Source organism: Thamnophis elegans, chromosome 4 (genome assembly GCF_009769535.1).
Source record: "Thamnophis elegans isolate rThaEle1 chromosome 4, rThaEle1.pri, whole genome shotgun sequence".
Classification (NCBI taxonomy): Eukaryota; Metazoa; Chordata; class Lepidosauria; order Squamata; family Colubridae; genus Thamnophis; species Thamnophis elegans.
The window spans coordinates 35165436-35232932 of NC_045544.1; the positions used below are offsets into that span (position 1 = coordinate 35165436).

The window sequence follows — 67497 nt, forward strand, 5'->3', positions numbered from 1 at the left end:
AGATTATTAACATAATGAGTAAGAAAAGAGGATGCAAATTCAACGATGATCTAAGAAGTGAATTTCCTTTTCTTAAAAAAACCAAAAGCGATCACATAGTAAGATGTGAGAAATGTAATGGTGAATTTTCTATTTCGCACGGTGGGAGGCATGATATTACAAAGCACTTGGAGACGCAGAAACATAAAAGATATGTAGATGCTGCTGCATCTTCCTCCAGAATGCAGGAATATTTTCATAAACCAACGTATGCAGACGAAGAAAAGAAATTAGCATTAGCAGAAGGACTTATGTCTTTTCATGCTATTAATCACAATCATTCCTTCAGATCTATGGACTGTACATCACAAGTTGTCAAAAAGTTATTCAACAAAAAAATTACCTGTGCTAGAACAAAATCCGAGGCAATTGTGCGTAATGTGCTTTCCCCATATGCATTTTCAGAATTAAACAAAAATCTAGAGAAAATTAATTTTGTATCCATATACTCTGATGCATCTAATCATAAGGATATCAAATTATTTCCAACCCTTATTAGATTTTTTGATTCGGAAACTGGAATACAAATTAGAATGTTAGATTTTGTTTCTTTGCCTGGCGAAACTTTGGAAATAATTTTCAGTTCCACTGTTAATATTTTGGAACAAAACAATTTAAAACACAAAATAATTACATATTGTGGAGACAATACGAATGCAAATTTTGGAGGAAAAGCGAGAAGGGGTACAAATAATATTTTTTATAAATTAAACAAAAAGCTTAATCAAAACATTATTGGTGTTGGTTGTGCAGCGCACATAATACATAATGCCATTCAAACAGCTGCTGACTTGTTGCCCATAGATGTGGAAAATATTATTGTTAAAATATATTCTTATTTTTATATATACACTGTGCGCGTTGAAATTCTTAAAGAATTTTGTGAAAATGCGGAAGTCGAATATCGCAAAATGCTTGGATACAGTAAAACGCGCTGGTTAGCTCTTTTGCCAGCTGTCAAAAGAATTTTGCAACTATACGATTCTTTGAAGTCCTACTTTCTATCACAGGATAAATGTCCTAGAATTTTAAAAGAGTTTTTTGAAAAAGAATCTTTAAAAATTTGGCTAGAGTTTGTACACAATCAAGCAGCTCTTTTTCAAAATAGTATAAAACTTATTGAAGGTGACAAAATTTCGGTAATCGAAGTAGCAAATGAACTTAATAATTTAAAATTTCAGTGTCAAGAGCGGTTAGAAAATATTTTTATTCCCATAACTATCCGTAATATTATAAGGCAGCTAGAAGAACAAGGTGCAATAAATCGTGCAGACACCATGAATCATGTTAAAAACTTCTATAGTAACTGCGTAGATTATTTAGAAGAGTGGACGGTACATTATAACGATATTGAACATTTTAATTGGGTTGCATTAAAAAAAGAACTTGATTGGCATAATGTGCAAAAATCATTCGAGCATATTAATCAAAATTTCCCAAATAGTTATATTTCTGAAACTAATCTTTTTACTGAGGTATCATATTTAAAACAATATATGAATAAGGAAAAGGTTGAATCTTGGGCATCAGCAAAAATGACAATAGAGAACAAATGGCTAGAAGTATTTCATCATTTTCAAACAAACCATATTTCATACAATAATGTATTAAAAATTGTGGAATACGCGCTGTCCTTACCAGGAACTAAAGCTGCGACTGAACGTGTTTTTTCTACGGTAAATCAAGTGTGGACATCAGAAAAATCACAATTAAGTGTTGAGACTTTGAAAGCCATTTTATGTGTCAAATATAATTTAACAAATTCGTGTGAAAAATTTCATGACCTTTTAAACAATGACAGCAATCTACAAAAAAAATTCACTCAAGTGAGAAATATGCCAAAGAGTAAAATTATTCTGTACATAATTTTTGTCAATATATTTAATAAATATAAATGTAAATAAACGTATTATATTTGTACTGTACATAATTTTTGTCAATATATTTAATAAATATAAATGTAAATAAACGTATTATATTTGTAAATTGTAGTTATGTTGAAATAAAAAAAATATTACAATACTATTTTTGTGATGTATGAAAATTTTTGTTGCTCCATATAAAATTTTTAATCAAGCCCCCCCCCCCACCCCGGTCAAAGGCGTCCCTCTTTTCCAATCTGAAAATCTGGTCACCTTAGTATAAAAATGTGTGTCTTACCTTGATGAATGACAGGGAGGTTGAAGAGCAGAGAAAAAGAATCACCCAGAAGTTTATTTTTTTAAGAAGAAAGTGGAGAGGGAGACCTGAATGTAAATGTTTTGAAAGCTCTTTACTGCTTAGCTGATTTCCTTTATGACTCAGCTTCTGCCTTGGCTAAAAGTACTAAGCCTTCCTTGACAGTTTTTCATTTCAACTTTGCATACTCTCATTAACTTGCTTGGCAGGTTTTCATTTCAGCTTTGCACACCAACTTCCAGAACAACTTTGCCTAAGGTGACCAGATTTTCAGATTGGTAAAGAGGGACACCATTGACCGGGGGAGGGGGCTTGATTGGTGAATATGCTCTCAGTGTACATAAAGAAAAATAAAATAGTAAGATAGTGGGATCCTTGCTGCACCAAGCCTTCACTAATCCTCTCACTTTCATCAAAATCAATAAAAATCAATCATGCTTTTTTATTTCTATTTATTATTTTGCTATGGCCACATATGAATATATATGCACATTCCAAACAGATTTTCTTACTAAATAGCCACCATTCTCATCCATAGGCCACTAAATGCCTCACCAACCTTTTCTGTATTCTTTCATTTCCTTCCATCCATTTTATTTATTTAACACAGAGTAGATTAGGCTGTCAGCCTTAGTCATTCTTCTAACATGACAACAATTCTTACCAACAAGGACGGTATTGGCACATTTTAGCGAATGCAACCTAAACATAACCAAAGCCTATTTCACTTCAAGTATGCTAACTTTATTCTATGCCTTCCCACGCATTACATGGCTTGAACGTTCGCGGATCGCCACCAAATTGCAGAGGTGGTTGTTCTACCAGAAGGACATCCTTACTTTTTCTCAAAAACGCGAGAGAGACTGCCTTTCCTAGTCTAGCCCCGTAACAACAACCCTACGAGGTAGGCTGGGATAAAAAAAAAAGGGAGTGTCGGGGAATTCTGCAACTGCATCACCTCTTCGCTGCTCTTGCTTCCCAGGGAGCTCCCTTTCCTCTCACCGAGCAGCCCGTTCTCGGAACAAAACGGAGAGGCTCAGAAGCGGATATGCCTGGCAGTCAGTGGGATGGTGCTGAGAGGGGCGTGCGCTGGGAAAGGGAGCTTGCACGGTCCCGCCTCTGAGCCTCTCCACGCAGTCACCCCTTCCCCGTCACGCCCCCACCCCAAAAACAAACCACCAGCGCTCCTCCCGTTCCCCCACTCCCCAGGCCTGCAGCGCCTTTTCTTCCCGTTCGGCTCCGAGCCACCGTCATGGACCTCTTTTGGCTCCGCTCTAGGCACCGGCCGCCGCACCGCCGTCCTCCCGTCCATCATTCCCCCTCCTCCCAGAGCACCACCGGAAACATGCCAACCTCAATACGGATGCAAAGACGTCACATCACCGCTACCCATGTTCACGAGGCGCCGGGCATTGCAGGGCGCAGAGGAACCCAGCAGACAGACGGGAGACTGGGGGAGGGGGGAAGGAAGAGATCCCGTCCAGGGTAAAAAGAGGGAAAAGCGGAGAGTCTACCCTGGACGGGATCTCTTCCTCCCTCTCCCCCCCCCGGTCTCCCGTCTGTCTGCTGGATTCCTCTGTGCCCTGCGATGCCCGTCTGGGTTGGCTTCCTTGGACACTCAGCCTCCACCCCCACCCCCACCTTCCCTCCGACCAACTGTCAGTTTATTCTTCGCTACAAACAAAACACACACACCCTTTCCCGGAATACGGAAAAATTGCTTTGGGGAAATGGGGTGCGTGCTGGGAGGAATCTCTCTTCTCCTGCACGGACCCCACGGTGCCTGCATCAGAGCTCGGGCAGGATTCAGGTGAAGGAAAGGACTTTTCTTTTGCCGGCGTCAGAGCTCGGGCAACCTCTTTTTTTTCCTACCTCCTTCCCTCTTTTCTCCCTCCCTTCTTCTTTTTCTTCCTTTCTTTTTCCATCTTCCTCCTTCTCCTTCCATTCTTTCTCCTTCCTTCCATCTTTTCTCCTTCCATCTTCTCCCCCCTTCCCTTCTTCTTTTCCTTCCCCCTTCCCTTCTTCCTTCCTCTCCTTCCCACTCCTTGCAACTGCAATTGGAACCACAGACAGGGAAGAAGAAGGGGAGGAAGCGGTGGCCGAGCCGAATCCTTTTGAGAGGAGATGGGCGCGACCTGGGAGACACAGGGAAACTCCGCAAAGGGGGAGAAGGAGAAGAGGGCCGTCTCCTCCCCCCAGCGCCTCCCGATTCCCACCGGTACCGTTACTCACCAGTTAAGCTGCAGCAAGCAAAAGGTCGAAATGAAATGGAGACTCGCGCGGTAAGCTAAGCGGACTCCAGCCAATCAGTGAGCTGGCTGGGATGGAAAACTGCGTGCTTAAAGTTTTCCATCCCAGCCAGCTCACTGATTGGCTGGAGTCCAGACTAAGGTGACCAGATTTTCAGATTGGTAAAGAGGGACACCATTGACCGGGGGGGGGGGGGGGGGGCTTGATTAAAAATTTTATATTTTGTCAAACATGACCCAGGACACTGAAACCATCATAAATACGAATCTGTTGCCAAACATCAAAATTTTGATCACGTGACCATGAGGATGCTGCAACAGTCGCTAAGTGTGAAAATGGTTGCTAAGTGTGAAAATTGTCATCAGACACTTTTTTCAATGCCATTGTAACTTTGGTCACTAAATGAACTGTTTGAAAGTTAAGGCTAGCTTGCATTATAATGCCTTATGCTAGCTTACATTTTCAAGAGAGAGAAGCTAAACTCCTTGTTAGAATTGAAATAGAAATGAATAGAGTAGAGTAAAATAGAATAGAATAGTTTATTAGCCAAGTGTGATTGGACACACAAGGAATTTGTCTTTGGTGAATATGCTCTCAGTGTACATAAAGAAAAATAAAATAGTAAGATAGTGGGATCCTTGCTGCACCAAGCCTTCACTAATCCTCTCACTTTCATCAAAATCAGTAAAAATCAATCATGCTTTTTTATTTCTATTTATTATTTTGCTATGGGCACATATGAATATATATGCACATTCCAAACAGATTTTCTTACTAAACAGCCACCATTCTCATCCATAGGCCACTAAATGCCTCACCAACCTTTTCTGTATTCTTTCATTTCCTTCAATCCATTTTATTTATTTAACACAGAGTAGATTAGGCTGTCAGCCTTAGTCATTCTTCTAACATGACAACAATTCTTACCAACAAGGACGGTATTGGCACATTTTAGCTAATGCAACCTAAACATAACCAAATCCTATTTCACTTCAAGTATGCTAACTTTATTCTATGCCTTCCCACGCATTACATGGCTTGAACGTTCGCAGATCGCCACCAAATTGCACAGGTGGTTGTTCTACCAGATGGACATCCTTACTTTTTCTCAAAAACGCGAGAGAGGCTGCCTTTCCTAGTCTAGCCCCGTAACAACAACCCTACGAGGTAGGCTGGGTTTTAAAAAAAAGGGAGTGTCGGGGAATTCTGCAACTGCATCACCTCTTTGCTGCTCTCGCTTCCCAGGGAGCTCCCTTTCCTCTCACTGAGCAGCCCGTTCTCGGAACAAAACGGAGAGGCTCAGAGGCGGATACGCCTGGCAGTCGGTGGGGATGGTGCTGAGAGGGGTGTGCGCTGGGAAAGGAAGCTTGCACGGTCCCGCCTCTGAGCCTCTCCACGCAGTCACCCCTTCCCCGTCACGCCCCCACCCCAAAAACAAACCACCAGCGCTCCTCCCGTTCCCCCACTCCCCAGGCCTGCAGCGCCTTTTCTTCCCGTTCGGCTCCGAGCCACCGTCATGGACCTCTTTTGGCTCCGCTCTAGGCACCGGCCACCGCGCCGCCGTCCTCCCCTCCATCATTCCCCCTCCTCCCAGAGCACCACCGGAAACATGCCAACCTCAATATGGATGCAAAGGCGTCACATCACCGCTACCCATGTTCACGAGGCGCCGGGCATTGCAGGGCACAGAGGAACCCAGCAGACAGACAGGAGACTGGAGGAGGGGGGAAGGAAGAGATCCCGTCCAGGGTAAAAAGAGGGAAAAGCGGAGAGCCTACCCTGGACGGGATCTCTTCCTCCCTCTCCCCCCCGGTCTCCCATCTGTTTGCTGGATTCCTCTGCGCCCTGCAATGCCCGTCTGGGTTGTCTTCCTTGGACACTCAGCCTCCACCCCCACCTTCCCTCCGACCAACTGTCAGTTTATTCTTCGCTACAAACAAAACACACACACCCTTTCCCGGAATACGGAAAAATTGCTTTGGGGAAGTGGGGTGCGTGCTGGGAGGAATCTCTCTTCTCCCTGCATGGACCCCACGGTGCCTGCATCAGAGCTCGGGCAGGATTCAGGTGAAGGAAAGGACTTTTCTTTTGCCGGCATCAGAGCTCGGGTGAGCAAAAGCAAGTATTTTAATCAGTGGGCTGCGCGCAGGGACGAATATATCCCCTCCTCCCTGCATGCATCCACTGATTAAAGTGCTTCCTCTGGCCCGCCCGATCTCTGCTGTGGGCAAAAGGGAGCTGGGAGTACAGGAGATTCCTCCCTGCACATGGAAGTGCTTTAGTCAGTGGAGTTCGTGCTGGCAGGAATCTCTCTTCTCCCTGCACGGACCCCACGGTGCCTGCATCAGAGCTCGGGCGGGATTCAGGTGAAGGAAAGGACTTTTCTTTTGTCAGCATCAGAGCTCGGGCGAGCAAAAGCAAGTTTTTTAATCAGTGCGCTGCACGCAGGGATGAATGTATCACCTCCTCCCTGCACGCATCCACTGATTAAAGTGCTTCCTCTGGCCCGCCCGATCTCTGCTGCAGGCAAAAGGGAGCTGGGAGGACAGGAGATTCCTCCATGCACGTGAAAGCGCTTTAGTCATTGGAGTGCGTGCTGGGAAGAATCTCTCTTCTCCCTGCACGGACCCCACGGTGCCTGCATCAGAGCTCGGGTGGGATTCAGGTGAAGGAAAGGACTTTTCTTTTGCCGGCATCAGAGCTCGGGCGACCCCTTTTCTTCCTACCTCCTTCCCTCTTTTCTCCCTCCCTTCTTCTTTTTCTTCCTTTCTTTTTCCATCTTCCTCCTTCTCCTTCCATTCTTTCTCCTTCCTTCCATCTTTTCTCCTTCCATCTTCTCCCCCTCTCCCTTCTTCTTTTCCTTCCCCCCTCCCTCCTTACTTCCTCTCCTTCCCACTCCTTGCAACTGCAATCGGAACCACACAGGGAAGAAGTAGAGGAGGAAGCGGTGGCCGAGCCGAATCCTTTTGAGAGGGGATAGGTGCGACCTGGGAGACACAGGGAAACTCCGCAAAGGGGGAGAAGGAGAGGAGGGCCGTCTCCTCCCCCCAGCGCCTCCCGATTCCCACCGGTACCGTTACTCACCAGTTAAGCTGCAGCAAGCAAAAGGTCGAAATGAAATGGAGACTCGTGTGGTAAGCTAAGCGGACTCCAGCCAATCAGTGAGCTGGCTGGGATGGAAAACTGCGTGCTTAAAGTTTTCCATCCCAGCCAGCTCACTGATTGGCTGGAGTCCAGACCAATCAGTGAGCGGCAGGCAGGGCTGGCTTAGATTTTTAGTGTAGATAGAATAGATGGGGGAACGGAACGAGCGAGCTAGCGGCAGCTGATGATGGGCGGGGAAGCCAGCGAGCGCCAAAATAAAGCGGGGTTTTTTGAGAAGCGGGCAGGACGCGGGAAAAATGATGAAAATGCGTGCCTGTCTCGCGAAATGCAGGATGTCTGGTCACCCTAGTCCAGACCAATCAGTGAGCGGCAGGCTGGGCTGGCTTAGATTTTTAGTGTAGATAGAATAGATGGGGGAACGGAACGAGTGAGCTAGCGGCAGCTGATGATGGGCGGGGAAGCCAGCAAGTGCCAAAATAAAGCAGGGGGGGGTTGAGAAGCGGGCGGGACGTGGGAAAAATGATGAAAATGGGTGCCTGTCCCGCCAAATGCGGGACGTCTGGTCACCCTAACTTTGCCTCCTTCATCTCCCCTCCCCCTGTATAAAATTTCACTCCACTCCTTTCAGCTTTCTTATGGATAAATGCAAATCTCTGATTCTGCACAGTCATGTTTATGACAGGCATGCCCAGGACATTGAGCCATGTCTGGTAGCTATAGCACACTATTGACTCATATTTAAGTGATTTTTCACTTGAACTCCTTCCATCTTCCTCTCCTCACCTCTATCTTCCTTCCCTCCTCCTCCTTTCATCTCCTCTCCTCCTCTCTTCCTTTCTTTTTCTATTGTTGTAGATGTCTCTTCTAGCTCTTAATTTTTATTTTCTTGGGGTAGTATTTCCGCAGACCCAAAAATAATTGAATATCATTTCTTGTTCCCTTTCCTTCTCAAATCTATCCTGATTATTTTCCCCCCTCATTTGTATCTTACTTTTGAATATATACTTATATATTATTTTCATTCCTATTTCCCCCCCTTTTTTTACTTAATGGTGTATTGTCTGGGTTCTATATCTTCCCCTTACTTTCTTTTCTGTATGTCTTTCTCTAACCATACATAAAATCTTCCACATGTCTTGAAGTAGACCGATTCCTCTTTACCTTTATTTTCAATCTCTTCATCTCTGCACAGTCTAGATTTTTTTTTTATCATCTCTTCTTCTGTTGGTACCTTATTTAATTTCCAGTTTTGAGCATATACAATTCTTGCTGCTGTAGTTACATGTATAATCAAATCAGGGACATGCAGTCAGGGGAGGCAGGAGAGGCAGAGCCTCACCACTGTCATCATGAAAAGAAAAAAGAATGTAAAAGGAAAAAGGCAGAGGTAGTTGCTGCCAAAATCACAGTGGATGACTCTGCTTAGTGCTTAACTGTTTAAAAAAGCCTCTAAAAAAACACCCTCTACAGGAGGAGGCAGGAAAACCACTTGTCTCATCTAGTCTGACTTTATGATCACTTGAGCAGAGTTAAGAAAGGGTTAAAAGCTGAAAAATTCCTGATGTAGATGAGGCACGTTGTTCTCTTCCCACCAGTACAGGCCGGTGAAAGTCACTTTCTTTCACCCGCCTGTGTCCACGGCAGTCCACCAGCAGAGGCGGATCTCTGCTCCCCACTGCTCCATGCCTCAGGTGCCTCCTGGTGGCCAACCAGCCTCTCTGGTCCCTGCTCTGAGTCTGAACCCTGCCCAGGGTCCTCCACATCATCCAGGGCAGACTTATATGGTTCCTCACTATCCGAGTCCATGAGTAGCTCAACCGGATCCTGCTGGGCCACAACATGATAGTATGCCTTGTTGACACTTCCAACATTTGGCTGATTTATCTTTAAACATCTTAGCTAGTTTTTCCGGTGTCATGTGCCATCTATAAAATATTTTATACAAGTTTTCTTTATAGGCTGTGGACATGGTTAGTTTCTCATAGTTGCTGCCATTTTTCTAGCTCATTCGTGTAACCAAAATTCTTTGCCCGGTTTAACATAGTGTTCTTGACCACTTCTTCTAGTCTAATTCTTAATAAATAACTATACAATTTCTTAATTATTTTTTCTTCTGTTCCCATCAGTATTTTGTCTAACTCTGAGTTTCCCAAGTTAAAACCATATTCCCTCTTATCTTTTTCATACCTTGCCTCGATTTGCAGTTGCAAAAAAAAAAACCTATATCAATCCCTTGTTCTTCAAATTCTTGCTTTTGTTTTAGTTCCCCCTTTTCTGTTAAGATATCTTTATATCTGATAACATTCTTCATGTTACTAATATTTGGATGTGTCAATGCTTCCATTGTTGAAAGCCACATTGGTATTTATAAATAATATTTCTCTTTTACTTTTTCCATGTTATTAATAATCCATTCCTTATGTAATGCCTTTGGAAGTAACCATGTATCTTACTTTTACCATACCACAAAAGGCATGCCAACCTAGTTGCAAATAAGGACATGGAATGCTTGATGGGTACAGAGATGAAACTAGCATCTGGGACATGTTCTGTAGAATCCCCTTCAATCTTGGCAGCCCCCTGGGATACCTTTTTGAATTCCATTCCATTTCATTCATTTCCATGTCCATTTCCATTCTATTCCATCCTATTCCCATTCCCTGCTTGGTTATCTTTTCCAGGATTTTCCCAGTTATTGATGTTAGGCTGATCGGTGTCCAGTTTTCTGAATCCACTTTCCCCCTTTTTGTAGATCGGAACCATCCTAGCTCTTTTAAGTCCTCTTCAGTCCTCTTATCAATTTTTTGCCTATTTTGATCTGCATTACTGTTCTGTCTCCCATGGTACTCTTTTTGGTAGGATGGACTATTTATTCCTTTTGCTTTTATGATCTCATTTTTCAGTTTCCCAAACATCTTGAATTGTTTTTCCCTTTAAGATTCCTATCTATGAAATATTTTTTAGTCTCTCCCTTAGTATGTTGAAGTCAGCTCTGTTAAAGGGAATTAAAGATGGACAACTTACAATTTCAATCTGAAATTGAGTGAGAAGTGCAGGATATATCATGTTTTCTACTGTTCTAATCACTAAAATTACAATGTGGTTTACAACAATGATAGGTCTGAAGAAACCATTTGCTTCACCAAAACCCTGGTTTGTGTCTGATGTTTTATCCTTGGAATGGACAAGATCCTCCAGAAAGAATGGCTGCTCATGCTTACACTGGAGTAAACTGGAAGCTGCTCACGCTTACACTAGAATAAGCTGCTTTGGTTTCCCCTGATAGTCCCATTCCAACCTACTTTCTTGAGGAATAGCAGAGTCTTACCTCCTATCTAACAAAATAAAAACCAATGGTGAGAAAAGTAAGGTTCTACATTTAGGCAAGAATAACCAAATGCACAGTTATGGAATAGGCTCATTAGTAGTAACTGCGAAAAGAATCTTGGAGTTCAAGTGAACAATCACTTAAATATGAGTCAAAAGTGTGCTATAGCTACCAGAAAAGCCAACACAGTCCTAGGCCGTATTAGCAGAAGGACAAAATCAAGATCATGTGAAGTATTAGTACCACTTTATAAGATCTTGGTAAGACCACACTTGGAATACTGCACCCAGTTGGGATCACCATGATATAAAAAAGATGTTGAGACTCTAGAAGGAGCACAGAGAAGAGCAACAAAGATGATTAGGAGAATGGCGGCTAAAACATTTGAATAATGATTGCAAGAATTGGGTATGTCTAGTTTAATGAAAAGAAGGACAGGGGTAATATGATAGCAGTATTCCAATATCTAAAGGGCTGCCATAAAGAAGAGGGAGTCAACCTATTCTCCAAAGTATGTGAAGGCAGAACAATAAGCAACAGATGAAAACTAATCAAGGAAAGAACCAACCTAGAACTTAAGGAGAAATTTCCTGACAGAACAATTAATAGAATAGAATAGAATAGAATAGAATAAGTTTATTTATAGGCCGCCCTTTTCCCTGAGGGGACTCAGGGCGGCTAACAACTTATATGGGAGGAGGTACATACAATGACATATAGCACAATATATAATTAAAAGTAGAACAACATTCATTCAACATTCGGGTGGGGGCGGATTATACTCTTTACCCCCAGGCCTGACGGGATAGGCAGATCTTGAGGGCTGTGCGGAAGGTCTGAAGGGTGGTGAGGGTATGAATCTCCACGGGGAGATCGTTCCAGAGGGTCGGAGCTGCTACTGAAAAGGCTCTCCTCCGCGTAGTTGCCAGCCGGCACTGGCTGGCAGATGGCACTCGGAGGAGGCCTAATCTGTGAGATCTGATCGGTCGCGAGGAGGTAATTGGCAGGAGGCAGTCTCTCAAGTATGCAGATCCACTACCATGAAGGGCTTTATGGGTGGTGAGAAGCACCTTGAAGCGCACCCGGAGATCACCCGGAGATCAACAGGTAGCCAGTGCAGCTCGCGGAGGATAGGTGTTATGTGGGCGAACCGAGGTGCGCCCACAATCACTCGCGCGGCTGCATTCTGAACTAGCTGAAGTCACCGGATGCTCTTCAAGGGCAGCCCCATGTAGAGCACGTTGCAGTATTCCAGCCTAGAGGTCACAAGGGCACGAGTGACTGTTGTGAGAGCCTCCCGGTTCAGGTAGGGTCGCAACTGGCGCAACAGGCGAACCTAGGCAAATGCCCCCCTGGTCACAGCCGACAGATGGTAATCAAAGGTCAGCTGTGGGTCCAGGAGGAACTCGCCTCCAGATCTCAGAGAATCAATGGAACTCGCCTCCAGATCTCAGAGAATGATTAATGTGCAGTATTCAGGCATGGATAGATTACCTGAGAGAAGTTGAACTTCAGTTTAGCACTGACACTATGTCAGGTTGAAATGACAGAACATGATTTGGTTTGTTTAATAATGAACTTAACATGCTTGATCTGCTTGATCTGAAAGCTGTACTTTATAATTTGAACATGATGTGAATATCCAGCCAGGTGCGCTCTATTCTGTTAACAGTAATAAAACCTGGTTTATAAAATTAGTGATGAGATCATAGTGTGATAATTAGGCCACATGGGACATAACAGTAATTTAAGCAGGGATGAGTGGGAGAACCCATATCTAACATTATGGCTGATTCGGAGAATCTCCAAATCCCACTCTTTTTTTAAAAACCAATCAATACAAATTAGTATATGCAAGAAAAAAAGTGCTGCTCCAAAAGCATTTTTATTCATCATTTAAGCATTGTTGATTAGCATATCTTTGTTCTCTCCTCATTGCAAAATATATTTCTCCCAGAATCCAAAGCATTCATTTGTCTTAGAAAATACTTATGAAATCATTCTGGTATATCCTGACTCATTTGGGGTGATAAATCATACGAAGTGGTGCATATGCATACAGAAAATGCATAGGTATAAACTACACATGATTTAGTTGTTTTGTACATGTCTGCTCTTTGTCCTCCTGGAGAGGTTCCTGCAGCTTTACATTCTGAGCAAGTGGTATTTCTTTTATATCTCAGATGAATTTGAGAGGTATATCCTTCATTTCTGCCTTAGCAATATTGTTGAACCTTTCACTTTATGATACTGTCATAATATTCTTCCAGTCTCCAACAGTTCCTGATGAAAAAGAAGCAAAATCCAATTACTGATCCTAGCCTGCAATGTGTTCTCCTGAAAGGAGCTTTAGCATTGATTGTCGTCAGATGGTCCTATCACTGGCAGTGCTGGACATCTCTCTAGCCCTGCATATCTGGTATAATTTCTGGAACCACTGTTCTGTCTTTCCTAAGCTGACCAGATTTTCAGATTGGAAAAGAGGGACGCCTTTGACCGGGGTGGGGGGGTGGGGGGAGGCTTGATTAAAAAAAATTTTTTTTGTCAAAAAAATTTTTTGTCAAAAGGTCACCCCAGGACTACCAGCATAAATACGAATCTGTTGCCAAACAAAATTTTGATCACGTGACCATGAGGATGCTGCAACGGTCGCTAAGTGTGAAAAATGGTCACAACGGTCGCTAAGTGTGAAAAATGGTCATCAGTCACTTTTTTCAATGCCATTGTAACTTTGGTCACTAAATGTTTTCCCCCTCCCCGAGACTCTTCACTTCTTCCTTCATTCCTCTTGCTTATCTACCTTCACCTTATCCGTCTTCTGCTCTTTCCCTCTCTTCCTTCCTTTCTCCTTCCATCCTCTCTTCTTTCCTCACTCACTCCCTTCCTCCTTTTCTCTTCCTTCCTCCTTCCATTCTTTCAGCTTCATTTCTTTTGCCTATCTACCTTCTCTGTCTTTCTGCTCTTTCCATTTCTCTCTTCCTCTTCGCTTCTGTTCCTTCCTCCTTCCCTCCTTCCCTATTTCTTCCTTCTTCCTTCCTTCTGCCTATCTACCTTCACCTTCTCTGTCTTTCTGCTCTTTCCCTGTCTTCCCCTTTCCTCCCTCCCTTCTTTCCTTTCTAGTTCCATCTTTTCTTCTTTCCTCTCTCCCTCCCTTTTTCTTTTTTCCTTCCTTCCTCTTTCCTCTTGCCTATCAACTTCATCCTCTTTGTCTTTCTGCTCTTTCCCTCTCTTCCCCTTTTCTTCCTACCTCCTTCCCTCTTTTCTCCCTCCCTTCTTCTTTTTCTTCTTTTTTTCTTCCATCTTCCTCCTTCTCCTCCCATTCTTTCTCCTTCCATCCATCTTTTCTCCTTCCATCTTCTCCCCCCTCCCTTCTTCTTTTTCCTTCCCCCCTCCCTCCTTCCTTCCTCTCCTTCCCTTTCTCGCACACAGGAAGGGGAGGGGAGGCTTTCTAGTCGCTTTCACAGCATAATTTCTTTATCTAACTTTTAAAAAACAGTGTGCAAATCAAACTTGAGATTTTAGTAACCTGCGAAGCACCAAGTTATTATCTTCTGTTGTTACAAATTCGCAGCTACTCCATTCTTTCCGATAGGGAACTGCATTTCCCAAGATGCCTCAGGTCCTCAAAGCGCTGAACGCGGTTTTGCAATTGACTCCAGTGAGGCCCGGTAGCCGCCGGCTGGGGTGGCTGTCAAGGCGCTGACAGCGGAGCAGACGCGCCGTTTGTTACTGCTTCCAGCAATCGAGATGGACGAGGGAAGCGGCGGTGGCGGGAAGCAACCAAGCCTTGCAGACTCGCTTCCCACCGCAGCACAGGGGCCGCACAGGCGTGGTTGCTTCCCATCCGGAGGTGGCGGCAAGAGCAGTGCGTTGTTGTTGTTGGGGCCAGCCTGCTCGTCCATGGCTGGAGCCGGGCAGCGACTGTAACGACTGCTCGGGCGAGGTGCGGAGGAAGAACGGAAGGTCCCTAACGCCCGCGACGACGGCTCCAGCCATGGACGAGCAGGCTGGCCCCAACAACAACAACGCGCTGCTCTTGCCACCACCTCCGGATGGGAAGCAACCAAGCCTTGCAGACTCGCTTCCCACCGCAGCACAGGGGCCGCACAGGCGTGGTTGCTTCCCATCCGGAGGTGGCGGCAAGAGCAGTGCGTTGTTGTTGTTGGGGCCAGCCTGCTCGTCCATGGCTGGAGCCGGGCAGCGACTGTAACGACTGCTCGGGCGAGGTGCGGAGGAAGAACGGAAGGTCCCTAACGCCCGCGACGACAGCTCCAGCCATGGACGAGCAGGCTGGCCCCAACAACAACAACGCGCTGCTCTTGCCGCCACCTCCGGATGGGGTAGATTGATGGGGTATTTTAGAATTCAATCAGTGCAATAACAACTAAACAGGCAGGCATGCCAAGTGGCACAGGACAGGCAAGAATTTACCAGGGGCTTTTAATTAGGGGTGGAGGGAGATGGACCTCAATTCAGGACCGCTTCAGGGAGTCCTGTTTTTTCAAGCAAGAATTCTCAAAGAGCAGTTGCTGCCACGAACGAAAAGCAGTTTTTAACCCCAAGCGCGATGCCACGAATGTCACTATTTCCATCCAAGCCGCCACCACAATCCTTGCAAGCCGGCAAGAAAGCGGAAGCAAGAAGAAAAAAATAAATAAATAACCACCCTCCCAAGCAGCCGGAGCTTGCAAATGGCGACGTTGCAATGAGGGTCGTACTCCTGACCCTCTAAAACTCTCGGGAAACTCCTTCGCAGCCACGGGGGGGGGATCACAGGAGCAGCCCCACTGGCGGGAGAACGATGGGACGGCTGCGAAAAGGCACAAGAGGGGGGGAGATTGACAGCAAGGGTCCGTCCCGCCGCTCGCCTTAAAGTTCTCGCCTAGCTGAACTCTGGGGTTGCAGCCGCTGCTCGCCATTCCCTCAACTCAGAGTACGGAGCGCGCGCAAAACCCTGCCATGCGGGATTCCCCGCAAACCTCTCGCATATTCCCCCCCCCCGCTTGCTCCGTCTTACCAGATTTTGGGGGGTATCTGTAGAGGGAATTGGACGGGACATCCACCTCTTCCACTCCGGCGTTCTGCCGGCTGGTGAGCGCTCCCATGCTTCAGGCATGGTGGCAGAGGGTATCCGGGATTGCAGAGGTGGGGCAGAGAGGAGGGGGGTGCGTCAGCTTCCCAGTTCGTGGCAGACCTTTTCTAGCCGGCTCAAAGGACTTCCCCGGACTTGCTTTGCTGAGCAGGGGCTTTAGTAGAAAGGAAAGCAACTTCAGAGCTGGTATCGGGCCGGCAAAGGCTTCCCACTGCCGGCATGACTTTGAAGTGCGGCTTGCCTTCCATGCGGGCCGACATGGAAGGCAAGCCAGCCCTTCAAACTCATGCCGGCACTTTAGCGTGCCCCTCGGCCACCATTCAGTGAAAGATGTTTCGCTGAATGGCGGGCGAGTTCTAAACTGCCGGCATGACTTTGAAAGGGCTGGATTGCCTTCCGCGCGGGCCGACGTGGAAGGCAAGCGGCAAGCCAACACTTCAAAGTCGTGCCGGCAGGCAGGGCTGGAGCGAGCGAGCGAGCATGCTCCATCCCGGTGGGTGCATGAGCGGAGCACTTTTCCAGCGCTCCTGTGCCTGGAGAGCTCCTTCTGCATATGAGCCCGGGATCCGCCGTTTGCACTCCCTTGCTCTGCCTCGCCACCCGCCTTCTCTATCTAGGCGGGACTCCTCCAGCAGAAATAGCAGAGTCGCGTCGAGCGCTGCCCGGCCTTTCTCTGCGCTCTTCCCGCCCGGACGCCCAGAGCCTCCCAGCCCGCCCGGCCCGGGGTGAGTCAGCTGCAGTGCAGCGGGCGGAGATCCCGCCACCCCCCCCTCACTCGCCCCACCCGTCACTTACTCTGAGTTCGGAGAAGAAGCGGCGGCCCCAGGTGGCACTTTTCGCAGAGGTTTTCCCACAGCTTGTCCGGAAGTGGAGCTGGAAAGGCGAGCTCGCTCCCCGCTCACTCGCTACGCTACCCCGCCCATGCGAGCGGCAACGGATGGGCGGGGGACTCATGCGGCATGCTAAGTGGACTCCAGCCAATCAGTGAGCTGGCTGGGATGGAAAACTTTAAGCACGCCGCGTTTTCCATCCCAGCCAGCTCACTGATTGGCTGGAGTCCAGGCCAATCCAATCAGTGAGCGGCAGGCTGGGCTGGCTTAAATTTGTAGGTAGGTAGGATAGAGAACAGAACGATGAGCCAGCCCAGCAAGCTAGCAGCTGATGGGCGGGATCTGCGAGCGCCAAAAAAAGCGTACCTTTTAAAAAGGCGGGCGGGATGCGGGAAAATGCATTAAAAAGCGGGGGTGTCCCGCCAAAAGCGGGACGTCTGGTCACCTTAGTCTTTCCACAAGATCCAAATGCTATCTTTATCCTCTCATTGCACATTCATTCATCAATCAGTAAATAAAAGAGCAGGTTTGGGGCTCAGCAATAACCACAACTGAGGTTTTATAGTAATACATTACCTTAGAGGTTTTTTCAACAGAAAGAGGATATATAAGCATGAATGGAATATAATTTAATCATATATTCCTTCTACAACAAGAAATGATATAAATACAGAGGGAGAACTAAATGAGTTTTCTGCCAATGAATATATAAAGCTGAAATTTAAATAAGCCCAGTCAGCCACAAGGTATATCATAAATATAGGAGGAAACATTTAAGAAGAATTAAGAGTTGATATGTTCAGGGGAAATGCTGAACCAGTACTGAAAAAAGTTTGATTAATAACTGACCAGCAGCTGAGGGACTGTATGGTGAATGAACACAGGCAGAATCCCTCTCTCTCTATCTCTCTCCTCTAATTCAACTCAACCAGGTTATCTGAGGCAGGGGTCTCCAACCTTGGCAATTTTAAGACTTGTGGACTTCAACTCCCATTATTCCTCAGCCAGCAAAGTTCAGCAAAGTTTTAAAGTTGCCAAGGTTGGAGACCCCTGATCTGAAGGACTGTCTCTTGCTGGTCACATCTACCAGTCCTACCAGAGTGGGGAGGCAAGGAATATTGTGGGTCCCATCTCATAGAGGGAGATACACCTCATGGGACCCAGAAGAAGGGCCTTCTCCATGGTGTCTCCCTCTCTCTGGAACACCATTCCTCCAGAGATTAGACTGGCCCCCATTCTTTTTAGGAAGGTGATGAAGACCTGGTGCTGCCAGTGGGCCTGGGGAACCCAGAGCAGAATGGAGCCCATTAAATGGCTTGTGTGATGTGTTGTCACCAGGGCTGGGGGGATATTATACTATTTTATTAATTTATTATCTGATTATTTTCTTCTATTAGTTTTATTTTTAAAGATGATGTTTTTATATTTGTGTAAGTTGCCTTGAGTCTCCCAAATAAGTGGCAAAATAAAATTTCTAAATAAATAAACTGCTCTCTCCAACCTACTAGTCTGGTTCAGCACTTTTTCAAAGCTATACCTCAGAATCTGGAGGATAAAGGGAAAACCCTCATTGGAAAGAATTATACTCTCCACTGCCCAAGCCAGAATGATCCTTCAACATCCAGAGAACCGAGGCCGTGGGCGCTGAGCTGATCCTGCCCTCCCCCCCCAGGATAATATGATTGTACAACAGACAGAATGGGGTAGAACATTTGTCTCTCCCCAGAACAAACTAACCTGCCTGCTTAGGAAGTGGAAAGTTGGTTAAACACTGGAATAGCTAAGGATGACATAGAGCTCCCTCAGGTACTGAATATGCTGGGGACAAGAAGAGGTCAATGTCATCAGGACATAAAAGAAAAAAGGATTTTGAACTGTTTTTGTCCCATGGTTAGATGCAAGTGAGGAAAAGACTAAAGTTTGATTTTGTTCTATTGGTATTACCTTTGCGTAGATGTTGTATGCTCTTTAGTCCAAAATGTTGTTCATAAACATTAATACAGTTTACCCTAGGATTGTCTTTCATGTTCTTGAATGTAGACATCTCCATGACTTTGTCCACTTCCTGGCTGCTCAGCTTTTTTCCAATAAATTTGCATATTTGAAGTACTGCACCTCTATTTGCTTTTGAAATATTTCTATAGGTAAAAGTAAAGGTTCCCCTTGCACATATGTGCTAGTCATTCCTGACTCTAGGGGGCAGGGCTCATCTCCATTTCAAAGCCAGCACTGTCCAAAAATGTTCTCCGTGATCATGTGGCCGGCATGACTAAACGGTGAAGGCGCAAAGGTGCTCCCTATTTTTCTACTTGCATTTTTTTCATGCTTTCAAACTGCTAGGTTGGCAGAATCTGGGACAAGTAATGGGAGCTCACTCCATTATGCGGCATTAGGGATTTGAACAGCCAACCTTTCTGATCAACAAGCTCAGTGTCTTAGCCACTGAACCACTGCGTCCCTTATTTCTATAGGAGCCACTCTTAATTTAGAGTATGTTGCACTGAATTGAATGGAATTGATTTTTGAGTGAAAACATGGGTAACAAATATCTCTCACTATATCTTCATCAATTTCAGGTGAAACATATACATATGTATGTGTATGTATATGTATATATAAATAAGTGCATGCACATACAGACATATAAACATACAAACCCACCCACATGAGTTACATATATAATGGAGCTTTTATGTAATACTTTGTGATTTTCTCTGCATCCTTATAGACTCAGTATTATTCTAATGTGTTTTCTTGGTATTTTTTTTTCAATATAACAACAGAGATACTTACATGTTTGTCTTTTTGCCTTCAAATCAAATCAAAATAAAGTTTATGTATATATGGCTAGCTTTGTATTGCATTTTTATCTCATGTCCATTGCCTAGAAAGGTTACAGTGAGTTAGTTGGGTACCGTATAAACAAAATAACCAACCAACCAATCAATATGTATCCAAATCTATTGTGCTTTTTTCTTTGTGAACAAGCAATGTTATATAAAGCATAATCAGGAATCAGAAGTACAGTAGTAATACAAACAGGAAAGAACTAGAATCATGGTTAAATCTAGACTACAGCCATAACCATTTGCTTTATCTCTCCATACTCTTTCCAAACTCATCAACTTCATTCAAGTACATAATTCTCCTTATCCCTCTCCCTCTCTGTCTCCCACTCCCTCTTCCCTCTCCCTGCCCCCTACCTCCTCTTCATAGTGGGATTCAAATAATTTAACAACCTGTTCTCTGCCCTAATCACCAGCTGGGTGGGCATGGCTGCATCACCACCAGATGGATTTGTAACTGGCTGACCAACCATACTCAACGTGTAGTCCTCAATGGAACTGCATCTTCATGGAGGGAAGTATGCAGTGGAGTACCCCAAGGCTCTGTTTTAGGCCCAGTACTCTTCAACATCTTCATCAATGATTTGGATGAGGGAATAAATGGGGAACTCATCAAATTTGCAGATGACACCAAGCTGGCAGGAATAGCCAACACTCCAGAAGACAGGCTAAAGATACAGAAGGATCTTGACAAATGTGAACATTGGGCACTATCTAATAAAATGTAATTCAATGGTGAAAAGAGTAAGGTTCTACATTTAGGCAACAAAAACAAAACGCACAGGTACAGTATACTGTAGGTGGCACCTTGTTCAATAGTAGTAACTGTGAGAGGGATCTTGGAATCCTAGTGCATAACCATTTAAATATGAGCCAGCAGTGTGCATCAGCTGCCAAAAGAGCCAACACAGTTCTAGGCTACATAAACAGAGGGATAGGATCTAGATCACATGAAGTGTTAATAGCAGTAGACTTATAGCAGTAGACTTATATACCGCTTCATAGGGCTTTCAGCCCTCTCTAAGCGGTTTACAGAGAGTCAGCATATTGCCCCCAACAATCTGGGTCCTCATTTTACCCACCTCGGAAGGATGGAAGGCTGAGTCAACCCTGAGCCGGTGAGATTTGAACCACTGAACTGCTGATCTAGCAGTAGCCTGCAGTGCTGCATTTAACCACTGCGCCACCTTGGCTCTTATATAATACCACTTTATAATGCCTTGGTAAGGCCACACTTGGAATACTGCGTTCAGCTTTGGTTGCCACGATGTAGAAAAGATATGGAGACTCCAGAAAGAGTGCAAAGAAGAGCAACGAAGATGATTAGGGGACTGGAGACTAAAACACATGAAGAACAGTTGCAGGAACTGGGTATATTTAGTTTAAGAGAAAGAAGGAATTGTGATGTATATAAAAGAATGGTTAAAGCCAAAATTAATATATGTAGATAAAGAGGGTAGAATATTAATGGTGGAGATAACGAATGGTGGGGAAAAAATCTTATTAGTTGGAATTTATGCCCAAAACCAAAACAAGAAAGATTTTATGTAAATTTACATAAGAGGATAAATGAAATAAAGTGGTAAAATATATGTATTCTAGGGGACTTTAACTCAGTAGTAGATGGTAAAATGGATTATAAGGGTACACACAAGAAAAGCACTAGAAGGAAACTACCGACTGCCTATGCAAATATGGTGAAGGAACTAGACCTCTATGATGTCTGACGAACAATGAATGACAAGATACAACAGTACACATTCTACTCTCAACCACATAATTCTTGGTCATGTATTGATATGGTCTGCTCAAACCCGGCACTACTTATGGATACTGTAAATATTGAAATAACAACAAACAAGTGGGCCGACCATCATCCAGTCTTATGGAAAGGAAAGACAAAGATAAAACCTAGGTGGACGTTAACCCAGAACATATTACAAGAGAAACAATTTGTACAATCAATAGAAAAGGAATTGGGATACTTTTTCCAAGAAAACGGTAAAGAGCAGACATCAACACAAAATGTCTGGGATACGATGAAGGCAGTCGTGAGCAGAACATCAATAGCTTATGTAGCAAGAAGAAATAAAATGCATAGGGAAAAACTCAATACATTGAACAAAGAATTGAGAGAGATAGAACTGCTGATTCAGAAAGAGCCAGACAATATCAAATACAGAGAAAAAGGAGATTTAATTAAACATCAAATAAATCTGATTTCTCAAGAGGAAGTAGCACGAAACATTAAGAGAATGAAGCAGAACTACTTTGAACATGCAAATAAAACTGGGAGATGGCTGGCTCACAAAATAAGAAAAGACAATGCAAAAAGAACTATTAAACAACTGAGGGACGAGGAGGGGAACTTGAAACAGGAAATAGGGGAAAAGAAAAAGATCGTACAGAACTACTATAAGAAACTATGTGAACCGGATGAAATTAGTGAACAAGACATCAGAAAATACCTAATAGAACAGAAACTTCCAGTCTTGCCGGAGGAGATGAGAGAGATGCTTGACAAGGAAATTACACAAGAGGAATTGAAAAAGGCCATTCAAAAACAAAAAAAAACAATAAAACACCTGGTCCGGATGGGCTTCCGTCGGAAATCTATAAAAAACTCCAAAATACCGTAGAAGACAAATTATTAGAATTATTTAATGAGGCACTACAAAAAGGTAAGGTCCCAAAATCATGGGGGGAAGCTTTCATTACCCTAATACTAAAAGAAGAGGTGGATAGTAATAAAATTCAAAACTATAGACCTATATCCTTGTTAAACGCGGATTACAAAATTTTTATATCAATTTTGGCGGAAAGATTAAAAATAATATTAAATCAAAACATTCATTCGGATCAAAACGGCTTTCTCCTTAAAAGACACATTCAGAACAACACAAGAATAATAATTAACACCCTGGAATTCTATGAAAAAAGATCTGAGAAACAATTAGCGTTAATTTTTGTTGATGCGCAGAAAGCATTCGATAATTTAGACTGGAATTTTTTAATCACACAACTAAAAATGATGAAATTCGATGACAAATTTATTAAGATTATAGAAACTATATATTCACAGCAATTAGCAAACATTATAATTAATGGAGAATTAACAGAGAGGGTACAAATTGGAAAGGGTGTTAGACAAGGGTGTCCGCTCTCCCCATTACTATTTATTATGTCGTTAGAGGTACTCCTAAATCAGATAAGATTAAATCAGGAAATTAGGGGTTTGACCATAAAAAAAGAACAATATAAAACACAGGCCTTCACTGATGACATGGTCTTTATTGTTTTTTTTTTAAGTAATCTTTATTAGTTATACATTTTTTTAAGAGTAAAACATACAAATACAAATACAATTTTAAACATACAACCCCCCCTCTCCTCCCCCCCCCCCCCCGCGGTGACAGTCATTCACAGCCCAACTTTCTTTTTCCTTCCTCATTGTTAGGTCTCTAAGCCACATCTTCTCATTACAAAATTCAGGGATCTATTACAATACCCATGTTCACTTTTAACTTTCCCCATTTTAAGTCCCTGCTGTTCTCCTTGTCGCCCACATATACCATAAGTTCCAGCTAAGGTAATGTTCCGTTTCTCCTTTGTCCCTCAGCCAACCCGTCATTCTGTCCATTTCTGCACATTCATAGATCTTTTTAATTATAGCATCTTCCGACGGTATGGTAGTGGATTTCCAAAATTGTGCATAAGTTATTCTTGCGGCCACAATTATATGTAGGCTCAAATGCCATATTGAATTGCTCATGTTTTCTGGTTTAATGCTTAGTAGAAGGTTCTCAGGTCTCCATTCCGTGCTTGCCCCGGTAACCTCTTTTAGCCATTTTTTAATCCTTTTCCAGTATTTCGTGGCCTCAGTACAGGACCACCAAATATGGTAGAATGTGCCATCCTTTCTTCCACATTTCCAACACAATGGAGATAACCCAGGAAACATTTTGGCTAACCTCGTTGGGGGGAAGTGCCACCTATAAACCATCTTGTATATGTTTTCTTTGAATGCTGTAGATATTGTAAGTTTAATGGTCTTACTCCATAGATCCCACCATTTGCCCATTTCAATCTCATAGCCAAAGTTTCTCTCCCATGCTATTAGAAGGCTTTTATCCATCTCTTCATTAGTATCTTGGCAGGTCAAAAATTGATAAATCTTCAATAACATTTTCTTGCCTCTGCCAAACAAAATCTTATCTAGCCCCTGAGGGTTTGGGTAGATCCCAAACCGTACCTTATCGCTTTTAAACCTGTTTCTAACCTGTAAATATTCCCACCATTCCAGATTCCTGCCCTGCTGCTCTAATTCCATCTTTGTTTTCATGTTGCCATCTTCTGTCATGATGTCTTTATATGTTATGTTTCTTGTCCAATTAAATACACTGGGATGCGTTAAGGTCTCTAACAGTGCCAACCAGCACGGAACCCTAAGATAGTATTTTTTCCTCATCTTTTCCCAGACCCCCATCAAAATCTTCCGAATATAATGTCCCATAAAGTACCTATGGGGGGTGTCTCTTTCTTGCCAGAGGGAGGCATGCTATCCCTGAGGGAGGTCATGTCCCTCTATAGCCAATAGGCACCTTCTACTCAACATCACCCAATCCTTCACCCATGTCATAATTGCTGCATTATAATATGCTTCCCAGTTAGGTATTCCGAAGCCTCCCAGTTCTCTACGTTTTTGCAATATTTGGGCTTTAATTCGTGCTTTCTTGCCTTGCCATATAAATCGAGCCACTATTGTCTCCAAAGATTTTTTTAAAAAATTGTCCAATTTAGTTGGTGCCTTTTGAAACAGAAATTAAAAAATTGGTAATACATATGTCTTAACTGTCGCAATCCTGCCCATCAAAGACAGTTGTTTACCACTCCAATTAGTCATATCTTTAGATACCTGCTGTAGCAATTTCATATAGTTATCTACCTTGATAGAGGAACATCTCTTCGTGAGCCAAATTCCCAAGTATTGTATTTTATGGGCCATGTTAATCCCTAACAGGCTTTGTACTTCCCTTTTCTGGTTCAGAGTCATATTCTTAATTAACAGTTTTGTCTTCTCTTTGTTTATACGTAGCCCCGCTATCCTACCGTACTCCTCTATTTTACGTAAAAGTTGTATCCCAGAAGCCATAGGATCCTCCAGGATAGAAACAAGGTCATCGGCGAAAGCCTGGACCTTAAATTCCTGAGCTTTAGCTCGTAACCCTTTAATTTGTGTGTCACTCCTCACTATTCTAAGAAGGGGTTCTAATGTGAGGATAAACAGTAGGGGGGATAATGGGCATCCTTGTCTTGTGCCTTTACCAATCTCAATATCACCCGCCTCTTCTCCATTTACCAATAATGTCGCGGTTTGTCGTACATAAATTGCCCGAATTGCATTTAAGAAGTTTTCTCCAAACTTCATATTTTCTAATTGTGACAACATAAACTTCCAATTTACCCGATCAAAAGCCTTTTGTGCATCAAGAAACATAAAGGCCACTTGTTTATCCGGCCGAGCTTCATAATATTCTAAGGCATCCAAAATAATTCTAACATTATCTTTCAAATGCCTTGACGGCAGGAAGCCATTCTGATCAGGGTGTATAAATTTATTAAGGAAGAATTTAAGTCTATCTGCCAGTATAGCTGCAAAGATTTTATAATCCACATTCAAAAGTGAAATGGGCCTATAGTTTTTAATTTGGGTACGGTCAGTTCCAGCTTTAGGCAAAAGGGTTATATAGGCCTCAGCCCATGATTTCGGTGCGATAGAATCCGTCAAGACAGCATTAACTATTACTATCATCTCTTGTCCTAAGATTTCCAAAAAAGATTTATAGATTTCAACTGGCAAACCATCCATGCCAGGAGTTTTGTTGTTTTCCATTTTTTTGACTGCCTTTTCTAATTCATCTATTGTTATCTTTTGGTTCAGTACCCCTTTTGCTTCATTTGAGAACTTGGGTAGATTTGCATTATCTAAAAATTCCTTAATTTGGTCCTCAGAAATTTCTTCCCTACTATATAGTTGCTGAAAAAAACCTTGGATAATTTCCTGTTTCTCCCCCTTGGTTTCTACTAATTCACCTTTACTATTCTGCAGTTGAGCTATACGTCTGCTCTCTCTTTCTTTTCAAAATCTATAAGAGAGCCAACGACCCGGTTTGTTAGCATGCTCAAAAAAGTTTTGCTTAATCCCCCTAAGTTTCCGAGCGACATCCTCCTGGTCTAGAAGAGAGATCCCGTGCTTAATTCTAGCCATTTCTTCTTTTTTCCTATCATCTAGTGGGTTCTGTTGCAAGGCTTTTTCTACCACCTCCAGTTTAGCTACCCATTTTGCCCTCTCTTCTAATTTTTTCCTGTGTGTGCCTGTTGTATATTTAATAGCTAGGCCTCTCATATAAGCCTTGGCCGTATCCCAAAGTATTTGTGGAGTTACTCCTTTCCTATTTTCTTCAAAAAACCTCATTTCCCTTTTAAACATTTGCTGAAATTCTTGTTCTTTCACTATCTCTGTATTCATCATCCACCTTCTCTTCCTCCCCTGCCTTACTCCTTTCCACACCAATAAGAGTGGATTATGATTGGCCCAGGTATTAACCTCAATTGTTGCTTCCTTAATCAAGTCCCCAATTTCTGGTGTCAACCAGGCCATGTCGATCCTAGAACAGGATTGATGTCTATGTGAAAAGAAAGTAAATTGTTGTTTCTGTGGGTGGAGTTCACGCCATACATCCTTTAATTCATATTCCTCCCTCATGTCTTCAAAAGTTTTGGGGAGAACTCTCCTCCTTTCTCTTAATTTCCCCCCCTTTTGGATGTTTCCTGGGTTATAATCCATTGTCCTATCTGCCACCGCGTTATAATCACCCACCACACATATGTGGTCATAGCCTAACTCTGCAATTTTTAGATGCAACTTTCTAAAGAAAGTACTTTGGTTGTCATTCGGTGCGTATATGGCCACCAGCAAAATTTTATATCAACCAAATTTCAATTCAACCATTAAAAGTCTCCCCTCCCCATCAGTATACACCAATTTAGAATCAATATGGTCTTTAACATACAACATAATGCCCCTTTTCTTTTCATTTGTTAAACTTGTATACATTATACCCAGCCGGGGGTAATACAACACATTTTGCTGGTGGTTCACTATATGTACTTCTTGCAGGCATGTCAGATCACAATTCTTTTTCCGTAAAGCATTCAGTATTTTATTTCTCTTTCTTAGTGAATTCAAACCATTTATATTTAAAGAAATTAAGCGGAGTTCATCCACCATGTTTATTTGTGTAAGGCTTTGGATTTTGTTTTCTGCCTCGTTTGCGGTCTCTCATCTCTGCTTTGATTCTCATTTCCCCCTTTCTCATCTCCCGGGACACTATTCTTTTGCTCCTCTCCTCGGCTCTTGTTATCCAATTCTCCATCGTTATTCTAAGTTCCCCTCTTCAACTGGCTTTCCATAAAGTCTTGTGCATCTTACAATGATTCAATCCGAAACCTCTGGCCTTGCCAGAGAGAAGATATCCCTTCTGGGAAAAGCCACCTATACATCACCTGAAGTTTCCTCAATTGTGTTGTTAGGTCCTGATATTTCTGCCTCCTTTCCCTCACTCTTCTTGGTATCTGTTTTAGTACTATCACCATTTCTCTCGCATACATGGTATTCTGGTCATGTGCCTTCTGGTAAATTTCTTCTCTCAGGGATCATTTACTAAACCTCACGTGCACTTCACGTGGCAGTTTCTGTCTCCTAGTATAGGAAGTATAGACCCTATATACATCATCAATGTCACTCTGTATCGACAGCTTATCTTTCTGGGCGATCCCTGCTATCATCTCAACCATAATTTCCTTCAGTTTCTCCCCTCTTTCCTCTGGAATATTTTGAAATCTGAGAAAGAAGGCTGACTTTTCTAATTCCAACATAGCAATCTCATCTTCCAACCTTCTATTAATATGTAGCTGCCTCATCTCCCACTTCGCCATATTCCCTTCACTTTCCTTCATTTTTACTCCTAAATCTTGAATTTGACCCTCCTGTTTCTCCATTTTTGCCCAGATCTCCTTTGGCTGTGAATACAGCTGTTTCATTTCACCCCTCATGTCTCTCATTTCATTTTTAATGTCAGCCAGGGATTTTTCGGTGATCTCTTGATTCCTAGCCATATTATTTTGTATCGATAGCAAAGTTGTCTGTATATTTTGCAATGGGGGTGCCTTCTCTACCCCAGCCATATTGTCTAAAGTTCTGTGTATTGTTGGAGGGGTTGTAGATGGGGACGACTGAGTAGGTAATGCCGAGGCTCCCCCCCCCCTTTGCCCAGCTCATATCAATTAGGTTAAGAATATCCCACTGCTTCATAAGCTATCTGCTACCAGTTTAAGCAATGTTCCAACTTACTTTGCTGCTATCTATAAGGAAAAATATATATGAATATAGTCCCATAGAGAGATCTAAAAAAAGTACAGGAGGGGGCTCATATCAGGAAAGAAAGGAAAGAAGGGGGGGGAAATACATCAACACAAAAAAAGGAATCAAACCTCAAAGAGAAGAGAAGAAAAAAGAAGGGAAGTTCAGCTCGAAATATTCCCCTTTCAAGTGTCCAACTCCAGCTCCAAAAAAAGAGAGAAAACAATGCGCACAGTAGGTATAATATTGACTGTCTCAAATGGAGCCTTAAACCTCCTATAGCAGCACAAAAGTTTTCCAAAAATCTTGGGAGCAGGCAGGGGAAGTCCGCTGATTACTATCAGCTATGCCTCAGGGTAAAGACTCCGCTCTCCTCTGTTTCCACCACCTAGGCCGCCTTCGACGACTCTTTATGATGTAAATCCTTCTTCAATTGTTAATTCATTTGCTCCTGTTTGTCTTAATTGCTGCTAAAAGTCCCATCAAAGAGGGAAAAAAAGATTGTTGAAGACCCCCTAACCTCAGGACCGAAATTAATGAAGGACATTGAGGACTTTGGGCGTGTGGCCAGATTAAAAATAAATAAGGAAAAAACAAAAATGATTATAAAGAACTTTCCCAAAAAACAGATAGAAGAACTAGAGAAAGCAATGGAATTAAAGGTAACTAAAAAGGTCAAATACTTAGGGATTTGGCTATCTGCGAAATGTTCTTCTATAAAAGGAGATAACTATGATAAACTATCACGAAACATCCAAAAAGATTTTAAAAATTGGTCGAAGCTACAAATATCGTTGATGGGAAGAATCGCAGTAATCAAGATGAATGTCTTGCCAAAAATACTTTATTTATTTCAAACGGCACTGGTCAAATTAGGAGAAAAATTGATTAATGATTTGGATAAAACGGTACGAAATTTTGTGTGGAATGGCGAAAAGCCTAGGATAAAATATAAACATCTTCAAGATAAAAGAGCGCAAGGTGGAATGGGTCTACCGGAATGGAAAACTTATCATCAAGCAGCAACAATAATGTGGATAAAGGAGTGGGCAATGTTAACCAACAAAAGAATCCTAACGATAGAGGGTCACAACTTGCAATGGGGGTGGCACAATTACTTATGGTGTGAGGGAAACAAAGTCCACAACTACTTTAAAAGACACCATCTAAGAGGGGTACTGATTAAGAATTGGCTTGAAATTAGAAGGAAATTCTATATCCAACTACCTGATAGAACAGAAACTTCCAGTCTTGCCGGAGGAGATGAGAGAGATGCTTGACAAGTGGGAGTGAGTGAAGACCTTTTCCGGATTGCTGGTGATGGAGGTGCAGGCTCATCGCCCTGTGCTCAGAAAAGCAAGACCTGGGAAGTCCTTTGCGCCAGCCGGAAAAGATCTTTGCTCATACCCTCTTGCAGCACGCCACGATGTGAAAAATGCTGAGATCGGCGTGCTTGAGGCTGCTGCTTGTTATTTTTTGGTGTTTTCCTGGCACTGTTATAGTTTGTGTGTATGGGTGTGTAATGTCCCGCAGTTATCTACACATTAATAATGATCAAGTACTAATAATATTTCCTTTTACATTTTAGTGACCTTTCCTTACATAATTGGTGTTTTCTTTCATACTTCGAAGCCTTCTTGATTTTAATTGTCAATTGATTCATTCCTGCACATTCTAATATTTATTCATTTTCATATCTTTGTTTTTTCCACTGTTATGCAAATACAATTCCAACAGCTGTTAACATGTGTAAAATTAAATATGTATTTATTCCCTTTGAAATACAAGTAGTAAGTAGTAAGTATTATATTTTCAGGAATGAGACAGAGGCTCGTGTCCGGTAACTCTGTAACCAATTTATTTTAACACAACTTGTAACAGTAACAGGTAACAACCAGGCAGGGTGCTGGTTTAACAATGTAGCAACAGAAGGATGATCTGTGTAGAGAGAGAGGCAGAGAAGCAGCTCCAGCTGGACTGGAGTGTTCGTCTGCTCTGGTGCTGAACAACTGACAGTTTGAACGAGTCTGCCTTTTATAGTTCCTCAGACTCGCCCGGCAACTGACAGGCGCGTCTGATTGGCTAAGACGCGCCTGGCTGCTGCCGAGCTGTCATTCGTAACAGCGAGGACTAACTTTTACTATACAACACTTCTTCCCCCCCAGCTGTGCGCATGCGTGATGTTTGCGCACGCGTAGTCTTGTAAGTATACAGGAGAACGGCGGACACGCCCCGAACGCCGCAATTGCATTGCAGGCGGATCATCGCATTGATGTCCCTGTCTGAGCTCCTCCCCTCGGGGAGTGAAGCTCCAGGTGACGTCTGATGGCAGAGGAACCCTGAATGGATGACTCCCACTGAATGGTAAGCTGGGCGAAGGGGGCGCGGCCGAGGATGTTGGCGGCTTATGACTAGGCCGGTAGGCGGCCTCTGGAAGGGGAAGGCTAGGTCTATGTTGGCCTAAACGTAATGGGTTGGGGTTTTCAACTCCGGATTGAGAAGCACTGCTGGGCTGTGATACTGAACTAGGCTGGCCTGGATTGGAGAAGTGGCAGTTGGTTCCTTTTTCTTCTGGTTACAGGTCCCCAGTCCTCGTCGCCAGTATTATATCTTCAGGAATGAGACAGAGGCTCGTGTCCGGTAACTCTGTAACCAATTTATTTTAACACAACTTGTAACAGTAACAGGTAACAACCAGGCAGGGTGCTGGTTTAACAATGTAGCAACAGAAGGATGATCTGTGTAGAGAGAGAGGCAGAGAAGCAGCTCCAGCTGGACTGGAGTGTTCGTTTGCTCTGGTGCTGAACAACTGACAGTTTGAACGAGTCTGCCTTTTATAGTTCCTCAGACTCGCCCGGCAACTGACAGGCGCGTCTGATTGGCTAAGACGCGCCTGGCTGCTGCCGAGCTGTCATTCGTAACAGCGAGGACTAACTTTTACTATACAACAGTAAGTTACATACCTTTACGTGGTTGGCAAGCCAGTCCCACCCAGTCACATGGCCGGCAAGCCACTCCCACAAAGGAGGCCACATCTACAGAGTAGGTTCCAAAATTTTTTGAAACCCACCACTGTTCCTCCTGGGCTTTAATGTACACAGTGTAAACAGAACTGCTAAGTTTATAGACCAGGAAGTTCAACTAAGAGCACATAATATCAAACAGAACCAGGCAACAGATAATGTGATTATTGAAATTGATTCTTTTAATTTACCACTTATATATTTTATCATTGTATTTTCTTTTACACATATTATTATTGTGCACACAGGAAGATAAGAAAGTGAAGAATGAAGCAGCAGCCTCTAAAACCCCATGGTAAGACAATATCATCAACTGCACATTAATTAAATCACACTTTTACCTTCATTTTATTTTTTATTTGATATTGCTGTTGAGACTAATCAATTATATTAAAATTACATTAATTAATTAATTACATTAACAAACATATTAAGATCGAAATACCCAGAATCAGGAATGGGAAAAGGTTAACTATATAGTGTAGTTGATGGGAGAGCTAGCAGTAACCTCATATCTGCGGATATGAGATTATATCATATCATATCACATTAGACTTAATCCTTGAAAAGTTTCAGCAACCAAAGTAGACTTCCATCTTTATAATCAGAGCTCTCAGAAAGATCATTTATATAACAAGTCAGTGTAAAGGGTAAAGTCTCTTAAAAACACCTAGGTAATTCCAGAATGGATGGACATGAATGCATCTGACATGATTGGCCAAGTTATAGTATAAGACTGTGATGGTGAACCTATGCACGCATGCCTGATATAGCATATAGAGCCATGTCACCTGGCACATGTGGCGTTGTGGGTTTCTGGCATGCATGCATGCATGATGATCATCTGGCCTTCATGCGTGTCAGTAGTGCTGGAAACTGGAAGAGCTGGTCTTCCGTTTTCCGTGTGAGCATGCATGTTGGCCAGCTGATCGTCACGCACACATGCATGCCAGTAACTGCAAGACTAGCTGGCCAGTGCACATGCAGAAAACTTGAAGTTCATTTTCCAGTGCATGCATGCCCCCTGTGCAGCTCCTCTTCCGGATCACGGCCCAGACAAATGTGCATGCACACATGCTCCCTTTTCTGTACTCAGTCCCGAAAAGGTTCACCATCGCTGGTATCAGATGTAAGAAGGGACAGCATCAAGATCATGAGAGGTGATGAAAACTGCTTTATATTGTACTTGTCAGGCCGGATTCAGAATAGTGCATACAGTTTTAGTCAACACACTACAAAAGAGATGCTGAAATCCTATCATGTGCAGACACGATAAAGGATCTGGAGGCTAAATTGTATGAGAAACAGTTTACAGAGCTAGGCACATCTAGCCTGTTGAAGAGAAGGATTTAGGAGGGATATGATACATGTTTTTCAATACTTGTGAAGCTGTCACAGAGAAGAGGAGACTGACTTATCTCCAGAGAGTAGGACAAGAAGTAATGGATGGAAGGTTTGCTAAAGAGAGGTCCAACTTAGAAATAAGGAGAAATTTTCCTCCAAAATAAGGAGAAATATTCCACTGATTAATTGTTAGAACAATTAATCAGTGGAATAGGTTGCCTCCTGGAGTTGTAGGTGTTCCCTCATTGGAAATTTTCAAAAATACACCGAATGACCATTTGACCAGGATTATATAAGGTCTCTTGCCTTGTGTGGGGAATTGGACAAAACTTCCTTTAAGGTCCCTTTCACCCCTATGAAAGCATATTCCATTTTCTAAGGGAAATCAGCATCTGCTTTAGACTGGTGCAGGAACAGCTCTCCCCTTTCCTTCATCACTACGCATTTTTTAAACTTCTGTAGGCAGGAATAGCAGAGCATGATGGACAGCTGATGCTGTAGCCCTGTACTTCCTTAGTGAGGGGTTTTGAAAGAGAAAAGTCTGGGAGCCTGAGTCTTTCAACACCCCTGAACTTTATTCCCTCATTATACTTGTGGGTGAGCAGAGTTTTGAAAGAGTGCCAGATCCTGCTCCAAAGATGCCTGGGGAAAAAAACCCCTGGAGAGTTGACAAATAAATTGTAGTAAATCAGGAAAGCACCCATGCCCCACTCATTGCACCTGCAAGCCCACAAACAGCTGTTCAGCAAAACAGGTATGTTCACGCAAATATTTTATCTCATTTTGTTGCTCAGGACAGATAATGAAAGAGTTAGGATTAACATGTAATTTCCCCACTTCCGCAAGATCCATTCTTCATCACTGTCTTGACCTGCTCATGATGTTCTGAAAGGAGAAGGCAGGAAAGCCAGAGCATTTGACCAGTAATTTTGCTTAAGCACTTTAGAATAAGGACATCATGGGGGCGGGGCCTGGCTGAGTGCATGCGAGAAGAGGAGGAAGCAGGATCGTGGCAGCTGGGAGGCTGAGTGAGGGCTCCATCGTGGCCATGCTGCTGTAGGCAGAGCTGATGGAGAAGAGGAGGAGTCCAGTGCTGCAGCTCATCAACATCCACCCCATCTCCACTGGGAACGGCCCCCTCACTACCAGATGCTGATGAGTGATGGTGTCAACACCCTTTCCTCTTTCAGGCTGGTCACCCAGCTGAACCCTCTGGTGGATGACCAGAGCTTGATCACCAATGCCATTTGCCAGATTAACCGCTTCATTGTGAACACTCTGAGGGATGGAGGGTGAGTGGTGGTCCTGATGAAAATGGAGGTTCTGTGGCCGGGTCATGCAGTCCCTGCCAAGATTGGGAATCTAGTGCCGAAGGAGCGGGGCAAGCAGGGAGGCAGCTAGTGGCCACTGGACCAGCAACCAGCCCTTTCCAGGGCAAGCCAGCAGGGTTCCAGAGTGGTGCTCTGGATGCAGGGTCTTCGGCAAAGTACCCTGGCCCTTCTAAACTGCTGGGGAACGCAGGGAGCACTGCCCTCCTGAGTACTTCGGGTGGCTCTCATGACAAAGTGGTGCCCATTGCCAGCCTGAACCCTTACCAGTCCAAGTGGACCATTTGTGCCTGGGTGACCCAGAAGGGTCAGAACCACACCTGGAGCAACACCCGTAGCGAAGGGAAGCTCTTCTCCATAGAGATGGTGGACGAGAGCAGTGAGATCCGAGAGATGGCCTTTAATGACCAAGTGGACAAGTTTTTCCCTCTCCTGGAGTTGAATAATGTCTACTACTCCAAGGGCAACCTGAAGATGGCCAACAAGCAATACACCTTCATGAGTATGAGATCGCCTTCTCCAACAAGACCTCCATCATTCCCTGCAAGGACACCGAGCACCTGCCCTCAGTGCAGTTCTACTTCGTGGCCATCAGGGACTTGGGGAGCACCAGTAAGATCCTTCCTCGTGGACCTCAGAAGGTCACCATCAAGTCTTCCATCCGGGAGGTCTGCAAGAGGGAGCTGCATCTGGTGAACATGTCAGACAAGACCATGACCGTCATTCTCTGGGGCATGGATGTGGAAAAGGTTGATGACTCCCAGCAGTTGGTGGTGGCCATCCAGAGGGCCCGAGTCTTAGACTTTGGGTGGCAGAGTCTCTCCTTGGTTTCCTCCAGCACCCTCCTGGTGAACCCCGACTGCCCACAGTCCTTCAAGCTGCGGAGCTGGTTTGATTCGAAAGGGAAGCACCAGGAGTCTGTCTCCATCTCTTTGGGGCGGGGGGCTGGCAGCCTGGAGCAGCTCCAACTGGAAGACCCTGAATGAGGCCAAGGCAGAGAACCTGGGCCAAGGAGATAAGGCCAACTACTTCAGCTGCGTGGACACAGTGGTGTACCTGCGCAAGGAGAACTGCATGTATCAGGACTGCAACAAGAAGGTGATTGACGAGCAGAACAGCCTCTACCACTGTGAGAAGTGTGACCAGAAGTTCCACAACTTCAAGTACCGCATGATCCTGTTGGCAAACATTGTGGACTTCCAGACAACCAGTGCTGACCTGCTTCCAGGAGTCTGCGGAGGCCATCCTCTGGCAGAACACGGCTTACCTGGGGTAGCTGAAGGAGGAGAACAAGTACACTTTTGATGAGGCCAGAATGCTAACTTTACCTCCTACGAATTCTAGATCCGAGTCAAGCTGGACACATTCAATGATGAGGATTTCTTACGTAGTTCTGTTTAGCACCTCTAATTTTTTGTGCTAATTCCTCCTTTTCCAGAAGGTCCATTTTGTGCTTATTTGTGTCCATTTCTATTTTAATATATTTCTTTTGTGGGAATTTCTGTAGCTCTTTTTCAAGCATCTTATAGTCATTTTCTAAACCTTTGAAGTTTTGTCTTTTCTTTATATTTCTCTTTCTTGTATAATCTATTATCAAACCTCTGTAACCAGTGACGTGTGATGAGGTTTATGGCTTTAAAGGGAAAGGGAAAGAGAAAGGAAAGGAAAAAGGAAAGGAAATAGAAAAGAAAGAAAGGAAAAAGGAAAGGAAATGGGAAAGAAGAAAGGAAAGGATGAAGAAGGGAGGGAAAGGAAAGGAAAAAGGAAAGGAGAAAGGAAAGGAAAAGAGAAAGGAAGATAGAAGAAGGACAGAAAGGGAAAGGAAAGAATGGAATGTATTGTTACTGCTCAAAAATCAAGTCTCAAGATCCCGTTGACTACTTTGGCTCAGGCAGTCCAATTCCACGCTGCTTCCCTGTCTCCACAAAGCGAAGGGAGAAGTCAACGCAATGCCTGAGAAACGCTGGATATGCAGAGAAATGCAGGCTACAACCAACGAAGCCCCAGAGGACCAATGAGAATTCTGCAGCATCATCAGTCTCTGGGCAGAGTCTTCCTTGACTTCAGGAGAGAGTTCGGTGCAGAGAGAGGAGGGAGGGAGTTGGAATATTTTAAATCATTTTAACACATTAAAAAACACTGTGTGGCAGTTGGAAACTGGTGCACGGTGTTTTCTTGTGCTCACCTTAGAGGGATGATTGCCCACTGACTAATCCACCTATTTGTTGGAAGCTTTGGTAGGCTCACACTCCTCCCCCCCCCCCAATCTTCCTCCCTTTGCAATTCATGCAACGTTAACTCAACAGAGAAGACTCAATCCAAATGGCAACTGGCATTACATTTATTAAAGAAAAAAGAAAAAAAGGACATCTTCCCCTGCCTCCCCTGACTGAACATCACTGCTGGTAACAGCCTTCATTGTATCTCAAATGTTCTGCATAGATGTATCTTCTTTTCTGTTTTCTTTAAAAAGGAAGGCCAATTCTTTTTCCATTTTCTATACAAAGTTCTTCTCTTTTAATATAGTATTATTTACAGTATATACAACTGTGTTCCTTTCCCTATCATGCCTCAGCTAAGCAACCTTGAAGAGAACAGCTTTGGTCTAAACATTCATGCAACAAAGTAAAAATAAAAACATTGTTTCAAATCCACTAGGTGGCAGTGAAACTTGTTACCCACTCTCAATCTTTATAAGCTCTGCCTTTACTTTTCTTTTAGAAAAAAAAAGAAAAAACCTGTAATTCATTAAGCCAAAAAGAAATAAAGTAAAAAAAGTATTTTTAAACCTTTAAAACTTATTCCATGTTTCCAAAGAGTCCAATGAAAAGAATAAGAAAAAAGTGCAAAGAGCCAATCCACTTTAAAAAGCAAATTGCAGTGAAAGTCCAATCCAGCTTCCCATAGTAAAAAGGAAAAAACAACAACGGAAGCCTTCAATTAATCATACCTCAAGTCCTCCGCTTGCTCTCTTCTCAATCCTTATTTTAAATTAAATCTCAAAAATTAGGGTGTTCTCTCTCCAATTAAGAAAAAATTAAATCTCTCACCAAAAGACATGCTTCTCTCTCCTGCCCTTGCATTCTGAGCTGTCAGCAGTTCCAGCACTCTAATGGTGACTCGTAGTTGCTGCCAAAAGAGGCTTTTCCCCAGATCACCAGAGACTTTGCGGATGTTTCTGGGATCTGCAGGAATACTTCTACCTATCACCATCTCTGCAGGACAGTTTAGGTCCAGTTGGACTGTCCAGGTGACCTGAGTTCAGTGGCGATCCCAGAGCTACCAGGAAAGTCCGTCGTTTCACACCGACGTCTAGCCCCTCATCTCCACTATTAACTGTTTTCTGCAGTTTCTATTACATGAAATAATAGCATAGAATTTAATGTTGCTTTGTTTTATGATCTCTGCAAAGTTGAGAATTAAACATTACAAAATTACATAAAGACCATTCTTGGAAGGTCATCTCTGATTTAAGATATTTGAAGGTGTGTATCAGACATTATTTTCCTCTAGTGAGCTGGAAATAGCCTTATGGATCCTCCTGAATATCCCAGCAGAACTTGAAAGGCAGCTTTTCCATCCTCTCCTTAAAGACATGGTCAAACCTTTCACTCTGGGCAACAGTCATGATGTTCTTCCAGTCCCCAACAATGCCTGGAAAGCAGTGGTTAAAAATGTCAATAGTTTAATGGTTTGCAAAACATATATTTTGTATTCAATTAAACTAGAGGCAATTATGTCATCCTATCACCAAAATGAATGTGTGTGTGAGTGTATAGGAATATATGTATGTTTGTGTGTATGTGTATGTACACACAAACACACACACACAGACACACACACACACACATTGTATATATCTATATCTTTAGAGCTTCAGGAGGGGACTATAGGGATGAAGGTCAAAAGTCTTCCAGATGTGGTTTCTAGTCTCCAATTACCATGCCTGTTATCGGTTTCATGGAGTCTTAGAAAGAGGGTAATAGATTGAAAAATCGGGAACGTTGCATATCCCTATGTTATCAGTGGAATGTCTACCTCCCTGAACATCAAACAATATATACAAATCTGTATTTCTAATTTTTGGGCAGGAAGCTGGTTCCTTACTATTTTAACTAGAGTTGGACTACAGAGTGAAGGCTTGATAGAAGGGTAAAGATTTCTAACTATAACAGGTCAAGTGATTTCTCTGGTATAAGCATCTTGTTCTGGGAAGTCATGGAACCAATGGTCTGCCAGTGAAGTTCTAAATGGTCTGGAGTTCATCCTGTTGGAACCGGTCCCATAATTAATTAAAATAATTGATGGGGGATTTTTTTAGCATTGGCTGTGTCCTGCCAATGGTCTAAGGAGGCAGCTCTAAGACTGGAGGAGAGTGCCCAGGGTAGAGAGCAAAGAAGATGTCTCTCCAACAGGCTAAAGTGACCAGTATTCGAACAATCTCATTCCTTTTTTTTGTTTTTGTTTTAGTATATTTTATTTTCATTTTCATTTTCATACACCCACATGTATACACCATACAATATTAAACAATAATTGCATCAATTCCTCTTGTCGACAATGCCCCAGAAAATAAAAGCCCAATATACCTCTTCCATTCTCCATACACCTCTTTCTTCTACCACCCTCCAACTTTCTATCTTCCCTCCATCATCCCCCTCTACCCTACTTCCCCTCGTCCTCTACCACTCCTCTCTCCAGATTCACTCCCCCCTTCCTTTTTGTCTCCCCCCCACCCTCTCTCCCATCCCTCTCTACCCATCTTTCTTCTTTCCTACTCCTCCTCCCCTCGGTGTATTTCCACTATATGTTAATGTATTTGGCTTATCCTATTTTTAAAGAAAAAATAGAGAAAAACAGTATACATGTGAAGTCACATTGCATTGAGATCTAACACATCATGTCTAGCCTAATATATATCCCTCCCTCTCTCCCCCCTCCCCCTGACCCCCTCCTCCTTCCCCCCCCTGACTTCCCAGAACCCGTACACGATATAGATTTATTCTATCTATTGAGAAAAAAAAAGAAAAAAAGAAATTAATAACATCTCTACATTGATCTTAGCTTCTTCTTGGAACAATCTCATTCCTAAAGGATCATTAGTCTGTGCAAGCAACAGACCAGAGATTGTAACTGTCAGATTATATCCATGGCAAAAAACCTGTCAGGATAAAACGGAGTACACCAATTTAACATTGGTACAGCTAAGAAAGCCTTATGGTTGCCTCAGTTTAGTGCAACATCATGAAGAGACAGCAGAAAGAGAAGTTGTTAGAAAATGAACATATCACTCAGGGATGGGCTGCTGGTGGTTCGTAGGGTTATGGGAGAACCTCTAGCTAAGATTCTTTTCAGTTGCGAGAACCCACAAATCCCACTCCTGGCTGGCCCTGCCCACCCCACCCTGCTTGTCCCAGGAGTCCCCACATAGCCCGTTTTCGATGCAGGTAAGTGTAGGTCATGCATGAAGGCTCGGGAAGGGTGAAAAACGGGCCTACCAAAAGTTCAGGAAGGCCAGAAATGGGCCCGTTTCCTGCCTCTAGAAGGCCTACAGAACTGGGTAGGCCATTTTCGCCCTCCTGGAGGCTCGAAGAATGCCTTCAGAGCCTGGGGAGGACAACCCACCCACCCCCTCTGTGATGCAGGAGGCCGACTAGGCCATGGCCATCATGCCCATGCCCACCCAGCAACCTGGCAGAGAACCCCTTGCTAAAAATTTTGAAGCACACCCCTGATACCACTCTACAAAAAGTGCCTTTTAGATGAAGGTGGCAATCCTGGCATATTCATAAGCATACCCCTAGAGTATAAATTTCTATGGCTTTACCTTTACGAAGAAAGACCCCTTTGCTAGGATCTGAAAAGGTAGGATTCAGGACTGCATAGTTTGTTCTAGAATCTGCCTTCATGTTATCAAATGTAGCTTTATGCACCACAACATCCACCTCCTTTTCAGTCAGTTCTTTTCCTAGGAAATTGCATATTTTCAGTACAGAACTTCTCAGATCCTGCAATTTGATACAGCTTTATATTAGTTCATCCATAACAATAGAGAAAAGATGGAAAATGTGACTGATATATTTGGGGAAATCTAAAGATTATCACTATCTTATACATATTTCGCATATCAATGCTGTCTTTCACTTCCCCTACTTTAATTCTTTTCTTACAGAAAACAATTATTTGAATATTAAATCATTTGTATTTTTTTTAAAAATGTACAATATTCATTAAACACAGAAACCCATCCATAGAATTGTTGCTAAAGGTTTCCAAGAGACAAGTTGTTGAGAAACATTTTTGGTTCTCAATATATTTATGATACAGAGTTTTACATTCTTAGCAATCTTGCTGCAACTGAAGCTGGACAGTTCTCCAACCAAACTAAATGAATGTTTTGGTCTCTCTTGAAAATGCACTTGAGTTGAGTCAACCTTCTTTGAGCCCAAAGAGGAGAACATTATTTACTTTATTTTATTGATTAAATTCATATCTTGATCATCTCACCAAGTGCTCCCAAAAATGCCTTAAAATAAATCTTTTTGATACTAAGATGACCACATTCTAGTTTCATGGATTCTCCTCCTTCTTGTTGAAGAGAGGGCTCTTATGTTTCTTCAAATATCTCATTGGTCCTCCAAGAGTGGTTTTGTGGTGAACTCTACTACTCCTTCTTGGAATTTATTATTCTATACATCCCATCATTTCTAAACCTTTCTGTGCTTAATTTTTCTTCACATCGCACCACACAAAATGGACACATCTTACCTTTTTCATTTCTTCATAAGAAAGGAAGAGAATATTGAAATCATCCTTATGATTGTACCAGCCTTCTATATGGTCTAGCCATAAACTAGAGGACACTGATAGGAGAGAAATGAATTCGGCATAATTATGAGTGCAATCTTCAAAGTCACTTGGTTTAATTGTTTAGCTGAACACTGCAATGCTCCAGCTAACAATCCCACTCATTTGTCAAGATGCTGTTATATTGTTTTGTTTCTTTTGCTTTTCTTTATTTGGATCTTTGGGCACTCTGAATTAATTTTTATACATTTGCAAATATCAGACTTATTCCCGTTAGCTCTCTTTTCTGTCCAACCCTTAAATGCTCCTCATGTGATTTCATGTTAGAGTGTGTTTGTTTTTTTAATTTTCTTATTTTTTTTAAAAAAAATACAGATAACTCTCTACTTTTTCAAATGAACATTGATTTGTATTAATTTTAGATTCTGTCCATTATTCACAACATAATCAGACCCTGATTAATGAGATGTGGTGCCTCAGTTGCTTCATGACAGTCTTTGATCCAGCATTGCATGGTGGGGTGAGTCCCCATCACTTGCCTCAGCTTCTGCCCTCCTGGGAGTTTGACAGCATGTTCTATGATACCTACATAAATAGGTACCACTTTGGTGGGGAGATGAGTTGGCTCTGAACCTTCCTGGTTATGATGCCCGCTTGCAAGACGGCTATGGTGAAGGGAGGGGGGCCTTGGATGAGGCTGCAAGAAGATCCACTCATCTTTCTTTCTGGTATAAAGCCAGCTTGCCCTCCTGTGGTGCACTTTGGGAAGTGTGCGAGCATGTCCCACAACAGAGGTGGTAAATTGGCAGCCAAACTACTATTCTGCAATAGCATTGCAGTCTCCTGACTAATATAACAATAACAAAAACAACAACAACAACCTAAACAGCAACATAAGCCTGAAAAAGTCACCAAAAATCAGATGGTCAAGATCTTATGGGATTTTTGTATGCAAACGGACTAAATACTGATGCATAATACAACAGACATCACACTGGTGGAGATAAATAAGGTTACAATCATAGACATCGCAATACCAGGTGATAGCAGGGTTGACGAGAAGAAACATGAAAAAATTGTGAAATACCAGGACTTAAAAATTGAAATTCAATGATTATGGCACAAATCAGCAGTGGTAATTCCAGTGGTAATCGGCACACTGGGTGCTATTCCAAAAGCACTGGAATTACATTTAAAACAGTTAAAAATTGACAAAATAACCATCAGTCAAATGCAAAAGGCCGCACAGCTTGGATCCGCACGCATATTACGAAAATACGTTATGACGTCCTAGGCCCCTGGGTGGGGCCCGACTAGTAATCAATGCCAAATCTGGTGAAACAACTGGCCACTGTGATACAATTGTGTTGTTGTGATGATGATGATGATGATGACGACGACAACAACAACTCCGCCATTGCCGGTCCCAAGCCCGGATGAGAAAGGAGGAGGGTTGGGGTCAGGTTGGCAACCTGGCCCCATAAAAAGCAACCCGCCAACCCATACAATATGGTGAAAGAAACGAATAAAAATTTTATACCGCATCTGTCGTCGCACGGGTTAACAAGGGCCATGGCGGATGTTGGGGTCCCTGGACATCCGTTGACAAATGGGCTACAAGTGGACCAGCCAACAAAATGACAAAAATATAGTGCAGATGAAAACTGTGCCATAATGGCCTGTTACTACAACTCAGAGCCAGAAAAAAGAGGTTATTTAAAGCGAATGTATGAATTATGGAAACAACAATATCCAGATTCAAATGTTAGTGAACAACGACTAGCAGATCAAAGGCGATTTATTATACGGAATAAAGTGTTTAGTGAAGTTGAACTTGAGGAAATTCAGGCAAATTGCAAAACCCAAAAAACAATATCACAAGCGGAAATAACTGATATTCAAGACACAACTAAAGACATTATAGTAGAACTCCCAGAAGAAGCTCTCGGGGAGGAAATAACACCACCACCACTAGAACCAGTTATCACTGAACCAACTGATGAACTAACTCAAAAACAAAAAGAATTGAAGGATAAGATCATGGAGCATTTTCCGCTTAATGAGGAAAGGCAACGTTTACCATCACTAAAAACTGTGCCTAAGAAAATTTTGGCCCCTATCATGAAAATGGTTAATGCAGTGTTTTCAACAATTGAATCGGGATCCATCTTAGAAACGAACCAGTTAATGTACAGCACAGCTGTAATCGTCACTAATGAACTAGGCATTAAAATCAAAGTACCTAGTCACACAACAGAAAAAGCTTCAAAGCCAAAGTGGAAAATCCGATTAGAACAAAAAGTCAAAAAATTAACGGCAGATGCTAGTAACTTAAAGAACCTGCATGAGCAACGGCTTAAAAACAACAAAATCATAGATTGGCTAATCAGAAGATATAGATTGCATACAAGAAACATCAATGAAGCTGTAGAGATTGTAAAATAGCAGATAATAGCAACAGCTAGAAAAATTGAAAGATATGAGGCATGAATCATCCAATATAAACAAAATCAGCAATTTCGATCAGACCAACAGTGTTTTTATCAAAGTTTTAATGTGAATGGTGACACCAAAAGTGAAAAACCAGAAAAGCAGGCCACAGTTGACTTCTGGAAAGAATTGTGGGAAAATGCAAAGGACTACAATAAGGAAGCAAAGTGGATACATGACTTTGAGAAAAGCATTGGCAACAAACAAATGCAAGTACTAGAAATAACAACTGAGATGGTCAAAAATCGAGTAAAAAAGGTAAAGAATTGGACATCACCTGGAAAGGACCAATTACATGGTTTCTGGCTCAAATATCTGACCAGTTTACATGCAATATTGGCCAGGCAACTGAATGAAACTTTACAAAAGGGCCAAATTGATGAATGGTTGACAACTGGAAAAACATACTTGATTCAGAAAGATGCAACTAAAGGAACAACACCTGAAAACTACAGACCAATAACATGCTTGCCAACAACCTTCAAATTACTCACAGGCATTATTGCAGATAACATGATGGATTATTTGGAAACAAACAACATCTTGCCAGTAGAGCAAAAAGGCAACAAAAGAAGGAGCAGGGGCACAAAAGATCAGCTCCTAATTGATAAAATGATATTAGAAAATTGTAAGAACAGAAAAACGAACTTGAATATGGTCTGGATTGATTACAAAAAGGCATTTGACTCACTGCCACATAGTTGGATCATAAAATGCTTAGAAACAACTGGCATTAGCAAAAATATTACATCCTTTACTGAAAAGGTGATGAAACAATGGAGAACTGAGTTGGCAGTAGGGAATGAGATCTACGGAATGGTTAATATCAAGCGAGGAATTTTCCAGGGTGATTCACTTTCACCTCTTCTCTTCATCATCACAATGATTCCACTATCAGTAATCTTAAAAAAAATGAAATTAGGCTACCAAACAGTCAAAGAAGCTGAAAAAAAATTGCATTTACTATATATGGATGATTTGAAACTCTATGGAAAGTCAGAAATAGAAATCCCACAACAACAGGCTGCGAATTGACGGGCAAGATTTGTTTGTCTTTAAAGAAATACCACTCCAGATGCTGCAAGCAAGGAGAGACTATACTTTTTTAACCCAAGAACTTAGAAATCATCAAATACAGTATAAATGGGGAGCTCCAGCTGGAATCACAGTTACATTCGAGAATCAAAGATTTCGTCTCAATTCTGTTTCGGAAGCTCGGGACTTTTATTATAAAACTCTGAAGGCGGGGCTTCCTGACTCACTCGGAAATGTGGAAAGACAAGGTGAAGGAAAGACAAGCAGCAATTTACTTGGTTACAAGACGGAGGGAGTTGTTCTCCCCCTACCGGAGAGGCAGAAGAGCGGAAACTGAGGATTTAGCCATATCTTCAAAGCAGCGGGACACGTGGTTATAAGGCAGAGGGTTGCCTTCTCTTTCCGGAAGGGCAGAAGAGTAAAGTATAAAGATCCAGCGATGTCTTTAAAATACTTTTTAAACTCTTGGATTGATTAAAATTTTAGGATTCCTGTTTGGTATGAAATGGTAAAGCTGTGTACCGATGAGGAACGGAAAGAAGCATCTCTTATTTTGGACAGATATTGTATGGGATCTTTATAAGACTTATTTGAATTTTAATCCAAACTGCGCATGAATTGTTTTCTGGTGTGAGGAAAGCGGAGACCAAGATTTATTTGAATTGCGGTTTGGGATGAATGGAGTCGGGAGGAGTGGGACAGAAGGGAAGGTGGAGCGGGATATTGATGAAGGGATCTTGGGACTGAATGAAGTGGTATGGATTTTGGGCACACATTTTACGGATTTACATGCTTGAAGTATAACATAAAAAGCTCAGGATTTTAAAGTGAAGAGCGAGATCCTAATCTTATGGAATTTGGGCTTGGGAGGAATGGAGATGAGAAACGAGGGGTAGGAAGAAGAGTAGCGAAAGTATGATTAGACTGTTCTGTATTTGAAGGTAAATTGATTTTTGTATAAACTATTATTTGAATATAAGGTTAAGAAAGGCTATTTGGAGAGTCTACAGGAAGATGGGGGTAAATATCAAAGAAGCAAGGGACGAAGACAAAATATAAATGGAATGATCTATACTGTTTAAATTTTAAGAATGATGGGAGGCTGAGCATAATGCAAAAGATTTTCTTTTTTTTATTTCTTTTTTTTTCTTTTTCGGAGTGTTCTTTTTATTTTATTTTCATTATTATTGTTAATCTATTTGATTATAAGATATTCTAGAAGGTGAATGGTATTGAACTGTGCCGGGTGTGGGACCTGGGAAGTCGGAGGGGATTAGGGAGGGGGCTTCATTGGGGGTGGGTGGGTGGGTGGAGATATAGTCTCAATATATAGAATAAGAAGAATACACTTGTATACTGTTGTTCCTTATCTTTTCTTTTTATTTTTCTCTTTTTTTTTCTTTTTCTTTTTATTTTTTTCCTTCTCTTTTTTTTTTAGCGCAATTTTTAGTAACTGAATAGATTAATGAATAGAGAAATGCACCAAAGTGAGAAGTAGAGGAAAGGAAGAGGGAGAAGTAAGGAGGGAGGAAGAGGGGAATGTAAGGAGGATGAGAGGGGAAGGAGGGTGAGGAAGGCGAGAAAGGAAGATAGGAGGGGAAAGGAAAGTAGGAGGGGTGATTGTTGGAGGGAGAAAGGAAAGTTGGAGGGGGAGAAGAAGGGGTGTATGAAAGCGACAGGTTGGGTTTATGATGAGTTGTGTTTAGGTGGGTTTTTTTTATTATATTATTATTATTGCAAATATTCAGTATATAAGTGAATGTATAAAATTGAAAATGAAAATGAATAAAACATTTGAAACGAAAAAAAAGAAAAGAAATAGAAATCCAATCATTGACAAACACAGTCCGAGTATTCAGCACCGATATTTCAATGCAGTTTGGCACGGAAAAATGTGCCACTGTATCCATAAAAAGGGGCAAAATCACTGCATGTGAGAGAATTGAAATGCCCAATGGCCAACTAATTAAATGCAAATGAAGCCTACAAATACTTAGGCATTCTGCAGTTGGATAATATCAAGCATGGAGAAGTAAAAACTATTGTCAGTACATCAACAGAGTTAGGAAAATTTTGAAATCTAAATTGAATGGTGGAAATACAATCAAGGCCATAAATACCTGGGCAATACCAGTTATAAGATACACAGCTGGTATAGTTAACTGGACACAAGCTGATTTGGACATTTTGGACCGAAAAACCAGGAAACTAATGACAATGCACTACAGTTTACATCCACATGGTGATGCTGATAGACTGTATCTGCCACGAAAATCAGGTGGCAGAGGATTATTACAAGTGAAGCAAACAGTTGAAGAAGAAAAACATGCACTGGCTGATTATTTAAAAGAAAGTCAAGAACATCTATTAATCGAAGTAAAGAACAAAAATCTAATGAAGGCCCAACAGACGAAACAAGAATACAGAAAAGATGTGATAAAATCAAGAATGGAGAGTTGGCAGAACAAAGCACTGCATGACCAATTTCTGGAAAAAATAAAAGATAAAGTGGACAGTGAACAAACTTGGTTATGGTTAACAACAGGTATATTAAAGAAAGAAACAGAGTCACTAATCCTGGCTGCACAAGAACAAGCTATCTGCACAAATGCCATTAAGGCCAAAATCGAAAAATCCTCTGATGATGCCAAATGCAGACTTTGCAAAGAAGCTAATGAAACTCTTGATCACATACTCAGCTGCTGTAAAAAAAATCATGCATACTGATTATAAATTGCGGCACAATTCAGTAGCACAAATGATCCATTGGTATTTGTGCAAAAATTCTAATATTAAAACAGCAAAAAACTGGTGGGAACATAAGCCTGAAAAAGTCACCGAAAATCAGATGGTCAAGATCTTGTGGGATTTCCGTATACAAACTGACAAAATACTGGGGCATAATACACCTGACATCACACTGGTTGAGAAAAATAAGGTTACAGTCATAGACATCGCAATACCAGGTGATAGCAGGGTCGACGAGAAGGAATATGAAAAAATCGTGAAATACCAGGACTTAAAAATCGAAATTCAATGATTATGACACAAACTAGCAGTGGTAATTCCAGTGGTAATTGGCACACTGGGTGCTATTCCAAAAGCACTGGAATTACATTTAAAACAGTTAAAAATTGATAAAATCATCATCAGTCAAATGCAAAAAGCTGCACTGCTTGGATCTGCACACATATTACGAAAATACTGAGTCCCTTCGGGGAATAGGGCAGCTTACAAATCGAATAAATTCCAATTCCAATTCCAATACGTTACGACGTCCTAGGCCCCTGGGTGGGGCCCGACTAGTAACCAATGCCAAATCCGGCAAAACAACTGGCCGCTGTGATACAATTGTATAATAATAATAATAACAACAGATACAACAATAATAATACACTTTGATTTTAAATCCAACAACTTATTTCCCTTCATTTTTATCTATATTAAATGGAACCTCATATTTGTTCTCACTCTCCCTTAATAAGCTACCTTCTGTTGCCTCTCCCATCCATTTTTGCATCACACATTATTCTAGGAATCCTGCATTCTTCTTCACTCATCCATCCCATTATACTGTTTGCATACAGTTTATGCAAAATATTGAATGAGGATTGAAAATAACTATTTTTATTTTATGGAGGAGGAGTGGATTGTTTGCCACTTGCAGGAAGTGGATTGAATTCATATCTTTTGTCCAAAGCAAAAACTAACCTGATTGTGATTAATTTATTACCTTTGCCAGCCAAAAACTTCTCCAAGTAAACATCAAAGTCTTGTGATGTTTCCAGCATAGTTAGAATTTGTAGAAAATGATAGCCAGAAACCAAGACATCCTTTGGATTTCTGAACACATAAACAATCTGTAGGAAGAAGAAAGTATCTAGTGAAAAATGATCTCAGAGATTCCAGTTAGAGTGAATGCAGCAGCGAAAAAGTGGGATTGATCGAAAAACCTTGAGGCTTGGTGGACCTTAGTAGACTTTCTGGAGAGCAGAACTCCATTTGCACTTTATTTCACAATATGTTAACTTCCCATGGGGAAAAATATATGTCTACAATCTATCTATCTATCTATCTATCTATCTATCTATCTATCTATCTATCTATCTATCATCTATCTATCTATCTATCTATCTATCCATCCATCTATCAAATCTATCTATCACATTTGTATAGCTGCACATCTTACATGGTGACTTTGGGTGACTTTTAATTATTAATTAATTATTTATTAAATAAATAAATTAAAAACCATTAACCTCAATTTAAATTCAAATTTAAAAAGAAGACAAAAAAACAAACAAACCCAGAATGGCAGCAAAGCATACAGAGAGTACATCAATTAACTCTCCTACAATGACCTTAGAAGTTACACTTTATCATAGAACCTTGAAGCTATTAGCAAAACCATTTGGAGGACCTTCCAGAAAGCCAACAAGGTTGGAACAAGCCTCACTTAGAGGGAATAGGACAGGGGCTATGGCAAAAAAGGTCATGCCTAAAACTCCCTAGCTGGCAGATCCCCCAACATGCCTTTCCTACTGGATTTGATGGAATGAGTAAATGTAACTGAGGACAGAGGTCCTTCAAATGACCTGTTCCCAATTCCTGAAGGGCTTTAAAGGTCATAACTAGGAAATATGAATCCGATCCAGAATCAAATAGATAGCCAATGTAGTTTCAACAGCAGAAGTGAAATGTATGCTGTTCTTGGAGAACACACAAATGCCTACCTTGCTACATTTGTACCCATTCAAGTTTCTGAATACTTCAAGGGCTGTTGTAATAAAACAGCTCCATATTAAAACTATTACAGTCCTCCATCCAGAAGGGCACGGGTGACTTAGAGTAGCAAAAAGGATTGTATGGTTAAAGGTAACATTCCTCACCTTGGCATCCTCCATATATGTTAAAATAGTAACTGATTATGCAGCACAAAAAGTTCCAATCCATCTGGAAATGTCATTTTGGAAAAAGTAACCTGAAGGATTAAATATCTCTGTATGGATCTTTAGTTTGATTCTATTTTGGCCAAGCATGAGATTCTGGATTCCTCATTTTATTTGATTTATTTTTTCTCGGCCTGCACATCATCAAACACATTGGAACAAGGTAACATCTGTTCATTTGCATTTATTTGTCAATAAAACATTCAGATGTAGAGCTAAAAAAAAGAAGACAGAGAGCTCCCCACTCCACCCCGCAAGTTACCAAAATATGTCCTACTTTTCCTTTTTTATTTCGTAATCCTTTGGGTGCCAAATAGTAGGGCAGATGGGAACAAATGACACGAGGTGATGGGCGACTTGGTATATCTACATGATAAACATTATACTCTAGCCATGGTGCCCTGTTAATCAGGCTAATATTTTCAGTTCCATCTCGATGACCTTCATAAAGAATCAAGCTCACAATGTTCTGAGTCCACACTGTTCCTGTAAATAAGAAATAATTAAATTCATTCATTCAAGACCATTATTATTTGGAGAATAACAAGAAAAAACTCAAGCAAACGGTCTACTAATCGGAGAAGATGTCAAAGAAGAAATGGAGAGCAGAGAGACAGCAGAGCTGCTTAATTCATACTTCACACATCTATCTTCATACACAAAAAGAATACCCCCATCCTGCTTCTCTGCTACAACCTGTATTCTGTGCTCCCATGGAGTTAAAGATTAAAGTTTACATTTAAAACCTAAGATATCTGACTGGGGAAAAAAGAAGTGGAGCACTTACCAGAAAACAACTATTACCAGGCAGAGACGAAATTGGGAACTGAAGGAGTGGGCAGCCAGAGTTCAACAACAAAAGCCAAGAGACTTGCTTTGAACATGATTTAAAATCTAAAGAAGAAATCCCCTTGCCTCTCCTACTTCTTTGCTATAATTTGCATTTTGTGTCTTCGTGGAATTAAAGGTTACATTTACATTTCTACTGAAAATAACTCATTCGGAAGAACAAAAGAAAAAAACAAAAGAGGTGATTTTGATGAGGAATTGAATTGAGCACAAGCAGTTTAACTACTTTCTTTTACAATGAAACCCTCTTCCTTTTTTGTTTCAAGGGGGGAGGTTTGAAATGTAAAGAATTGGGAAACGACCTGAAGAAGGAAAATAGCAAATTAAAAGTCGGGCTCTATGGTTTTGCAGAAAATCAGGACATTCAGACTGTGAGATCAAGAAAAGCTTTATTTTGGCCAAAAGGCTCAGACAGTGTAAACCCACATTTGACGTCTGAGCGAGGTTCTTAGGGAGAAGCGTGTTCTTATAACTTCCTCAAAACAGTTAACACGGAAATGTGCTAAATCATTTCTATTAGCTAGGCTACTTATTGCTAGGCAGAAAAGCATGCAGGAAACACTAGTTTCATTCTGACATATGTTATTAAGCCCTATGTCTAACTCGCAAGCGAGACCTCCAACTGACTTGATCTACTTACAGCAGGTGTTAGCTTTTGCGGTTGATATTCAAGTTTCCTGAGTTCAGGTTTCCTATCTCAAAGATGTTTTTTTTTTGTACCTTACAAAGCGCAAAGATAAAAATGACTAAAGATCATCTAACCTGATCCCGACCCATCTCCCTCTTATGACTAAATCTCACTTTACGTCCTGCCTTAGTCCCCCCCCCTTCAAGAGTCTATTTTTAGTTACAATTGAGTCTTGCCTCTTATAGTGCCTTATTATAACATTAGGCATTGCATATGGCAAGGTTAATATCTCAGGTGTACATATTAGCAATGCAAACATATAATACAATCAGTTCAGGGTAATGATACATATCAGTGAGAAGAAAAAAGACAAGTGTTACATATAGAATGATTCTCAGAACTTATTCCCTGAAGGCACTTTCTCCAGTCCCCAGGGTGCATTTTTCCCACATAAGAAGAAGACTCAATTTTCTCCTACACACACACCTATGCTCATGGAAAAGGCATGGGCTCGGAGGTTCTTTTCATTAGTCCAGGCCTGTAAGATTCCTGCCATGAACATGCCAGTGAGTGGTTGTAATGGTGCTTCTTGCTTAGCGTTCTTTTGCTTATCCCTGAGAACTGGACCTTCAAACAGATAATGGGAACTGGTATTTCCAGGGGGAAAATGAACACAAAATCCTGTGGTTGATTGAATCGAGATGCAGATTAGGAATCGGGGTGGCTGAAATGGCCTTGGGCATGTTCCAGTAGTCAAATTCCCCAACTGTTAAAAATGAGGGGGGCAGAAGCGAGAAGGTGACCTGTTGGAAGAGGTTGTGGGCAGTTGGAGACATATTGTGGGTTAATTTTATGTCCACAAGTGTCTTTCTAGGGGCAAGGTACATTTCAAATGGACATTGTTCTTCTGACAGTGACCCCACAGGAATGCCAGGTTCCTGACACTGTTTGACGCACAAGGAGGGTGACCCTATGATTTCCACACCAATGGCTATGGGCCAACAATGGGTAGGCGACTCATCCCCAGCCTTTTGAGTGCATTATAAAAATCACCTTACAAATGCGCTCCTGACATCTTGGTTCCCCATCTACCACCTTTCTCAAGGACCATTGTAGCCCTGGTTTTTGCCCAAAGGTCTGGCTCAACTGGAATAGCATTGTACGATGAAAGGGTTGCAGACAAGCACAACCAGCACTTCTGACCTAGGTCAGGATCAGTCTGATTAATTAGGCTTTGACCCAATTCCAGTATTCTTAACATGTACCCTTTTCTCAATTGTTTCAGGAGCCCTTTCTCCCTTTGTTCTATCCCACTTTTTACCGGGATTGTCAGAGGCTTGTCCTTAGGTCTTGGTGTTGGCCTATGGTTCCATCCCTATGCATAGACAATGCGCCTTTGGTGGGAGCAGACCTGTCCCAAAGCGTCCAAACCCTGTGACCTTGGGGTTCTCAACATCCCCAGATCCTCCCTCAAGTGCAAGGGGGCGGTCACTCGGGCATTCTCACAACACTGGGAACTACTGTTCAGGATGTTATCACTCAACAGGTCCTTTGCCAATAACAGCCAAAGCCACAAAAAACTCATACTTGTCCTTTACACAGAACCTACCCAATCACAATTCCCTTAATCTACAAAATCACCATGTCAGGAAGAAAGTTAGGGTTATATGTGACTTGGGAAAGGGCAATATCAATCTTAGATGTTCCACAAAACCACTCCTTGTTTGTAACATACAATGCCCACAGTCCTAGGACTAATACAGCACTACAGAGAGCCCATTCCCAGGTTTCCTCAAACATAAGTATCTCCAGGAGTTTTGTACTGCTCTCTGTCACAGTCAAAGATTTTTGACTCAGCACTTGCTTTTCTGGGAAGGGTGCAATTCCAGTAGAATGAATATTCAACACAGCAAATCACAATAAGGGCAAGCACACTGACTAAAGCAACAGATAGTGCAGTTATTCATGCATGCCTGACTTTCCATTTCCTGACAGGTGCCCAGAATTCCTAATGCATTTTATATCTAATAAATGGAACGTTATGTTCCTCCTTCAAATCTTTGGCCATACGTAAAGACGTCAGCTTCCAGGGGTGACGCCAGTAAGACCTCTTCTGCCCCGTATGTAGTTTGCCCATTGCTGTAGGACAGTTATAGGGGATGATTCTTCAAATATATCACTAAAGGATGGGCTTCATCCTGGTCTGTCTCCCAAGACTCATCAGCAGCTGGCTTAACTCGAGTCCAGTGAATCCAAAACTTGGATTCCAACACTCTTACTGCAAGTGGAGAATACCTGATCACAGTATACAGGCCCTTCCACTTGGATTTCAAGTTCTTCTCCTTTCCAATGTTTTACCTATACTTGTCTCCCACCTGAATGTTATGACTAGAGGTGCTCAGAAATGGTGGGCTAAGGGACACACAATATTGTTGGATTTCTTTTGCTTGTTTAATTCTCCCACCATTTGACTCACCCATGAGGCCCCTAGTTAGGCAAGAAGGTGGCCAGATTTAGGGCATTTGTCTGTTTCAATGTCACTTGAGGATTATGAGTGAGGAGAATTTGATACTTATAAATTAGTTGGTTGTCCAAAAGTCAATTTATTAGCTTCCTCTATCAAAAGAGCAGTGACATTATATTATTCTTTGAGTCCACATACAAATTAAAAGGTTTCTCAAGGTTGGAAGTCCCATAACAGGAGCTTGAGACAAATTTTATTTCAAGGTTTCAAATGCTTGTTTCTCTTCCCGCTCCCAAACAAAGGGTTCTTTTTCACCCCCCTTTGTAAATTCATAGGATAGTTTGGCTAGTAGGGCAAAATTTGGGATCTATTCCATCCTGTCTTTAGGTTGTGCACAACAGAGACAGGCAATTTCTTTCCAAATAGCCCCAAGAGCATGTAAAACTCTAAATACATATTTTCTCTCTGTGTAGACATTAACCATCTTCCCTTTTGCCAACTGGAGGGCTCGTCCTCTAATCAGGCATGGGATTCTAACTACTGATTCTTCCTTGTACAATTCTTCTGCAGGTCCCTTGGCCTCCCACTCTTTCTGTCTAAGAGCCTCGGCAAGGAAAAATGTGTTTCCTCTTGCCTTTTGAAGTTCCTTCTTCTCTAAAATTTGAGCCCAATTACTATATGCTTTGTATGCGAATTCCCCCAGTTCAGAGATGCTTTTCCTGGGGGCCTCTCTCTGTAATTTGTCTTCTGTAATTTGGCTCTAATGTCATCTGCAGACTGATCAATGAAGTTCATATTGACCATTCTATTATTTTCTTCATCCTCAGGATCTAATTTGGTATATTGCCTAAAGGTTGATAAATGCATTCTAGGAATTCCCCTGGATTTTCATCCACTTTCTGTTGAATTTAATAGACCTTCCCTAAGTTCTTAACTTTTGTTTGAGTCCTAACAAAACTAAGGTCCAATAGTTTTGCTGCTGAATGGACTAAGGTTCCCAATTTGGTTCCTTCAGTAACCATGTCCAGTCTGGATCTTTTGCATGATCCTTCTGCAAAGGCTTATTCATGGTTCCCTTCAACAGCCTTCTTTTCTCTGGGGTTAACAAACTTTCCATCAGACTTTGTATGTCTGCCCAAGTAGACTGGTGAGTTCAGAAAAATGGATGCAAAAAGGACATGCATCACCTCTGGATTTTCTCTATAAGCAGGAATTGGATTTTTCAAATTATATAAATCAGCCATTGAGAATAGAGCATATATCCACACCTTACAGAACTCCCCACCAGCTCCTGGCAATGAAATTCCTTTAGGGGCAATTTGAGTTTTTGTCTCAATTGCTCCCTTGGACCAGATTTGTGGTCCACTTGATCTGTCCCTTGGGAACCCTTTTGGTTTTCTTCCTCCTGGCCCCACCTAATGGGACTGTTTGTTCTTTCTAACCAATATCTCATTCAACCTTTAGACTCCCTGGCTCTCATGCTTCTTCGGTGTCAATCATTTCATGTCAAAGATACATAGGTAGAGGGCACTGATATCAGAGACTCTCACTCTCTCTTTTTTGTAAAACAAAAACAAAAAAACACACACATTGACAAAGACAAACACACAAGTTAAAACAACACAGGTACTAAATGTTTCATTTAGACTCTCCTTTTCTGTTTTCTTTTTTTCTTTTTTCATTTCATTTTCATTTATTTGGAATTTATAGGCCGCCCTTTTCCCTGAGGGGACTCAGGGCGGCTTACATTCATAGGAAAGGGGGGGTGCAATATAAAACATAACAATATGTGAATAAAAATAAACGGTAAAACACAACTTTCATTCAACACTCAACACTCGGGCGGGGCGAATTATGAACTTATCCCCAAGCCTGCCGGGATAGCCAGATCTTAAGGGCTGTGCGGAAGGTCTGGACGGTGGTGAGGGTGCGAATCTCGACGGGGAGGTCATTCCACAGGGTCGGAGCTGCTACTGAAAAGGCTCTCCTCCGCGTTTTTCTTTTTTTCTTTCCTCCTTGAGGCTTGTTACCCATCCTGGTAACTGACTATATCTCAGGGTTTTTTCTAAGAGTATTGTATCCTGTCTACCCAGGACTACACACCTTACAACTCTTTTTTTCTTCTTCTGGAGTGTTCAGTGTCTTCTCTTTTCTCTTTTCTTTTTTTTTTTGATCTCCCAGCAAGCGCTGGCATATTTTTAAAGACCCAAAGTTTTCTATATCTATATTTAGACCTCCCAGCAAGCACTGGCCTATTTTTAAAGATCAAAATGTATAGAGTAATATGCATTGAAGAGGCATTCAAGGAACGCTTTCTTCACCACCCATGTTTTATTTCTAAGACACTGTCACCGACCTGGGGTGCCAGAGTATCACGGTCGCCTTCAGGAACTATGACTTAACCACTCACATAATTCTAGAGCCTCATTAGGGTACGCTGGTTCCGTTAGGAAGGGACACTATCCTGGGCTCAGTGGGGGTGATCAGGCCCCCTCTTCCACTCTCAACCCAGTGGATCTACAATTCCGACAATACTTGCCTGCAGGCATCTTCTTTTCTCAGCCGGCATTATTTATGAGCTTGTATTGATCTTGTGGTAGTTCTTGGATTGGTCGGTGTCTACCAAGTGCCCAGGGGGTCATGAGTCTCCTCCCAGATAAACTCTCTGTTGGCTCCTGAAGGTAGGACTAGACGACCTCAATTGGGCACTGGTCGGTGCATGCTGTCCTCAGCGAAATATCGCTCCTCAATCTCCTGGCTAAGGCTCGCCATAAATGTTGCAGAAAATCAGGAGATTTAGACTGAGAGATCAAGAAAAGCTTTATTTTGGCCAAAAGCCTCAGACAGTGTAAACCCACATTTGACGTCTGAGCGAGGTTCTTAGGGAGAAGCGTGTTCTTATAACTTCCTCAAAACAGTTAACACGGAAATGTGCTAAATCATTTCTATTGGCTAGGCTCCTTATTGCTAGGCAAGAAACACTAGTTTCATTCTGACATATGTGGTTAAGCCCTATGTCTGAGTCACAAGTGAGATCTCCAACTGACTTGACCTACTTACAGCAAGTGTTATCTTTTGCGGTTTGATATTCAAGTTTCCTGAGTTCAAGTTTCCTGTCTCAAAGATGCTTTTTTGTACCTTACAAAGCACAAAGATAAAAATGACTAAAGATCATCTAAGCTGACCCTGACCCATCTCATTCTTATGTCCAAATCTCACTTTACGTCCTGCTTTAATGGAGGGGTGGGATCTTAAAGAAATATGCAAAATGTTGAAAAATATGTGTGAATCATTTGGGCTGAGAAAGGATGATAGCCTGGATATTATGGAAAGAATTGAAAATGAAAAAAAAAAGCAAGAGAGAGTCAGGGAAATAATAAGAAATAAAGGATCTCATTGGATTGAATGGGGGCACAAGGAAAAGAGAAGAGCATATCCCAATGTTGGGAGAATTATCACCTGGCCATCTCCACCAATAAAAAAACGAAAAGAAAGAAAAAGAAAAGAATGGAGCAGATAGGCAGCATGATAAAAGAAAGAAGAGTTTATTACAAGGGGGAAATATAATAAGAAAAGGAAAAAGGAAACTAGACTGAGGAGACAAAAGGAAATCCTTAAAGGGCACGACGAAGGGTACAGCTAAAAGCTATAAAAATATTGGGAAGAAAAGATATATAAATAGCAGAAAGAGAAAGGAGAAGTTCAGAGATTGGGATTTAAGATATTTTAAAAATAAATGGAAGGGGAAATAAAAATTGATAGATGAGAGGGGGGAAAGGTGGAGAACGTTTGTAAAGCATATGCTATTATGAACTTTAATTAACTGTAACACTGAAATGTAATATATGTGTATGGTATAAAAAGGATTGCAAGCAAAAAAGAATCAAAGGTAAACTAATTAAGGTGAATAAAGATAGGAAGTTAGTTGATAGGTATTAATAATGTAAGGTGAAATTATTATGCCGGGTTACAAACAAGAAAACATTAGTTGGGAAAGTTATTAGAGGAGGGGGGGAAATGGAGGGGAAAGGTGAAAATACGGCTAATAATATATAGTGAAAATTGTAAGATGAGATAAAATAGGGGCACTTAATGATGTAAAAGTACGTAACTGCATTATGAGGACAGCAGGAAATTTGAATCCGTATTGCACTGCATCCAAAAAAGAGGTTGTTACCGGGGGGGGGGGGGGAGGGAGGAAACAAATGGAATTCGTACAAAGGTATACCTCTAAAAGAAAAATTAGCAATCTGGAAAATATTTTTTTCTCTTTTTTCTTTGGAAAAAAAGTTATCATGCCATTGATACTAAATGGGGATTGCTAAAAGGCGGAATTACACTATATAAAATATAGTGTAATATATAAAATAGAGAATGGACGGGCGATAAAGAGAGGGCAAGAGAGAGAAAGGAAACAGGAGAGGGAAATAGAAGAGAGGGAAAGAATAGGAGAGAGGGAAGGTGTGGAAAGAGAGGGGAGGAGATGGAGAGAACAAGGGGAAGTAGAGAAGAGAGAGAGGGTAGAGGGAAGAAAGAAAGTAGGGAGGAGAAGAGAAGGAGAAGAGGAGAGCAGAAGATGAAATCATATGGTGTATGGAAAGCAGAAGAGCAAATAAAAATTGAAGAGGTTTAATGGCAAAAGGAATTGATATAATATTGAATACTCAAAAAATTCTTGTTAAGATGTACTGGTATACTTTGGATTACATTATATGTATCATAAAAAATAAAAAAACTTTTAAAATAAATAAGTAGAGAGATAGAATCAAGATCATGTGAAGTGTTAATACCACTTTAGAATGCCTTGGTAAGGCCACACTTGGAATACAGCATTCAGTTTCGGTCGCCACAGTGCAGAAAAGATGTGGAGACTCTAGAAAGAGTGCAAAGAAGAGCAACAAAGATGATTAGGGGACTGGAGACTAAAACATATGAAGAATGGTTGCAGGAACTGGGTATGTCTAGTTTAATTAAAAGAAGGACTAGAGGAGACATGATAGACTCTGTAAATCGCTTAGAGAGAGCTGAAAGCCCTATGAAGCGGTATATAAGTCTAACTGCTATTGCTATTGCTATTGCTATTGCTATGATAGCAGACTTCCAATATCTCAAGGGTTGCCACAAAGAAATGGGAGTCAAACTATTCTCCAAGGCACCTGAGGGTAGAACAAGAAGCAATGAGTGGAAACTAATAAAGGAGAGAACTGAGGAGAAATTTCTTGACAGAACAATTAATCAGTGGAACAGCTTGCCTCCAGAAGTTGTGAATGCCCCAACACTGGAAGACTATAAGAAGATGTTGGATAGCCATTTGTCTGAAACGGTATAAGGTTTCCTGCCTAGGCAGGGGGTTGGACTAGAAGACCTCCAAGGTCCCTTCCAACTCTGCTATTGTATTGTATTGTAGATTCAGGAAATTCAGACCAATCAGCCTGACATCAATACTTGGGAAGATCTTGGAAAAGATAATCAAGCAACAAATATGTGAACAACCTAGAAGCAAACAGGGTTATGACCAGAAGCCAACATGGGTTCATTGAAAAAAGATCATATCAAATAAATCTTATTTCATTCTTCGACAAAGTGACCAAATTAGTAGATGAGTGAAATGCTGTGAACATAGTATACTTAGATTTCAGTAAAGCATTTGATAAACTCGATCACAAAATACTTCTTAGCAAGCTAATAAAATATGGGATAGATAGTACTACCACTAGGTGGGTTTGTAATTGGCTGACAAACAGTACTCAACATGTAGTCCTCAATGGAACTACATCCACATAGAGAGAAGTAACCAGTGGGGTACCCAAATGTTCCAGTACTCTTCAATATCTTCATAAATGATATAGATGAGGGAATTGAAGGGGAGCTCATCAAATTTGCAGACAACATTTAGCTGGTAGGAATAGCCAACACCCCTGAAGACAAGCTCAGGATCCAAAAAGATCTTGACATATTTAAATACTAGGCCTTATCTAACAAAATGAAATTCAACATAAATAAAAGTAAGATATTTCACTTAGACAAGAAAAACCAACTGCATGAGTACAGATTAGGTGAAACTTGGCTTAATCCCAGTAACTATGGGAGGGATCTTGGACTCCTAGTGGACACTAATTTAAATATGAGTCAACAATGTGTAGTGACAGCAAAATACCAATGCGATCCTAGGCTGTACTAACAGATAGAATCAAGATCAAGTTAAGTTCTAGTAGCACTTTACAAAGCCTTAATTACAAAGTCTTAATAAAACCACACTTGGAATACTGCATCCAGCTGTGGTCACCACAATAAAAAAAAGTTGTTGAGACCTTGGAAAGAGTGTAGAGAAGAGCAACAAAAATGATTAAGGGTCTGTAGGCGAAAACATACAAAGAACAGCTGCAGGAACTGGGCATATCTAGTCTAATGAAAAGGAGTAGGGGTGACATGATAGCATTGTTCCAATATTTGAGGGACTTCTATAAAGATGAGGGGATCAAACCATTTTCCCAATCACCCAAAGGTAGGGCAAGAAACAATGGATAGAAACTAATCAAGGAGAGAAGCAACTTAGAACTAAGGAGAAAGTTCCTAACAGTGAAAGCAATCAATCAATGGAATAACTTGCCTTCAGAAGTTGTGGTCCTCCATTACTGGATGCTTTAAAGATAACTAGAGACAGCCACTTCTCTGAAATGGTATAGGATCTCCTGCTCAACCAGGGGGGTGATCTAGAAGACCTCTGAGGTCCCTTCCAATTCTATTATTTTATGTTCTAACTTAGTCAATCTTCCTATAGTAAACATTTCAGAGATGTATAAAGACAACTGCTTCTTCTAAAATATTTGATGGTTGTATGAGAAAAAGTCAGCTTTGTAAAGTAAAATTTAAAATGGTCAAAATACAGATTTGCAGCTTTATTTCACCAGTATTTTATCTATGCCAAATGTTAAGATCTGTTTACAGCATGATACAGCAACCAAAATACTGAAAAACTGAATAAAAGCACTGGATACAAAATCTACTCTACCCTGGAAGACATCTTTGAATTTACCTGATTTAGGATATGTGATTATAAATGTATCATCATCTCGGATTTCAAAACTTTCCAATGAATCTATATTTTCAGGTGAGGACAACACTGGTATAAAATAACACCCTTTGTGTAGATATAGGTCCTTCTCTGATGGCTCCATTGCTTGTCCTGTTGATAGAATAGGGAAATTGAAAATAGTTCCTATATTAATAATCAATGTTGAATTAATTCAATTCTTTCAAAATCATGATTCTTGGGAATGTGAAGAAAAACACATATATCATTAGATTATTTTACCTAATTATTTATTAATTAGTTTCATGAACTCAATTTTCACCCATGAAGGTTTCCATTGGAAAGAGTAAATTTGCTACTCTTCTTGCCATCTAAGAGTTCTACATGGAAAAGAAAGTTTGAATTACAGTACTCAGAAGATACTAGTTGCAATTCTTTTCTTACCTTACTTTGTCTTATAGAATCTCTGGCAGTCAGTCATGTCATGTCTAAAAATCAACTGTTTCAATGTTTTTCTAATCCTGTTCCGCAAATATTTAAGGAAGGCTGGTCTTTAGTTAAATATTGTATCAGCACTGTATGTCCCCCCTTAAAAAAAAAGCTAAAGAACATGGTAGAACATGATTAAGTAATAACCTAAGTAAAAAGGATGACAGAGATGGAGGTAACCTTTTCTATTTTACTAAGAAAAGCATTACTTGAAAACCATGATAGATGACAGAGGTATATATCTAAGAGGCCCATCTGGGGATGACTGTATGATATAGAGAATTGTTTCTAAAGTATGAATAAAATGTGTGTCTGGATGTGAGAAATATGAAAAAGAATGCTTGGTGGGAAAAGATATGGAAGAAGCTATGGAAGAGAACAAACCCATGTAACAGAATTGTTGCTGCCCAAAATGAGGATTAGGGAAGGTTTGCGAATGATATGCAGAAACAGATAGTTGCCAATTGTCAGTCCTTCATGATATTCCAAACAAGAAGCACCAACCATGAGTACTAACACTTCCTTTATGGAAAGGTTAGAATCACAGATGCTTGCAAGTCTGAAAGTATCTCTCCTCTTCCCTTTTACTTTTATTCTCCCCAAAACAAGGAAAAAGTCCTCCTCAGATGTTTTCTCTATGGCAGTGATGGCTAACCTTTTTCTAAAGTTGTGCCAAAATTGTGTCTGTGTGTTCTATTGCGCGTGCACGTGTACCCGCCTACCTGCACATGCGTGCATGACCCCCACATATGGGGGGGACTTTTCACCCTCACCATGCTCTGGAGGCTTTCCTGAAGCCTGGGGAGGGCGAAAACAACCTTGTCCGGCCTGGGGAGAGAGAAAAATGGTCCAACAGCCCAAATGGAAATTCGTTCCCGAACATTCAGTTTGCCCGTTGGGCTGTTTTTCATCCACCCCAGGCTTCAGGAAAGCCTCCGGATCCTGGGGAGGGCGAAAAACAGCCCAACAGTCCAACCGGAATTCCAGGAACAAAGTTCCGGTTTACCTGTTGGGCCTGCTTTTTGCTCTCGCCTGGCTCCAGAGGCTTTCCTGAAGCCTGGGGATTGTGAAAATGCCCCCCTGCCCGCCGGAAGGCCAAAAATCAGCTGGCCGGCATGGGCATGCACACCGGAGCTGAGGGCTGCCATGATGGCAAATATGGCTCCGCATGCCATTGGTTCGCCCTCACGGCTCCATAGGATGGAGGTAGAACTAAAGATTCTTCATCCCAAAAAACACCTCTGAAGTCTGCATACTTGCTCAGCAGGCTAGGAATCTCTTTCAGTGACGCTGGTGATGGGACTTGGTCTGCATTTCATTGTGATCGAGGAAAGCTGAGTCATCCAGATGGTTAGTTACGTAAGAGATTAACAGTTTGGTGTATTTGGCTATTCTTAAGTGAAAAGAGACTGGGGGAATGTGTAATTGAACCCATTTTCAAAAGTCAACCATTGATAGTTTTCATTTGTAATGGTAACTTCAGAGGGACAGTGGGAATCTTGAGCCTTTTTAGTGTTGCAAAGTTTATAAAGTTAGTTGTTGCTCCTGAATCCAAGAAGGCTTCACACTCACCTGGAAGACATAAAGTGACATCAATCTTTAACAACATACTTTTATGGTGTTGGAAGTCAGCTCTATTTAGTGATTGGATAGCCCCTCCTGCAAACTCTTACAAGAGGGGCTGTTGTCGTTTCCCTAGTTCTGCAACTTTCTCTGGAGCTCTGGCTGGGTTCGTCCCCCCCCCTCTCTCTCTCTCGTTCTCTCTCTCTCTCGTTCTCTCTCTCTCTCGTTCTCTCTCTCTCTCTCTCTCTCTCTCTCTCTCTCTCTCTCTCTCTCTCTCTCTCTCGTTCTCTCTCTTTGGTGTTTTGGAAGGGTATTCCTTCACCATGTGCCCAGAGTCTCCACAGTAAAAGCAGATTTTCTGTTTTCTCTTCTGTGGTTGGGAATTACGTAGGCTCTTCTCTTCCAAGAACGATGCAAGGGGGCTAAGAATTAGGGATGGAAGCAAAGTAGCTGGCAGTTTAGGATTATTGGATTGACCCAAAGTCTCTTCTAAACATGAGTCAATTATAATGCAGGGTCTATAGATTTGATCCAGTGTGTGACAACTTCCTGCCTGATGAGTTCATTCGCAATCCAGCCATTTAGATAATGCCTGAATTGAGCTATTCGTGATGATTGATTCCAATCTAATTCTTCTTCCACCAATCTGAATTCTTCAATGTAGAGCTTTACTTTCAGATTGCCTTGTTTTTTTTACATTTTTATTTTTATTAAACAAACACACACACAAAAATAATCATCTTACATTATATCTTGTAGAAAGTGTGTCAATTGGTTACAATTAGCTTTCGTGCACCTCTTTCACAGTCATTCATATCAAATGTCAAAGTTCTTAATGAGTCTTACTTTCAACATATCATAGTTCTCATTTAACTGAAATTGTTTTATTGTCCTTTTGCCTAGAATAATCCATAGTTAAAAAACACAACCACCTAATTGCATTTCATTAATTATTACAGAGTCATCCAATAATCTTAAACCTTTATAACATATTCTAAACAAAAATTAGTTGAGAAATCACTGTTTACAATTTGTGTTCACGTTCCTTTTGTTATGGTAGTACATATATGTATCATTAACTCTATCCCTTACCCTTATCATTCCATTGTTAGTTGTTATAATTAATATTGGTTAACAAAAAATCCTTTACTGTTATATCTATTTTCTTCTCATCAAACCAACATATATGTATACCTTATTGCCTTTATCAATTATTTATTTAACATAACCATCTATAAGTTACTAAATTACTACTTACTAATTATAAAACAGTTAATTTTTTTGTTATCTACTTTCATATATCCAATAACATTACACCTTTATAACATATTCAAAGCAAGAATTAATTAATGAAATTTCTAAATCTTTTTTTCCCAAATCATTGTTTGCAATTTATATTCAAATTCCTTATATTAAGCCAGTACATATATATGTCATTAACTATAACTTTTATCATATTATTATTATTATTATTATTATTATTATTATTATTATTATTATTATTATTATAATACAATTGTATCACAGCGGCCAGTTGTTTCACCGGATTTGGCATTGGTTACTAGTCGGGCCCCACCCAGGGGCCTAGGACGTCGTAACGTATTTTCTTAATATGCGTGCAGATCCAAGCAGTGCGGCTTTTTGCATTTGACTGATGGTGATTTTGTCAATTTTTAACTGTTTTAAATGTAATTCCAGTGCTTTTGGAATAGCACCCAGTGTGCCAATTACCACTGGAATTACCACTGCTGGTTTGTGCCATAGTCGTTGAATTTCGATTTTTAAGTCCTGGTATCTTGCGATTTTTTCATGTTCCTTCTCGGCGACCCTGCTATCACCTGGTATTGCGATGTCTATGATTGTGACCTTATTTTTCTCAACCAGTGTGATGTCTGGTGTATTATGCGCCAGTATTTTGTCGGTTTGTATACGGAAATCCCACAAGATCTTGACCATCTGATTTTCGGTGACTTTTTCAGGCTGATGTTCCCACCAGTTTGTTGCTGTTTTAATATTATAATTTTTGCACAAATTCCAATGGATCATTTGTGCTACTGAATTGTGCCGCAATTTATAATCAGTCTGCGCGATTTTTTTTACAGCAGCTGAGTATGTGATCAACAGTTTCATCAGCTTCTTTGCAAAGTCTGCATTTGGCATCATCAGAGGATTTTTCGATTTTGGCCTTAATGGCATTTGTGCGGATAGCTTGTTCTTGCGCAGCCAGGATTAGTGACTCTGTTTCTTTCTTTAATGTACCTGTTGTTAACCATAACCAAGTTTGTTCACTGTCCACTTTATCTTTTATTTTTTCCAGAAATTGGCCATGCAGTGCTTTGTTCTGCCAACTCTCCATTCTTGATTTTATCACATCTTTTCTGTATTCTTGTTTCGTCTGTTGGGCCTTCAGTAGATTTTTGTTCTTTACTTCGATTAATAGATGTTCTTGAGTGTCTTTTAAATAATCAGCCAGTGCATGTTTTTCTTCTTCAACTGTTTGCTTCACTTGTAATAATCCTCTGCCACCTGATTTTCGGGGCAGATATAGTCTATCAGTATCACCACGTGGATGTAAACTGTAGTGCATTGTCATTAGTTTCCTGGTTTTTCGGTCCAAAAGGTCCAAATCAGCTTGTGTCCAGTTAACTATGCCAGCTGTGTATCTTATAACTGGTATTGCCCAGGTATTTATGGCCTTGATTGTATTTCCACCATTCAATTTAGATTTCAAAATTTTCCTAACTCTGTTGGTGTACTCTCGCCTGACAATAGTTTTTACTTCTCCATGCTTGATGTTATCCAACTGCAGAATGCCTAAGTATTTGTAGGCTTCATTTTCTTTGCATTTAATTAGTTGGCCATTGGGCATTTCAATTCCCTCACATGCAGTGATTTTGCCCCTTTTTATGGATACAGTGGCGCATTTTTCCATGCCAAACTGCATTGAAATATCGGTGCTGAATACTCGGACTGTATTTGTCAATGATTGGATTTCTATTTCTGACTTTCCATAGAGTTTCAAATCATCCATATATAGTAAATGCGAAATTTTTTCAGCTTTTTTGGCTGTTTGGTAGCCTAATTTCATTTTTTTTAAGATTACTGATAGTGGGATCATTGCGATGATGAAGAGAAGAGGTGAAAGTGAATCACCCTGGAAAATTCCTCGCTTGATATTAACCATTCCGTAGCTCTCATTCCCTACTGCCAACTCAGTTCTCCATTGTTTCATTGCCTTTTCAGTAAAGGATGTAATATTTTTGCTAATGCCAGTTGTTTCTAAGCATTTTATGATCCAACTATGTGGCAGTGAGTCAAATGCCTTTTTGTAATCAATCCAGACCATATTCAAGTTCGTTTTTCTGTTCTTACAATTTTCTAATATCATTTTATCAATTAGAAGCTGATCTTTTGTGCCCCTGCTCCTTCTTTTGTTGCCTTTTTGCTCTACTGGCAAGATGTTGTTTGTTTCCAAATAATCCATCATGTTATCTGCAATAATGCCTGTGAGTAATTTGAAGGTTGTTGGTAAGCATGTTATTGGTCTATAGTTTTCAGGTGTTGTTCCTTTAGTTGGATCTTTCTGAATCAAGTATGTTTTTCCAGTTGTCAACCATTCATCAATTTGGCCCTTTTGTAAAATTTCATTCAGTTGCCTGGCCAATATTGCATGTAAACTGGTCAGATATTTGAGCCAGAAACCATGTAATTGGTCCTTTCCAGGTGATGTCCAATTCTTTACCTTTTTAACTCGATTTTTGATCATCTCAGTTGTTATTTCTAATACTTGCATTTGTTTGTTGCCAATGCTTTTCTCAAAGTCATGTATCCACTTTGCTTCCTTGTTGTAGTCCTTTGCATTTTCCCACAATTCTTTCCAGAATTCAACTGTGGCCTGCTTTTCTGGTTTTTCACTTTTGGTGTCACCATTCACATTAAGACTTTGATAAAAACGCCGTTGGTCTGATCGAAATTGCTGATTTTGTTTATATTGGATGATTCGTGCCTCATATCTTTCAATTTTTCTAGCTGTTGCTGTTATCTGCTGTTTTACAATCTCTACAGCTTCATTGATGTTTCTTGTATGCAATCTATATCTTCTGATTAGCCAATCTATGATTTTGTTGTTTTTAAGCCGTTGCTCATGCATGTTCTTTAAGTTACTAGCATCTGCCCTTAATTTTTTGATTTTTTGTTCTAGACGGATTTTCCACTTTGGCTTTGATGCTTTTTCTGTTGTGTGACTAGGTACTTTAATTTTAATGCCTAGTTCATTAGTGACTATTACAGCTGTGCTGTACATTAACTGTACAGTTAATTATTATTATTATTATTATTATTATTATTATTATTATTATTATACAATTGTATCATAGTGGCCAGTTGTTTCGCCGGATTTGGCATTGGTTACTAGTCGGGCCCCACCCAGGGACCTAGGACGTCGTAACGTATTTTCATAATATGCGTGCAGATCCAAGCAGTGCGGCTTTTTGCATTTGACTGATGGTGATTTTGTCAATTTTTAACTGTTTTAAATGTAATTCCAGTGCTTTTGGAATAGCACCCAGTATGCCAATTACGACTGGAATTACCACTGCAGGTTTGTGCCATAGTCATTGAATTTCAATTTTTAAGTCCTGGTATTTTGTGATTTTTTCATGTTCCTTCTCGGCGACCCTGCTATCACCTGGTATTACGATGTCTATGATTGTGACCTTATTTTTCTCAACCAATGTGATGTCTGGTGTATTATGCGCCAATATTTTGTCTGTTTGTATGCGAAAATCCCACAAGATCTTGACCATCTGATTTTCGGTGACTTTTTCAGGCTGATGTTCCCACCAGTTTTTTGCTGTTTTAATATTATAATTTTTGCACAAATTCCAATGGATCATTTGTGCTACTGAATTGTGCCGCAATTTATAATCAGTCTGCGCGATTTTTTTACAGCAGCTGAGTATGTGATCAACAGTTTCATCAGCTTCTTTGCAAAGTCTGCATTTGGCATCATCAGAGGATTTTTCGATTTTGGCCTTAATGGCATTTGTGTGGATAGCTTGTTCTTGCGCAGCCAGGATTAGTGACTCTGTTTCTTTCTTTAATGTACCTGTTGTTAACCATAACCAAGTTTGTTCATTGTCCACTTTATCTTTTATTTTTTCCAGAAATTGGCCATGCAGTGCTTTGTTCTGCCAACTCTCCATTCTTGATATTATCACATCTTTTCTGTATTCTTGTTTCGTCTGTTGGGCCTTCAGTAGTTTTTTGTTCTTTACTTCAATTAATAGATCTTCTTGACTTTCTTTTAAATAATCAGCCAGTGCATGTTTTTCTTCTTCAACTGTTTGATTCACTTGTAATAATCCTCTGCCACCTGATTTTCGGGGCAGATACAGTCTATCAGC

The 67497-nt window shown here is 41.3% G+C and overlaps 1 protein-coding gene and 1 pseudogene across 3 annotated transcripts; one reads left to right on the forward strand and one right to left on the reverse strand.

Moving 5' to 3' along the window:
• The first annotated feature begins 32615 nt into the window (after positions 1-32615).
• LOC116507888 lies at positions 32616-35432 on the forward strand (annotated as a pseudogene).
• Positions 35433-36104: 672 nt separating this feature from the next.
• LOC116507210 (amine sulfotransferase-like) lies at positions 36105-60592 on the reverse strand. 3 transcript variants are annotated; one of them, XM_032215188.1, is made up of 7 exons: positions 60485-60592; positions 60044-60193; positions 49344-49552; positions 47851-47977; positions 40554-40648; positions 39613-39793; positions 36105-37439 (listed from the first exon to the last, which is right to left on the reverse strand). In XM_032215188.1, the coding sequence occupies exons 2-7, from the start codon at positions 60183-60185 to the stop codon at positions 37315-37317; spliced, it is 879 nt and encodes a 292-aa protein (XP_032071079.1). In that variant the 5' UTR covers positions 60186-60193; positions 60485-60592; the 3' UTR covers positions 36105-37314. The 3 variants fall into 3 exon arrangements, with proteins under 3 accessions (XP_032071079.1, XP_032071080.1, XP_032071081.1); XM_032215189.1 differs by lacking the exon at positions 60485-60592 and adding an exon at positions 60323-60451; XM_032215190.1 differs by lacking the exon at positions 60485-60592 and adding an exon at positions 55547-55808 and having other exon boundaries at positions 60044-60125.
• Between the last annotated feature and the right edge of the window lie 6905 nt (positions 60593-67497).

What these genes read in the sequence shown, in the direction of transcription:
- LOC116507210 (XM_032215188.1), bottom strand. Translation starts at nt 60,185, where the DNA reads ATGGAGCCATCAGAGAAGGACCTATATCTACACAAAGGGTGTTATTTT. An exon ending in TACGAAATAAAAAAGGAAAA is followed by an intron (nt 47,978 to 49,343) that starts GTAGGACATATT and finishes TTCTTCCTACAG; the next exon opens with ATTGTTTATGTGTTCAGAAA. An exon ending in CTTATGAAGAAATGAAAAAG is followed by an intron (nt 39,794 to 40,553) that starts GTAAGATGTGTC and finishes ATCAAATTGCAG; the next exon opens with GATCTGAGAAGTTCTGTACT.